The sequence below is a fragment of the Bufo gargarizans genome, chromosome 1, assembly GCF_014858855.1.
Source record: "Bufo gargarizans isolate SCDJY-AF-19 chromosome 1, ASM1485885v1, whole genome shotgun sequence".
Taxonomy (NCBI): domain Eukaryota; kingdom Metazoa; phylum Chordata; class Amphibia; order Anura; family Bufonidae; genus Bufo; species Bufo gargarizans.
In genome coordinates, this window is record NC_058080.1 from 310,381,245 (window position 1) to 310,453,333 (window position 72,089).

Consider the following 72,089-nt stretch of genomic DNA (forward strand, 5'->3'; position numbering starts at 1 on the left):
TTCAAGGTGCACATTGGGTCATTCAGAATAACTTCACACACACCCGCTACTGTGTATTTCCAAGTCTAATTCTGGCACTAAACCCATACCTGTCACCCAGCGCCTAAATACTAGGCCTCAAATTTATATCCCGCTAAATCTGTCCTTAGTGCTGTAGCTGGGCGAGTTATTTAGTGTCCGTTCAAGCACATTTCTTGTTCTGGGTTGAAATACAATTCCCAATTTAGCAATTTCATAATTTAGTGGTTTCTGCTATATCAGAGCTATTTGAAATCTATCCCTAAAAGGGTATATAATATTCAAGGTGCACATAGGGTCATTCAGAATAACTTCACACACCCGCTACTGTGCATTTCCAAATCTAATTCTGTCACTAAACCCATACCTGTCACCCAGCGCCTAAATACTAGGCCTCAAATTTATATCCCGCTAAATCTCTCGTTACCGCTGTCCTGTTGTGGCTGGGAAAGTTATTTAGTGTCCGTCAAAGCACATTTTTTGTTCTGGGTTGAAATACAATTCCCAATTTAGCAATTTCATAATTTAGTCGTTTCTGCTATATCAGAGCTATTTGAAATCTATCCCTAAAAGGGTAGATCATATTGAAGGTGCACATAGGGTCATTCAGAATAACTTCACACACACGCTTCTGTGCATTTCCAAGTCTAATTCTGTCACTAAATCCATACCGGTCACCCAGCGCCTAAATACTAGGCCTCAAATTTATATCCTGCTGAATTTGAATACAATACATTGGGCCAAATAATATATTTGTTGTTGTGGTGAACCATAACAATGAGAAAAACATCTAGTAAGGGACGCGGACGTGGACATGGTCGTGGTGGTGTTAGTGGACCCTCTGGTGCTGGGAGAGGACGTGGCCGTTCTGCCACATCCACACGTCCTAGTGTACCAACTACCTCAGGTCCCAGTAGCCGCCAGAATTTACAGCGATATATGGTGGGGCCCAATGCCGTTCTAAGGATGGTAAGGCCTGAGCAGGTACAGGCATTAGTCAATTGGGTGGCCGACAGTGGATCCAGCACGTTCACATTATCTCCCACCCAGTCTTCTGCAGAAAGCGCACAGATGGCGCCTGAAAACCAACCCCATCAGTCTGTCACATCACCCCCATGCATACCAGGGAAACTGTCTCAGCCTCAAGTTATGCAGCAGTCTCTTATGCTGTTTGAAGACTCCGCTGGCAGGGTTTCCCAAGGGCATCCACCTAGCCCTTCCCCAGCGGTGAAAGACATAGAATGCACTGACGCACAACCACTTATGTTTCCTGATGATGAGGACATGGGAATACCACCTCAGCATGTCTCTGATGATGACGAAACACAGGTGCCAACTGCTGCGTCTTTCTGCAGTGTGCAGACTGAACAGGAGGTCAGGGATCAAGACTGGGTGGAAGACGATGCAGGGGACGATGAGGTCCTAGACCCCACATGGAATGAAGGTCGTGCCACTGACTTTCACAGTTCGGAGGAAGAGGCAGTGGTGAGACCGAGCCAACAGCGTAGCAAAAGAGGGAGCAGTGGGCAAAAGCAGAACACCCGCCGCCAAGAGACTCCGCCTGCTACTGACCGCCGCCATCTGGGACCGAGCACCCCAAAGGCAGCTTCAAGGAGTTCCCTGGCATGGCACTTCTTCAAACAATGTGCTGACGACAAGACCCGAGTGGTTTGCACGCTGTGCCATCAGAGCCTGAAGCGAGGCATTAACGTTCTGAACCTGAGCACAACCTGCATGACCAGGCACCTGCATGCAAAGCATGAACTGCAGTGGAGTAAACACCTTAAAACCAAGGAAGTCACTCAGGCTCCCCCTGCTACCTCTTCTGCTGCTGCCGCCTCGGCCTATTCTGCTGCTGCCGCCTCGGCCTCTTCCTCCGCCTCTGGAGGAACGTTGGCACCTGCCGCCCAGCAAACAGGGGATGTACCACCAACACCACCACCACCACCTCCGTCACCAAGCGTCTCAACCATGTCACACGCCAGCGTTCAGCTCTCCATCTCACAAACATTTGATAGAAAGCGTAAATTCCCACCTAGCCACCCTCGATCCCTGGACCTGAATGCCAGCATTTCTAAACTACTGGCCTATGAAATGCTGTCATTTAGGCTGGTGGACACAGACAGCTTCAAACAGCTCATGTCGCTTGCTGTCCCACAGTATGTTGTTCCCAGCCGGCACTACTTCTCCAAGAGAGCCGTGCCTTCCCTGCACAACCAAGTATCCGATAAAATCAAGTGTGCACTGCGCAACGCCATCTGTGGCAAGGTCCACCTAACCACAGATACGTGGACCAGTAAGCACGGCCAGGGACGCTATATCTCCCTAACTGCACACTGGGTAAATGTAGTGGCAGCTGGGCCCCAGGCGGAGAGCTGTTTGGCGCACGTCCTTCCGCCGCCAAGGATCGCAGGGCAACATTCTTTGCCTCCTGTTGCCACCTCCTCCTTCTCGGCTTCATCCTCCTCTTCTTCCACCTGCTCATCCAGTCAGCCACACACCTTCACCACCAACTTCAGCACAGCCCGGGGTAAACGTCAGCAGGCCATTCTGAAACTCATATGTTTGGGGGACAGGCCCCACACCGCACAGGAGTTGTGGCGGGGTATAGAACAACAGACCGACGAGTGGTTGCTGCCGGTGAGCCTCAAGCCCGGCCTGGTGGTGTGTGATAATGGGCGAAATCTCGTTGCAGCTCTGGGACTAGCCAATTTGACGCACATCCCTTGCTTGGCGCATGTGCTGAATTTGGTGGTGCAGAAGTTCATTCACAACTACCCCGACATGTCAGAGCTGCTGCATAAAGTGCGGGCCGTCTGTTCGCGCTTCCGGCGTTCACATCCTGCTGCTGCTCGCCTGTCTGCGCTACAGCGTAACTTCGGCCTTCCCGCTCACCGCCTCATATGCGACGTGCCCACCAGGTGGAACTCCACCTTGCACATGCTGGACAGACTGTGCGAGCAGCAGCAGGCCATAGTGGAGTTTCAGCTGCAGCACGCACGGGTCAGTCGCACTACAGAACAGCACCACTTCACCACCAATGACTGGGCCTCCATGCGAGACCTGTGTGCCCTGTTGCGCTGTTTCGAGTACTCCACCAACATGGCCAGTGGCGATGACACCGTTATCAGCGTTACAATACCACTTCTATGTCTCCTTGAGAAAACACTTAGGGCGATGATGGAAGAGGAGGTGGCCCAGGAGGAGGAGGAGGAGGAGGAAGAGGGGTCATTTTTAGCACTTTCAGGCCAGTCTCTTCGAAGTGACTCAGAGGGAGGTTTTTGGCAACAGCAGAGGCCAGGTACAAATGTGGCCAGCCAGGGCCCACTACTGGAGGACGAGGAGGACGAGGATGAGGAGGAGGTGGAGGAGGATGAGGATGAAGCATGGTCACAGCGGGGTGGCACCCAACGCAGCTCGGGTCCATCACTGGTGCGTGGCTGGGGGGAAAGGCAGGACGATGACGATACGCCTCCCACAGAGGACAGCTTGTCCTTACCCCTGGGCAGCCTGGCACACATGAGCGACTACATGCTGCAGTGCCTGCGCAACGACAGCAGAGTTGCCCACATTTTAACCTGTGCGGACTACTGGGTTGCCACCCTGCTGGATCCACGCTACAAAGACAATGTGCCCACCTTACTTCCTGCACTGGAGCGTGATAGGAAGATGCGCGAGTACAAGCGCACGTTGGTAGACGCGCTACTGAGAGCATTCCCAAATGTCACAGGGGAACAAGTGGAAGCCCAAGGCCAAGGCAGAGGAGGAGCAAGAGGTCGCCAAGGCAGCTGTGTCACGGCCAGCTCCTCTGAGGGCAGGGTTAGCATGGCAGAGATGTGGAAAACTTTTGTCAACACGCCACAGCTAACTGCACCACCACCTGATACGCAACGTGTTAGCAGGAGGCAACATTTCACTAACATGGTGGAACAGTATGTGTGCACACCCCTCCACGTACTGACTGATGGTTCGGCCCCATTCAACTTCTGGGTCTCTAAATTGTCCACGTGGCCAGAGCTAGCCTTTTATGCCTTGGAGGTGCTGGCCTGCCCGGCAGCCAGCGTTTTGTCTGAACGTGTATTCAGCACGGCAGGGGGCGTCATTACAGACAAACGCAGCCGCCTGTCTACAGCCAATGTGGACAAGCTGACGTTCATAAAAATGAACCAGGCATGGATCCCACAGGACCTGTCCGTCCCTTGTCCAGATTAGACATTAACTACCTCCCCATAACCATATATTATTGGACTCCAGGGCACTTCCTCATTCAATCCTATTTTTATTTTCATTTTACCATTATATTGCGAGGCTACCCAAAGTTGAATGAACCTCTCCTCTGCCTGTGTGCTAGGCCTAAATATATGCCAATGGACTGTTGCAGTGGTGGGTGACGTGAAGCCTCATTCTCTGCTATGACATGCAGACTAATTCTCTGCTGACATGAAGACAGATTCTCTGTTACGGGACCTCTCTCCTCTGCCTGTGTGTGTGCTGGGCCTAAATATATGCCAATGGACTGTTGCAGTGGTGGCTGACGTGAAGCCTCATTCTCTGCTATGACATGCAGACTAATTCTCTGCTGACATGAAGCCAGATTGTCTGTTACGGGACCTCTCTCCTCTGCCTGTGTGTGTGCTGGGCCTAAATATATGCCAATGGACTGTTGCAGTGGTGGCTGACGTGAAGCCTCATTCTCTGCTATGACATGCAGACTAATTCTCTGCTGACATGAAGACAGATTCTCTGTTACGGGACCTCTCTCCTCTGCCTGTGTGTGTGCTGGGCCTAAATATATGCCAATGGACTGTTGCAGTGGTGGCTGACGTGAAGCCTCATTCTCTGCTATGACATGCAGACTAATTCTCTGCTGACATGAAGCCAGATTGTCTGTTACGGGACCTCTCTCCTCTGCCTGTGTGTGTGCTGGGCCTAAATATATGCCAATGGACTGTTGCAGTGGTGGCTGACGTGAAGCCTCATTCTCTGCTATGACATGCAGACTAATTCTCTGCTGACATGAAGACAGATTCTCTGTTACGGGACCTCCCTCCTCTGCCTGGGTGCTGGGCCTAAATATATGCCAATGGACTGTTGCAGTGGTGGCTGACGTGAAGCCTCATTCTCTGCTATGACATGCAGACTAATTCTCTGCTGACATGAAGACAGATTCTCTGTTACGGGACCTCCCTCCTCTGCCTGGGTGCTGGGCCTAAATATATGCCAATGGACTGTTGCAGTGGTGGGTGACGTGAAGCCTCATTCTCTGCTATGACATGCAGACTGATTCTCTGCTGACATGAAGCCAGATTGTCTGTTACGGGACCTCCCTCCTCTGCCTGGGTGCTGGGCCTAAATATATGCCAATGGACTGTTGCAGTGGTGGCTGACGTGAAGCCTCATTCTCTGCTATGACATGCAGACTGATTCTCTGCTGACATGAAGCCAGATTGTCTGTTACGGGACCTCTCTCCTCTGCCTGTGTGCTAGGCCTAAATATATGCCAATGGACTGTTGCAGTGGTGGCTGACGTGAAGCCTCATTCTCTGCTATGACATGCAGACTGATTCTCTGCTGACATGAAGCCAGATCGTCTGTTACGGGACCTCTCTGCTCTGCCTGTGTGCTAGGCCTAAATATATGCCAATGGACTGTTGCAGTGGTGGGTGACGTGAAGCCTCATTCTCTGCTATGACATGCAGACTGATTCTCTGCTGTCATGAAGCCAGATTGTCTGTTACGGGACCTCTCTGCTCTGCCTGTGTGCTAGGCCTAAATATATGCCAATGGACTGTTGCAGTGGTGGGTGACGTGAAGCCTCATTCTCTGCTATGACATGCAGACTGATTCTCTGCTGACATGAAGCCAGATTGTCTGTTACGGGACCTCTCTCCTCTGCCTGTGTGCTAGGCCTAAATATATGCCAATGGACTGTTGCAGTGGTGGCTGACGTGAAGCCTCATTCTCTGCTATGACATGCAGACTAATTCTCTGCTGACATGAAGCCAGATTGTCTGTTACGGGACCTCTCTCCTCTGCCTGGGTGCTGGGCCTAAATTTATGACAATGGACTGTTGCAGTGGTGGCTGACGTGAAGCCTGATTCTCTGCTATGACATGCAGACTGATTCTCTGCTGACATGAAGCCAGATCCTCTGTTACGGGACCTCTCTCCTCTGCCTGTGTGTGTGCTGGGCCTAAATATATGCCAATGGACTGTTGCAGTGGTGGCTGACGTGAAGCCTCATTCTCTGCTATGACATGCAGACTGATTCTCTGCTGACATGAAGCCAGATTCTCTGTTACGGGACCTCTCTCCTCTGCCTGTGTGTGTGCTGGGCCTAAATATATGCCAATGGACTGTTGCAGTGGTGGCTGACGTGAAGCCTCATTCTCTGCTATGACATGCAGACTAATTCTCTGCTGACATGAAGACAGATTCTCTGTTACGGGACCTCCCTCCTCTGCCTGGGTGCTGGGCCTAAATATATGCCAATGGACTGTTGCAGTGGTGGCTGACGTGAAGCCTCATTCTCTGCTATGACATGCAGACTAATTCTCTGCTGACATGAAGACAGATTCTCTGTTACGGGACCTCTCTCCTCTGCCTGGGTGCCGGGGCCTAAATATCTGAGAATGGACTGTTCCAGTGGTGGGTGACGGGAAGCCAGATTCTCTGCTATGGAACCTCTCTCCAATTGATTTTGGTTAATTTTTATTTATTTAATTTTTATTTTAATTCATTTCCCTATCCACATTTGTTTGCAGGGGATTTACCTACATGTTGCTGCCTTTTGCAGCCCTCTAGCTCTTTCCTGGGCTGTTTTACAGCCTTTTTAGTGCCGAAAAGTTCGGGTCCCCATTGACTTCAATGGGGTTCGGGTTCGGGACGAAGTTCGGATCGGGTTCGGATCCCGAACCCGAACATTTCCGGGATGTTCGGCCGAACTTCTCGAACCCGAACATCCAGGTGTTCGCTCAACTCTAGTTTTAATGTACATGATTAAATCCTGACATTTCTTGTTGCATTAATTGTACACAGTCACGGGGATCATGTTCCATCATGTCATTTAAGAGGCTGCCTGCCTTCTATGTCCCCTTCCCCCATGTCTGAATCTGTGATTGGTAACAAAGTAGCAGGATTCAGAGTAGTACACTTTTTGAAAGGAATGTTAGCAGGCATGAGGAGTGCACATTGGAGTCTGAGTTGCCTGGCCATAGAAATATGCTTAGGTTGAACCTGTGTTAATATGTCCTTTATGTCATGAGGTGTTTGTACAATCACCGGGTAGTCTAACACAATTTCAGAAGCTTTTTCTATCACTGCCTGCACTGCCACTACCGCCCTGACACAGGAGGGGGCGCCTCTGGAGACAGGATCTAATCTGGATGAAAAGTACGCCACTGGCCGCTGGCAGTCACCATGTTTCTGAGTCAGCACAGCCATGCTGTGACCCTGCATTTCTGAGCAGAAAAACTGAAATTCCTTGTCATATTTTAGAATATCCAGTGCTGGAGGTTATGCACAGCTTCAATGTATAAAAATTATTAACTGCCTCTTTTGTCAGGTGAGATGAGTCAGATGACAGACAATCATATAGAGGCTGCATTAACATGGAGGCATGCCTGATCCAGGGGCGACATTATGACACCAGCCCCAAAAACAGCCGTAGGCTTTGTGTTCATTTGGGCACTTGTATCCTTTCAACAGCTCTTTTCTTTCTGAGGTTAGGTGGGGAGTTCCATGGGAGAGGCAGTGTCCTAGAAATACAACCTTGTTTTTACAAAACTGCAGCTTCTGTTTTGAGGCTTTACACCCGTTCTGAGGTAGGAAAATTAAAAGAGATATAGTTGCTTCATAGCAAATTTCCTTGTCTTCAGCACACAGGAGCACATCATCCACATATTGTAACAGGATGAGCCAGGTGGTGCCTAGTTTGTAAGGACAGATTGCAGAGCCTGTGTATATGGTACATGGTTGGGGAGTTCTGAACTCCCTGAGGCAGGACAGTTCAAGTATACTGGTTGCCCTTAATAGTAAAAGCAAACAAATACTGACAGTCTTGGTGCAGTGGGACACTAAAGAAGTCATTTGCCAAATCTATCACTGTGAAAAACCTAGCAGGGGATGGAACATGTGACAGTAAGGTATGTGGGTTTGGCACTATTGGAGTTTGTAAAACTGTCACCTTGTTAACTTCTCTAAGATCATGAACCATCCTGTAACTGACAGGCTATCCCTTAACTGGTTTCTTCTTTATTGGGAACAGCAGGGTATTAGGGGGAGTGTCACGGTGCGGTTCACCGTGATGTGTGTTGCCGCGCAGGCTGGGTGCAGGCTCCCTAGTGTACTGACTGCAGGTTGCCTCCTGTGCAGGATGGTTTCTAGGGGCTATGTGCTGGCTGCTGTATCTAGTGTGAACCTGCCTGTGTATTTGACTGTATCTGTATTCTGTTCAGTGTACCCTGGATGCCAAGGGCAATGCCCAGTTCAGTATCGGTGTATGTTGGTTGTCAGGGGCAACGTCCGACTCTGTTCCTGTGCGTCTGTCTGTCTGAGCTCCGGTTCTGATGGGATTAACTTCCCCTGTCTGCTGTGCCTGGGTGTGTCTTCCCAGGTGCGTCATTAACCAGCTAGATAGACCTGTAGCTGTGGTTCTGGGGGTAAGTCTTTGTCAGTCTGTCCTGAGTCCTGTCTGCTGCTGCTAGATTGCACCTTGCTTCTGTTCCTGGGGGTTTTCAGTTAACCTTTTGCGTGGTGTCGCCTGGTATTGCATTGTTAGTCTCTGTTCATCTGTACCTGCTCTGTTCTGGTGTATTTGATTTGTTCCTGTTCATGTTTTCGCCTAGCAGAGCATAACTGCGCCCGTTATCTGTTTCTGCCCTGTATGTTTGTTTCATGTGGCCTCCGGAAGGGTGTTTCTGGCTTCCCCGGAGGGGTAATCGCTAACCTGTGTTCCTCTGATTCTGTTTTCTGTTCCACTGGAGGTTCCAGCAGCCTGTTCCTGGCAGGTAGGGGCCAAGTGTACTCGGGACCTTGCTGGAGGTGCGACCAGTGAGCACTGGCTCCGCCCTGCAGGTTTTGCTGTGGTCGGCTGGTGCACTTGGTTCTGTGGTATCGTTACTACTTCTGTTTACCTGCTTTTCTGTCATGTCTGTTCTGTTTGCCTGTGACCTGCCCATATGACATCTCCGAGGTCTGCCTTGGACCCCCGGCACATGACAGGGAGATACTGTTTTTATCAATATACCGGCCTGGAGGAAAGCATCAATTTGACTGGCCACTGCTATTTCTTGTGCATGACTAAGGGGGTATTACTTTACTTGAGGGGCTGACATCCTGGCCTGAGATACACCATAGCTGGAGACACAGGGAGTCTTTCAATGTCTGTGTTATATGCTGCACACAAATCCTTCAGTACCACCTCAAGAATAGCTTGATCTACAAAAGTTAATTCTGACGGTTCAGTCTCAGGCAGGGCCAGTGTCACTATTAATACTTTCTCTGGGGCCCCAAAATCTACATGAGTAGTGCCATTGGGGTCAAAGTGTATGTGGGCTCCCAGTGCTTGCAACACATCAGTCCTTAAAAGAGGTTCGCCAGGTTTTATTTAACTAACAATTGGGTAACAACTGTAAAATGTTTCTCCTGTAAATCCCACAACCGGTACATAACAAGGGGTTAGCTGATATGGCCGCAAGAAACTCTGGTCTACTACTGTTTTGGCTGTCCCCATGTCAAACAGGAATGTTACTGCCTTTCTGTTGCTAAGTATACAAAAAATCTACCTCGCACAACTTCTCCTCTCCATCCCTGAGTTTCAAGCTCACGAGCTACCTTTATCCATGTATCCACCACAATGAGTCCTTCTGAATCTTTCCCAGACTTCTAGGTTAAGATTCCAATACTTCATCCCTACCTTCTCCAACACACCAATGTTCGGGTTTACTAAAAATTTTCTCCAATGCTCTTTAACTGTACTAGAACAACTACAGAAAGTAACAAAATTCAGACATCTATTTACTCAGTTTCCTCAGAGCTTCCTCACTATTTACCTAGTGTACTCTGTTTCTGAAATTTATTATACAAATCAAATGTCTACAAACCGGATATCGGAGTCCAAGGACTTTGATTTCCCTTTCTATAATGTTCTGCAAAGAACAAACAAGACGTATATCGTGACTCAATGAAATAAACATTAAAAAGGAAGGTGCACTACTGTGGATGCAAACAAACAAGTCTGGTGTTAAAATTGAGAATTTAGGCAATATATTATTATATGAAAGACATATCTGAGCCCGAGCACCGTGCCAAGATATCTTAAGTAGCTCGGGACCTAATTCTAACCTACCTGTGCCGTATGGGCAATACCAGGAGCCAGTGGGCGAATTACAGAAGCGTAAGGTCCGACTCACAGCAAACTCACCAGTTACCTCCAGCATGCAGCCATGCTTGCAATGGGAGGAGGGAGGAGACTGTGAGTCCCACCCAAGACTGATAGATAAGGCCCAGGCCTCACAGGTGCACCTAAATGTTCCCTGTGGATGAAAATCAGGCACATTTAAATATGAAGTTTATATACCGCCAAACATATGTATATGCAAATTACGAAATTTGGCGTGGTGTCAAAAGGCAGGACGTGCTCAACCCCATATGCAGTTGTGCATCTATACCCAGGGGAGCAGATCCTGCACTTGTGGCCCGTTGCTAATGATGATCCCCAGCAAAAATGCATACAGTGGAGGATGCTCGCAGTGGATCACAAGTACCACAAAAGGACATCCTACACAAGATAGAAAAATGTGTGGATGTAAATAGCTATATGAAATAAACATTAATAAGGAAAGTGCAATACTGTGTATGCAAAAAAAAAGTCTGACTAAACCCTCAAACTGGTGTTAAAATTGAGAATTTAGCCAATATATCCTTATATGAAGGACATATATGAGCCAGAGCACCACGCCAAGGTATCTCAAGTAGCTTGGGACCTAACGCTAACCTACCTGTGCCGTATGGGCAATACCAGGAGCCAATGTGCAAATTACAGGAGCATAAGGTCCGACTCACAGCAAACTCCCAGTAACCTCCAGCATGCAGCCATGCTTGCAATGGGAGGAGGGAGGAGGCTGTGAGTCCCACCCAAGAGTGGGGATCGCCATTATCAATGGGCCACAAGTGCAGGATCTGCTCCCTTGAGTATAGATGCACAACTGCATATGGGGTTGAGAACGTCGTGCCTTTTGACACCACGCCATTTTTTGTATACCATGACTCCTAAAGCCAGACCAAAAACATCCCAATCAAAGTTACTCATGATTAGGGATGAGCGAACCCGAACTGTATAGTTCGGGTTCGTACCGAATTTTGGGGTGTCCGTGACACGGACCCGAACCTGGACATTTTCGTAAAAGTCCGGGTTCGGTGTTCGTCGCTTTCTTGGCGCTTTTTGAAAGGCTGCAAAGCAGCCAATCAGCAAGCGTCATACTACTTGCCCCAAGAGGCCGTCACAGCCATGCCTACTATTGGCATGGCTGTGATTGGCCAGAGCACCATGTGACCCAGCCTCTATTTAAGCTGGAGTCACATAGCGCCGCCCGTCACTCTGCTCTGATTAGCGTAGGGAGAGGTTGCAGCAGCGACAGTAGGGCGAGATTAGGCTGATTAACTCCTCCAAAAGACTCCATCCATTGATCGATCTGCAGCTGTGGATGATTGAACTGCTGCTATTGAATTGCTCACTGTTTTTAGGCTGCCCAGAGCGTTTTTCAGTCACTTTTTTCTGGGGTGATCGGCGGCCATTTTGTGTCTTGTGTTGCGCCAGCACAAGCTGCCACCAAGTGCATTTAACCCTCAATGGTGTGGTTGTTTTTTGGCTAAAGCCTACATCAGGGTCAAGCTGTCACACCAAGTGCATTTAACCAGCAATAGTCTGTTTATTTTTTGGCCATATACTACATCAGGGGCAAGCTGCGCCTGTCACCAAGTGCATTTAACCCTCAATGGTGTGGTTGTTTTTTGGCTAAAGCCTACATCAGGGTCAAGCTGTCACACCAAGTGCATTTAACCAGCAATAGTCTGTTTATTTTTTGGCCATATACTACATCAGGAGCAAGCTGTCACCAAGTGCATTTAACCCTCAACGGTGTGGTTGTTTTTTGGCTAAAGCCTACATCAGGGTCAAGCTGTCACACCAAGTGCATTTAACCAGCAATAGTCTGTTTATTTTTTGGCCATATACTACATCAGGGGCAAGCTGCACCTGTCACCAAGTGCATTTAACCCTCAGTAGTGTGGTTGGTCAAGCTGTCACACCAAGTGCATTTAACCAGCAATAGTCTGTTTATTTTTTGGCCATATACTACATCAGGGGCAAGCTGCGCCTGTCACCAAGTGCATTTAACCCTCAGTAGTGTGGTTGGTCAAGCTGTCACACCAAGTGCATTTAACCATCAATAGTGTGGTTATTTTTTGGCCATATCCCAGTCTAATTCTGTCAGTAAACGTATACCTGTCACCCAGCGCCTAAATACTAGGCCTCAAGTTTATATCCAGCTAAATCTGTCATTACTGGTGTGGCTGGTCAAGTTATTTAGTGTCCGTCAAAGCACAGTTTTTGTTCTGGGTTGAAATACAATTCCCAATTTAGCAATTTCCTAATTTAGTGGTTTCTGCTGTATCAGGCCTACTTTAAATTTATCCCTAAAAGGGTATATCAGATTCAAGGTGCACATAGGGTCATTCTGAATAACTTCACACACACGCTACTGTGCATTTCCAAGTCTAATTCTGTCAGTAAACCTATACCTGTCACCCAGCGCCTAAATACTAGGCCTCAAATTTATATTCAGCTAAATCTGTGGTTACTGCTGTGCCTGTATTAGTGTAATACGGTACCTAAATAGATAGCCAGATAGTGTTAGGTGTCTGTAAAAAAAAAGGCCTGAATTTGAATTCAATACATTGGGCCAAATAATATTTTTGTTGTTGTGGTGAACGATAACAATGAGGAAAACATCTAGTAAAGGACGCGGACGCGGACATGGTCGTGGTGGTGTTAGTGGACCCTCTGGTGCTGGGAGAGGACGTGGCCGTTCTGCCACAGCCACACGTCCTAGTGTACCAACTACCTCAGGTCCCAGTAGCCGCCATAATTTACAGCGATATTTGGTGGGGCCCAATGCCGTTCTAAGGATGGTAAGGCCTGAGCAGGTACAGGCATTAGTCAATTGGGTGGCCGACAGTGGATCCAGCACGTTCACATTATCTCCCACCCAGTCTTCTGCAGAAAGCGCACAGATGGCGCCTGAAAACCAAGCCCATCAGTCTGTCACATCACCCCCATGCATACCAGGGAAACTGTCTGAGCCTCAAGTTATGCAGCAGTCTCTTATGCTGTTTGAAGACTCCGCTGGCAGGGTTTCCCAAGGGCATCCACCCAGCCCTTCCCCAGCGGTGGAAGACATAGAATGCACTGACGCACAACCACTTATGTTTCCTGATGATGAGGACATGGGAATACCACCTCAGCATGTCTCTGATGATGACGAAACACAGGTGCCAACTGCTGCGTCTTTCTGCAGTGTGCAGACTGAACAGGAGGTCAGGGATCAAGATTGGGTGGAAGATGATGCAGGGGACGATGAGGTCCTAGACCCCACATGGAATGAAGGTCGTGCCACTGACTTTCACAGTTCGGAGGAAGAGGCAGTGGTGAGACCGAGCCAACAGCGTAGCAAAAGAGGGAGCAGTGGGCAAAAGCAGAACACCCGCCGCCAAGAGACTCCGCCTGCTACTGACCGCCGCCATCTGGGACCGAGCACCCCAAAGGCAGCTTCAAGGAGTTCCCTGGCATGGCACTTCTTCAAACAATGTGCTGATGACAAGACCCGAGTGGTTTGCACGCTATGCCATCAGAGCCTGAAGCGAGGCATTAACGTTCTGAACCTTAGCACAACCTGCATGACCAGGCACCTGCATGCAAAGCATGAACTGCAGTGGAGTAAACACCTTAAAACCAAGGAAGTCACTCAGGCTCCCCCTGCTACCTCTTCTGCTGCTGCCGCCTCGGCCTCTTCTGCTGCTGCCGCCTCGGCCTCTTCCTCCGCCTCTGGAGGAACGTTGGCACCTGCCGCCCAGCAAACAGGGGATGTACCACCAACACCACCACCACCTCCGTCACCAAGCATCTCAACCATGTCACACGGCAGCGTTCAGCTCTCCATCTCACAAACATTTGAGAGAAAGTGTAAATTCCCACCTAGCCACCCTCGATCCCTGGCCCTGAATGCCAGCATTTCTAAACTACTGGCCTATGAAATGCTGTCATTTGGGCTGGTGGACACAGACAGCTTCAAACAGCTCATGTCGCTTGCTGTCCCACAGTTTGTTGTTCCCAGCCGGCACTACTTCTCCAAGAGAGCCGTGCCTTCCCTGCACAACCAAGTATCCGATAAAATCAAGTGTGCACTGCGCAACGCCATCTGTGGCAAGGTCCACCTAACCACAGATACGTGGACCAGTAAGCACGGCCAGGGACGCTATATCTCCCTAACTGCACACTGGGTAAATGTAGTGGCAGCTGGGCCCCAGGCGGAGAGCTGTTTGGCGCACGTCCTTCCGCCGCCAAGGATCACAGGGCAACATTCTTTGCCTCCTGTTGCCACCTCCTCCTACTCGGCTTCCTCCTCCTCTTCTTCCACCTGCTCATCCAGTCAGCCACACACCTTCACCACCAACTTCAGCACAGCCCGGGGTAAACATCAGCAGGCCATTCTGAAACTCATATGTTTGGGGGACAGGCCCCACACCGCACAGGAGTTGTGGCGGGGTATAGAACAACAGACCGACGAGTGGTTGCTGCCGGTGAGCCTCAAGCCCGGCCTGGTGGTGTGCGATAATGGGCGAAATCTCGTTGCAGCTCTGGGACTAGCCGGTTTGACGCACATCCCTTGCTTGGCGCATGTGCTGAATTTGGTGGTGCAGAAGTTCATTCACAACTACCCCGACATGTCAGAGCTGCTGCATAAAGTGCGGGCCGTCTGTTTGCGCTTCTGGCGTTCACATCCTGCCGCTGCTCGCCTGTCTGCGCTACAGCGTAACTTCGGCCTTCCCGCTCACCGCCTCATATGCGACGTGCCCACCAGGTGGAACTCCACCTTGCACATGCTGGACAGACTGTGCGAGCAGCAGCAGGCCATAGTGGTATTTCAGCTGCAGCACGCACGGGTCAGTCGCACTACGGAACAGCACCACTTCACCACCAATGACTGGGCCTCCATGCGAGACCTGTGTGCCCTGTTGCGCTGTTTCGAGTACTCCACCAACATGGCCAGTGGCGATGACGCCGTTATCAGCGTTACAATACCACTTCTATGTCTCCTTGAGAAAACACTTAGGGAGATGATGGAAGAGGAGGTGGCCCAGGAGGAGGAGGAGGAGGAAGAGGGGTCATTTTTAGCACTTTCAGGCCAGTCTCTTCGAAGTGACTCAGAGGGAGGTTTTTTGCAACAGCAGAGGCCAGGTACAAATGTGGCCAGCCAGGGCCCACTACTGGAGGACGAGGAGGACGAGGAGGAGGTGGAGGAGGATGAGGATGAAGCATGGTCACAGCGGGGTGGCATCCAACGCAGCTCGGGCCCCATCACTGGTGCGTGGCTGGGGGGAAAGGCAGGACGATGACGATACGCCTCCCACAGAGGACAGCTTGTCCTTACCCCTGGGCAGCCTGGCACACATGAGCGACTACATGCTGCAGTGCCTGCGCAACGACAGCAGAGTTGCCCACATTTTAACATGTGCGGACTACTGGGTTGCCACCCTTCTGGATCCACGGTACAAAGACAATGTGCCCACCTTACTTCCTGCACTGGAGCGTGATAGGAAGATGCGCGAGTACAAGCGCACGTTGGTAGACGTGCTACTGAGAGCATTCCCAAATGTCACAGGGGAACAAGTGGAAGCCCAAGGCCAAGGCAGAGGAGGAGCAAGAGGTCGCCAAGGCAGCTGTGTCACGGCCAGCTCCTCTGAGGGCAGGGTTAGCATGGCAGAGATGTGTAAAGGTTTTGTCAACACGCCACAGCTAACTGCACCACCACCTGATACGCAACGTGTTAGCAGGAGTCAACATTTCACTAACATGGTGGAACAGTACGTGTGCACACCCCTCCACGTACTGACTGATGGTTCGGCCCCATTCAACTTCTGGGTCTCTAAATTGTCCACGTGGCCAGAGCTAGCCTTTTATGCCTTGGAGGTGCTGGCCTGCCCAGCGGCCAGCGTTTTGTCTGAACGTGTATTCATCACGGCAGGGGGCGTCATTACAGACAAACGCAGCCGCCTGTCTACAGCCAATGTGGACAAGCTGACGTTCATAAAAATGAACCAGGCATGGATCCCACAGGACCTGTCCATCCCTTGTGCAGATTAGACATTAACTACCTCCCCTTAACCATATATTATTGTACTCCAGGGCACTTCCTCATTCAATCCTATTTTTATTTTCATTTTACCGTTATATTGCGAGGCTACCCAAAGTTGAATGAACCTCTCCTCTGTCTGGGTGCCGGGGCCTAAATATATGCCAATGGACTGTTCCAATGTTGGGTGATGTGAAGCCTGATTCTCTGCTATGACATGCAGACTAATTCTCTGCTGACATGAAGCCAGATTCTCTGTTACGGGACCTCTCTCCTCTACCTGGGTGCTGGGCCTAAATATATGCCAATGGACTGTTGCAGTGGTGGCTGACATGAAGCCTGATTCTCTGCTATGATATGCAGACTGATTCTCTGCTGACATGAAGACAGATTCTCTGTTACGGGACCTCTCTCCTCTGCCTGGGTGCCTGGGCCTAAATATATGCCAATGGACTGTTCCAATGTTGGGTGACGTGAAGCCTGATTCTCTGCTATGACATGCAGACTGATTCTCTGCTGACATGAAGACAGATTCTCTGTTACGGGACCTCTCTCCTCTGCCTGGGTGCCTGGGCCTAAATATATGCCAATGGACTGTTCCAATGTTGGGTAACGTGAAGCCTGATTCTCTGCTATGACATGCAGACTGATTCTCTGCTGACATGAAGACAGATTCTCTGTTACGGGACCTCTCTCCTCTGCCTGGGTGCTGGGCCTAAATATCTGACAATGGACTGTTGCAGTGGTGGCTGACGTGAAGCCTGATTCTCTGCTATGACATGCAGACTAATTCTCTGCTGACATGAAGACAGATTCTCTGTTACGGGAGCTCTCTCCTCTGCCTGGGTGCTGGGCCTAAATATATGACAATGGACTGTTGCAGTGGTGGCTGACGTGAAGCCTGATTCTCTGCTATGACATGCAGACTGATTCTCTGCTGACATGAAGCCAGATCCTCTGTTACGGGACCTCTCTCCTCTGCCTGGGTGCTGGGCCTAAATATATGCCAATGGACTGTTCCAATGTTGGGTGACGTGAAGCCTGATTCTCTGCTATGACATGCAGACTGATTCTCTGCTGACATGAAGACAGATTCTCTGTTACGGGACCTCTCTCCTCTGCCTGGGTGCCTGGGCCTAAATATATGCCAATGGACTGTTCCAATGTTGGGTGACGTGAAGCCTGATTCTCTGCTATGACATGCAGACTGATTCTCTGCTGACATGAAGACAGATTCTCTGTTACGGGACCTCTCTCCTCTGCCTGGGTGCCTGGGCCTAAATATATGCCAATGGACTGTTCCAGTGGTGGCTGACGTGAAGCCTGATTCTCTGCTATGACATGCAGACTGATTCTCTGCTGACATGAAGACAAATTCTCTGTTACGGGACCTCTCTCCTCTGCCTGGGTGCTGGGCCTAAATATCTGACAATGAACTGTTGCAGTGGTGGCTGACGTGAAGCCTGATTCTCTGCTATGACATGCAGACTGATTCTCTGCTGACATGAAGCCAGATTCTCTGTTACGGACCTCTCTCCTCTGCCTGGGTGCCGGTGCCTAAATATCTGAGAATTGACTGTTCCAGTGGTGGGTGACGTGAAGTCAGATTCTCTGCTATGGGACCTCTCTCCAATTGATATTGGTTAATTTTCTTTTATTTTATTTTTATTTTAATTCATTTCCCTATCCACATTTGTTTGCATGGGATTTACCTACATGTTGCTACCTTTTGCAGCCCTCTAGCCCTTTCCTGGGCTGTTTTACAGCCTTTTTAGTGCCGAAAAGTTCGGGTCCCCATTGACTTCAATGGGGTTTGGGTTCGGGACGAAGTTCGGATCGGGTTCAGATCCCGAACCCGAACATTTCCGGGAAGTTCGGCCGAACTTCTCGAACCCGAACATCCAGGTGTCCGCTCAACTCTACTCATGATCAGAAACTAAACCCAACAATCATAGGTATTTTCAACTTTCAAGGTTCTTTATCAATATGGACTTTAAAAGGGCTTCATACGTACGTTCCTTCAACAATCCCTCGAACCAGACAGGGAGTCACATATAATGTAAGATAAAGACTCTTACCTTGCAGCGCTTTCTTTAATATCTGTCCGTCCCGGTCCGGACTATCCAAGTTGTCAGGAGATCAATGAAGTGTCCTTTAGTCAAGCTCCATGTTGTGCGCCAAGTTTTGATGGGGAAAACCCCCTACTTCTATGATTGTCAGAGTCCCAAATTGATGTGGATGTACAAGCGCTCAGAGAGCTGACACAGACACACTGCTTAATCAGGTTCTCTCTCCTTTTTTCCACACAAACATACATCTTTATAACACTACAGATAAACATAGACAAATCAGGCACCCAGCGAAGGGGGTGGAAATGGAAACTAGTGTTTTGATTAGCTATTCATATAAGGTAATACTTCTGCACTATACTAACAGAAATTGTCATGGATTAAAACTTTTATATCAAGGTTAGCATTCTCTAGCAGCGCATCCTGAAACACAAAAATAAATAAATCATTTTGTTGCACGTCAAACTCTGATAAGGGAGTTACTTTGGCCTTGTAGCTAGAACATTTGGTAAGCTCCCCACATCCTTTAGCTGCCTCAGTAATTTTCCACATATGCACAAGATGGAGGAAATACTTATACAAAATGGATTCTCATCCCTCACAATTATATTAAGTACAAGTACATGGAGTTACAACTTACAACCATGATTATGTTTCCTTTAATTAACACGTAGATAAGAGAGAAAATGTAAGTGCGCAGCTATAATTAGTCATAAAGTGTACATGACATGAGTCCTAATACTTTTGACTGAAATCCATGGGCTTATTAACAACGAATCCCCATGGGTGCTAAAGAATAACTAGTGCTGTAGGATATGAAAAATCTCACAGATAAATCTCTATAGTATGTTTGTCTGTGACATCTCAAATAGCATTAAATGGTTCCTATATCCAACAGGAATTAGCAATGAGATGTGACATTGACAGCTGAGTCATACACACAGCTACTATAAGCTGTGACTCACATTTCCTGTTTTCTTCTGATGGATAAAAACGAACAGCAGGGTGAATAGTCATATGGTTCTACTCTTGTCTTGTTTCATTTTATTTTATTTTATTTTATTCATAGTAAAAAGAAAAATGCTGACAGTAGACTCAGCTGTAGGAACTCCAAAGGAAACAGGTAACAGAAGAGGAAATGGCAGTTGCTGTCCATACAAGAAAGGGGTCTTGCCAGTAGAATCACTTGTTATAGGACAATTCTGTCCAAGCAACCTAATCATTGGGATGTGCAGAACTGAGGTGTTGCAGATAGTTGACCAGGACTTGATAAATACTCTCAATTTGCCCCTTGGAATGCAGAAAAATGTGTTTCAGGAACAGGTTAGCTAATTGAATTGCAGATGGGAGAACAGACAGTGTTAGGCTACTTTCACACTTGCGTTTTTGTTTTCCGGCATAGAGTTCCGTCAAAAGTGCTCTATGCCGGAAAACGACTGATCCGTCATATCCCCATGCATTCTGAATGGAGAGTAATCCGTTCAGGATGCATCAGGATGTCTTCAAGTTCAGTCATTTTGACTGATCAGGCAAAAGAGAAAACCGTAGCATGCTACGTTTTTTTCTCCGGCGAAAAATACTGAAGACTTGCCGGAATGACGGATCCAGCGTTTTTTTCCATAGGAATGCATTAGAGCCGGATCCGTCGCAAAGATTTCAGTTGTTTGCCTGATCGACGGATCCGGCTCTTCTTTCTGCGCCTGCGCAATCGAATAGGAGGAGCTGTGGGCGCCGTCAACTTCCTGTCTCTCTTCGATCCTGCCTGCGAGGGAGAAGGGAGGACGCCATTCTAGGTGAGTAGAAAGTTTTTTTTTTTTTTGTTCGTTTCGATTTTTCAATGAAAAACAAATATAAGCAGCTCCTACATTATACATTAATTATACATAGGAGCTGTAGTAAATAGATCATGCTAGGAGTAGTAGTCTTGTTGATTACTACTCCTAGCATCCACTATGTACTTGTACCACCAGTGGGGCCCTATGTACTTTTGCATAGGGACTGCATGTGGTGCAAGTACATAGTGGATAGGATGCTAGGGGTGGTAGTCCTGATGACTACTACCACTAGCATCCAATATGTACTTGCTGCACATGCAATGCCTATGTAGTTTTGCAGAGGCACTGCATGTGGTGCAAGTACATAGTGCATGCTAGGGGTAGTAGTCCTGATGACTACCACCACTAGCATCCACTATGTACTTGCAGCACATGCAATGCCTATGTAGTTTTGCATAGGCAATGCATGTGGTGCAAGTAAATAGTGGATGCTAGGGGTAGTAGTCCTGTTGACTACCACCCCTAGCATCCACTATGTACTTGTACCACCAGTGGGGCCCTATGTACTTTAGCATAGGGACTGCATGTGGTGAAAGTACATAGTGGATGGGATGCTAGGGGTGGTAGTCCTGATGACTACTACCCCTAGCATCCACTATGTACTTGCTGCACATGCAATGCCTATGTAGTTTTGCAGAGGCACTGCATGTGGTGCAAGTACATAGTTGATGCTAGGGGTAGTAGTCCTACAAAATGTTAACTCACTTTTTTTTTCTCATGTAGTCCAAAATCTATTTGCCCAAATTTTTGGCCAAAGGAAAAAAAAAAAAGAATTTGCAAGACCAGGGAAAGGGAAACCCAAAAAATTTCAAATAGAATGTCAAGTAAGTATTATTTGTCTGGTTTTTTTGTATTAATAATATTTAATAATAATAATCTAATTAATATTTTTTTCGACAGGCTCAACATCTTCTACTGAGGCCGAGACGTCGGCGGAGACATGATACGGTAAAAAATTTTTTTAAGCATTCTGCATTAACATTATGAACGCATTAAAAAAAAAATTATTTTTATTTCACAGTCATCATCTGTGGAGGAGCGGCCTCGCGGCCCAGAGACCGCTGGAGAGGAGGAAGTTGGTGGTGGAGGACATGAAGCAGGTACATTTTTTATTTTTTTTGAGCTCAATATTATGATTTGTATATTAATTTTTTTTTTTATTATTGTTATTTCTGTTACAGGTCGCTCGTCCCATTGACTCCAATAGAGGTCGTAAATCTAAAGCCAGAGGAAGTCGGGAAGCCCGCGGCGGTCGTGTTCGTGTGAGTATTTCCTAGAGGAGTATTTTTAATTGCAAATCTGTTAAAAGGAATTCTGTCACCAGGTTTGGGCCTATAGAGACACGGACATGCACGGCTAGATCGCCGCTAGCATGTTCGCAATATATGTGTCCTATAGGGCTGTGTGGTTTTAATTTATTTAAAAAAGGATTTCATAGATATGTAAATGAGTGTTGAATGTGTCCAAGGGGCTGCACTAACCTTCCTTGTGCGCAGTGCCGGTATAGTGTTCCTTTCCTGTCCTGACATCAGCTTCATGCAGAGAACAGCGCATGAGCGACACACCCAACACTCATTTACATATCTATAAAATCATTTCTTTTTTTAATTAAAACCACACAGCCCTATAGGACACATATATTGCGGACATGCTAGCGGCGATCTAGCCGTGCAGGTCCTATCTCTATAGCCCCAAACCTGGTGTTAGAATCCCTTTAAACATGAGATTATAATTTTAATTTTTTTTAAATGTATTTTTAGGGTTCAAGACGCTCCACCAGAACGGATGAGGAGGAATTTGGCAGTTGTATTATTGACAATGAACTCCTCATCCAGATGGTGGAGGACAGACCACCACTGTGGGACCACACGGACCACCGCCATGCTGACCATCATGCTACCCGGCTCCTCTGGCTTGAGATATGCGAAGTGTTAGTGCCTAATTGGGACGACCTCAATGAGAGTCAACGGGAGGAGTGCCGTAAGTATACTCTAGTATAATGCACATGTGTACTTTTCATAAAAAATTGGTTTTGTGTCTGGTTGAAGTTGGTCACTCACTGCTACCTATAGTGAACATCAATAATTTTTTTATTGTTGTTGTAGCAGGTTCAAACAAATACTAAACCATTTCTGATGTCTGAAATAAATTATAATAATATAAATTTTTTATTTTTTTTCTTGCGGACAGGGACTACAATCCTGGTGCGGTGGCGGTCAATGAGGGACCGCTATAAGAAGGACTACAACGAGGAGGTCAAGCACCCGAGTGGTTCGAGAGCAAGCCAAAAGCGGCCGTACCGGTATGCGGCCGCATTAGGTTTTCTTCGTAGAACCCTACAGCTGCGAAGGTAAGCGCTAATGTTTATAATAATTATGAATATTAATCTCCAATCTATGTGTGCGGCCTAGGCAGACTGTCATTTGACACTCTGTCTGGGATATTCACATATAGTTCCCTATTTGTCCATTAATTATTTTTTTTCCTTCTACAGCACATCTAGCAGTACTCGGACGCACCAAGCTCCTCGTGAAGTCCTTCCAGAGGCCGGAGCACAAGAGGCGGTCCCCGAAGAGCCGCCCACCGCGGGTCCCTCACGTCCTACTTCAACAGCTGGTCGGGACCTCAATGTTCCCCTACCTGTGCCCTCTGGCGACTCAACAATGGCCACAATGGCACCACTTTTTGAGGCATTGATGCATCGTCAGAGGACCGGTAGGAGCCGTCAGGCGGACTACGAGGATCTCACAAGGCTCGTTTACGAGTCCTTGATGGGATATACCAATAGAATTGCCGCTTTGGAGGAACAAGTGTGACGTCTGCAGGAGGAGGCGGTGCATACGTCGCAATTGGGTCCTGTGCATCACTATTGGTATTCGTTGCTCCCCGTGATGGAGCGATTTACGCCCGACCAGTTGTTTGAGGGCCCGAAGACAGGTGGACAGTGTCTTGCGGCAAGTTCAGCACCGCCCCACATCCTATCCCCAATCCATGCCCTATCCCCCATCAATGCCCTATCCCCCATCACAACCTCAACAACCCCCTACCCAAACTACCTAACCCCCTTTCCTACCTCCTCAGCCCCCATTCCAGCCTCCCCATTCCACCGAGCACTTTTCTCACCACTTTTCTCCTTCTCCTCCTCAATATTTTCCTGCTACCAGTTTCAACACTCCTTCTACTCTTGCTCGGTCAACTCCTTCTCCTGTGCTTGCCACAACACACACTTTTATGTCCACAGGGGCACAGGAACGAGGGGGACCAACCAGTGTTCAAACCTCCACCACCCAACCTTCTACTCCCACTACTCCCACCGGTCCTACTTACAGGCATTTGTAGCCTTTTTTTTTTACTTTTTTTTATTCCAAAAAGTTATTTATATTATTTAAAAATATTTATTTTTAAAATAAAAATGTTATTGTTTCAAAATTTTATTTGTTTTGTATTTATTTAAAAAATTTTACAATAAAAGTGAACATCTCACATCGCTTTTGAAGTGAACTATACTTGGTTTGCTCCACCAGCGATGGGAGATTACTTTAGTGTATGTAGGAAAGGTCTTTAAAATGTCCAATCGCCAGTGGAGCGACACAAGTATGTGTCGCTCCTCTGGCGTTGGGCAGATTACTACACAATAACAGGCCTGCTAAAATCTACCTGCGCCAGTGGAGCGACACAAGTATGTGTCGCTCCTCTAGTGTTGGTCAGATTACTACACAATAACAGGCCTGATAAAATCTACCTGCGCCAGTGTGAGCGACACAAGTATGTGTCGCTCCTCTAGTGTTGGTCAGATTACTTCACAATAACAGGCCTGATAAAATCTACCTGCGCCAGTGTGAGCGACACAAGTATGTGTCGCTTCTCTAGTGTTGGTCAGATTACTACACAATAACAGGCCTGATAAAATCTACCTGCGCCAGTGTGAGCGACAGAAGTATGTGTCGCTCCTCTAGTGTTGGGCAGATTACTACTACATAACAGGCCTGATAAAATCTACCTGCGCCAGCGGAGCGACACAAGAATGTGTCGCTCCTCTAGTGTTGGTCAGATTACTACACAATAACAGGCCTGATAAAATCTACCTGCGCCAGCGGAGCGACACAAAGATGTCTCGCTCCTCTAGCGATATAAAAGATTGAAAATTAGTATCTAACAACACAATAATATAACATCAGTGTAGCAAAGCAAGAATGTATTTCTCTTCTATCGTGGTAAAAATAATATATAATTAAAATTTCAAATACTTTGAAAAACAATATTTATTGAACCACAAATCCAGTTGAAAACTAATACAAAAATCTGTAAACCACCAAATAAACAGAAATTAACAGTAATTCAAAATTAAATGCAAAATGTTTATACAAATCGCTCCTGCCAGTCCACCCTTCCTGCTTCCGAGCAAAAATAATCCACAAAACAGTCTCTCATCTGTGATACCGCAACACTTGACCGTGGTCCAAAACTTTCAATGCTTGGCATCTCGCTGTCCTACGGTATCTGTTCCAAATTGAGTGGTTCCTTTTTAAGGAGGTAGTTGTGTAACACAACAGCACATTTTACAACCTCGTCCACCGATTCCACCTTCATATGAATTGGTTTGGTAAAAATCCGCCATTTTGCAACAAAAATTCCAAATGTACATTCAACCATTCTTCGAGCCCTGGTCAAGCGGTAGTTGTATGTCCGTTTTGTTAAATTTAATCCGCGGCTTGAATAAGGTTTCAGAAGATTTCCACACATTTGGAAGGCCTCATCACCAACCAATACAAACGGCATGGGTGGGGCATCAGTACCTGGCAGTGGTTGAGGCTGAGGGAAATCAAATTGTCTGTTATATAGACTACGGCCTATATAAGAATTTTTAAAAACCATGGAATCGTTGGTGCGTCCATAGGCCCCTACGTCTACGGCAACAAAACGATATTCTGTATCAGCGATAGCCATTAGAATTATTGAAAAATATTTCTTATAGTTGTAAAACTCTGATCCGGTTCCTTGGGGCTTGATTATTCTTATATGTTTCCCGTCTACTGCACCTATGTAGTTGGGAAACTGACAAATGTCCCAATATTTTTCAGCAATTTCTGTCCAATGCTGTCTAGTTGGATGTGGAATAAATTCATCATGAAGTTGATCTCCTTGTCACAACCAGACAGCTGAGAAGCTCTAACAGAGGCCTTTCAGAACCTCCTCCTTGAGTTCTCTTTGTTGTGCTGTTCAGTTCCTCATCTCGTTAGCCTCTCTCAGCTGTCATGGAGTTGGACTGATTGCTTCCCTTTAAATTCCTCCCCATGGTGCATTACTGGGCGGCTTATACTTCTTCCTGGAGTGTGTGTGCATGCTGATCTTGTTTTCCAGTCTGCTACAAAGTTAAGTGCTGAACATTTATCTGTTATTTTCTGTTTGCTAGATCCCAGGTGACCCTGACTCCCTCCGTGTCTGGTGTAGGGAGCCGGTGGTCGTGTCCCCTCACTATTGTTCAGGGGTTATATAGTCGAGGTACGTGGATATGCAACCTTCCACCTTTCAGATCTTTGCATAGGCTGAGCAGCCAGGGAAAGTGCCAGGTCTTGTGCAGGGGTCTACCTTTTGGTTCCTTAGCTTCTGGATCAGTCATATATGCATGTTGCTTTGTCTTGTTTCCTGTACACCGTCCGTGACATTATAAGCCGCCAAAACCGTCTCAAGCATGGATCCGGTTTCACTTTTGGCTGAACCCTTCCAGGGTCTGTCACTGGAGGTAGCTGATCTCCGTAAGACTTTTTCTCAGCTTCAAGTGACCGGTTCAGCTTGCGTTCATGGAGTTTGTTCTGAGCCTAAGATCTCGCTCCCGGATACGTTCTCCGGGGGTAGTGAGAATTTTGTGCGTTTTAGAGAGGCTTGCAAACTCCATTTTCGCCTTCTTCCCCATTCCTCTGGTGATGAGGAACGGAGGGTGGGGATCATTATATCGCTGCTCAGGGGTAACGCTCAGTCCTGGGCCTTTTCGCTGCCGGAGGGGGCACGGCCTCTCCGTTCAGTGGATGAATTCTTTTTAGCCCTCGGTCAGATATATGATGATCCGGATCGTATTGCTCTGGCTATAGACTACGTCTATTATGCCAGGGTAAACAATCCGCAGAAATATACTGCTCAGAATTTCGGAGATGGGCAGTTGATACTGGTTGGAATGATGCTGCACTCCGAAGTCAATTTTGCCATGGTCTTTCAGAGGGATTGAAAGATGCATTTGCCTTTCATGAGAGGCCTATTTCTTTGGACTCTGCTATGTCTCAGGCCGTTCGTATTGACAGGCGTCTTAGAGAGAGAGGAGAGATGTCCCCTTCCTGTCATACTCAGTCCCAGGACAGTGCAGCGGTCCCATTCTGTGCGCAGGGGTCTCAGTCGCTGTCAGCCCCTTCTGAGCAGGAGCCCATGCGGCTGGGGTTGATTGCTTCTGACAATAGAAGATTCAGCTCGCATGGGAGGGTTTGTTTTTGTTGTGGAGGTATAAATCATTTGGCAAATATTTGTCCCTCTAGGAGATTCAGCAGTTTTCTGGGAGTAATAAAGAAACAAACACGAAAAAATCTTTTAAAAATGTTCCGTCTGTTACTATTGGCAGGGTTGAGGCGGAAATTTAAGGTTTTCCGTTTGCTTGTAGTTCCCGTTTTGTCCTGCCGGCTAGGGTGGCGCTAGAGAGCAAGAACATTTTTTGTGAGATTTTTGTAGATAGTGGAGCAGCGGTCAATCTCATTGATAATCAATTTGCGATAACTCATGGTTTCCAGGTGCGCACTTTGGGAAAGGATATTCCTGTTTTTGCTATTGATTCCGCTCCACTTTCTCAGAAATCATTAAAGGGCATAGTTCACAATATCCGTTTAATTGTGAGTGATGCTCATGTTGAGGATGTGTCATGTTTCGTCCTTAGCGGTTTGCCTACTCCTCTAGTGTTGGGGCTACCCTGGCTCACTAAACATAACCCCACCATTGATTGGCAAGCGAGACAAATAAATGGTTGGAGTGACTTTTGCAGAGAGAATTGCCTCACGACATCTGTTTCTGAGGTTGCTACTAAGACTGTACCATCTTTTCTCTCTGAATTTTCGGATGTCTTCTCTGAGAGTGGAGTTCAGGATTTGCCCCCGCACAGGGAGTACGATTGCCCTATTAATCTCATCCCAGGCGCCAAACTGCCTAAATCTCGTTTATACAATCTTTCCCAACCTGAGAGGATCGCTATGCGTGCTTATATCTCTGAGAGTCTGAGAAAAGGACACATACGACCCTCGAAGTCACCTGTTGCCGCTGGTGTTTTCTTTGTTAAGAAAAAAGATGGTTCTTTAAGACCTTGTCTGGATTTCAGGGAGCTGAACAGTATCACTATTCGTGACCCTTATCCGCTTCCTCTGATCCCGGACCTGTTTAACCAGGTTGTTGGGGCTAAAGTCTTTTCCAAATTAGATCTAAGAGGGGCATACAACCTGGTCAGGGTCAGAGAAGGAGACGAATGGAAGACGGCCTTCAATACCCCTGAGGGCCATTTTGAGAATTTGGTAATGCCTTTTGGTTTGATGAATGCCCCAGCCGTTTTTCAGCATTTCGTGAACAGCATTTTTTATCATTTGATGGGAAAATTTGTATTAGTGTATTTGGATGACATTTTGATTTTTTCTCCTGATTTCAAAACTCATAAGGAACATTTACGTCAGGTCTTGCTCATCCTGCGGGAGAATAAATTATATGCGAAACTGGAAAAATGTGTGTTTGCGGTTCCAGAAATTCAATTTCTGGGGTTTCTTCTCTCCGCTTCTGGTTTTCGCATGGACCCCGAGAAGGTCCGCGCTGTGCTTGAGTAGGAGCTTCCTGAGAATCAGAAGGCGCTGATGCGGTTTTTGGGCTTTGCCAATTATTACAGGAAGTTTATTTTGAATTATTCCTCTATTGTTAAACCACTCACTGATATGACCAGAAAGGGGGTAGATTTTTCTTCTTGGTCAGTAGAGGCGCGTAAGGCTTTTTCTAATATCAAGGAGAGTTTTGCTTCCGCTCCCATCTTGGTGCAACCTGATATTTCTTTACCCTTCATAGTTGAGGTTGATGCTTCTGAGGTGGGTGTGGGGGCGGTCTTGTCTCAGGGTTCCTCTCCTGCCAAATGGCGACCGTGTGCCTTTTTCTCGAAAAAACTCTCCTCCGCAGAGAGAAATTACGATGTGGGAGATAGGGAATTGTTGGCCATCAAGTTGGCTTTTGAGGAATGGCGCCATTGGCTAGAGGGAGCCAGACACCCTATTACCGTATTTACTGACCATAAAAATCTGGCCTACTTGGAGTCAGCCAAGCGTCTGAACCCGAGACAGGCCAGATGGTCTTTGTTCTTTTCTAGGTTTAATTTTGTGGTCACGTTCTGCCATGGAGTTAAGAATGTGAAGGCAGATGCCCTGTCACGTTGTTTTCCGGGAGGCGGGAATTTTGAAGACCCGGGTCCCATTTTGGCTGAAGGTGTATTGGTCTCTGCTCTTTTTTCTGAATTGGAGGCAGAGGTGCAGGCAGCCCAGTCAGAGGCTCCTGATCTTTGTCCTCCTGGGAGGTTGTTTGTGCCTCTCGCTTTAAGACACAAGATTTTTAAGGAACACCACGATACGGTCCTTGCTGGGCACCCGGGGGCAAGAGCCACACTGGATCTCATCGCTCGGAGATTCTGGTGGCCTGTGCTTCGTAAGTCGGTTGAGGGTTTTGTGGCAGCCTGCGAGACTTGCGCTCGTGCCAAAGTCCCTCATTCACGGCCATCAGGTCCTCTCCTTCCCTTACCCATTCCTTCCCGTCCTTGGACACATCTGTCCATGGACTTTATAACGGACCTGCCTCGTTCCTCGGGGAAGACTGTGATTCTGGTGGTGGTGGAGAAAAATGGTGCATTTCATCCCTTTTCCTGGTTTGCCCAATGCTAAGACGCTGGCGCAGGCATTTATTGATCACATTGTCAAATTGCACGGTATACCTTCAGACATAGTCTCTGATAGGGGCACGCAGTTTGTTTCCAGATTCTGGAAGGCTTTCTGTTCTTGCTTGGGGGTTCGGTTGTCATTCTCTTCTGCTTTCCACCCGCAGTCGAATGGCCAGACAGAGCGCGTCAATCAGAATCTGGAGACATATCTGCGCTGTTTTGTGGCGGAGAATCAAGAGAATTGGTGTTCTTTTTTGTCCCTTGCTGAGTTTGCTTTAAATAACCGTCGTCAGGAGTCCTCTGATAAGTCACCATTTTTTGGTGCATATGGGTTTCATCCGCAGTTTGGGACTTTCTCGGGAGAGGGGTCTTCTGGTTTACCTGATGAGGACAGATTCTTCTCGTCTTTGTCATCTATTTGGCAAAAGATTCAGGATAATCTAAAGAGCATGAGTGAGAGATATAAGCGTGTGGCAGATAAGAGACGTGTGCCTCAGTCCGGACCTGAATGTTGGTGATCTGGTGTGGTTGTCTACCAAGAATATCAAATTGAAGGTTCCCTCCTGGAAGTTGGGTCCTAGGTTTATTGGGCCTTACAAAATCCTGTCTGTCATCAATCCTGTTGCCTACCGTCTTGATCTTCCTCAGACTTGGAAGATCCATAATGTTTTTCATAAGTCCTTATTGAAACCTTATGTTCAACCCATTGTACCCTCGCCTTTGCCTCCTCCTCCGATTATGGTTGATGGGAATCTTGAATTTCAGGTCTCTAGGATTGTGGATTCTCGTCTTGTCCGCGGTTCTCTTCAGTACCTTGTTCATTGGGAGGGTTATGGTCCTGAGGAGAGGATGTGGGTCCCAGTGACGGACATTAAGGCCTCTCGTCTCATCAGGGCTTTCCATAGGTCCCATCCTGAGAAGGTGGGCTCTGAGTGTCCGGAGTCCACTCGTAGAGGGAGGGGTACTGTCACAACCAGACAGCTGAGAAGCTCTAACAGAGGCCTTTCAGAACCTCCTCCTTGAGTTCTCTTTGTTGTGCTGTTCAGTTCCTCATCTCGTTAGCCTCTCTCAGCTGTCATGGAGTTGGACTGATTGCTTCCCTTTAAATTCCTCCCCATGGTGCATTACTGGGCGGCTTATACTTCTTCCTGGAGTGTGTGTGCATGCTGATCTTGTTTTCCAGTCTGCTACAAAGTTAAGTGCTGAACATTTATCTGTTATTTTCTGTTTGCTGGATCCCAGGTGACCCTGACTCCCTCCGTGTCTGGTGTAGGGAGCCGGTGGTCGTGTCCCCTCACTATTGTAGGGTGTTCAGGGGTTATATAGTCGAGGTACGTGGATATGCAACCTTCCACCTTTCGGATCTTTGCATAGGCTGAGCAGCCAGGGAAAGTGCCAGGTCTTGTGCAGGGGTCTCCCTTTTGGTTCCTTAGCTTTGGATCCACTCAGTCATATATGCATGTTGCTTTGTCTTGTTTCCTGTACACCGTCCGTGACACTCCTTCACAATAATGGAAACAGTCGATATGCCAAGGCGAAATTGGAAATGGAGTGAGCTAAAACTTTCTCCACTTGCAAGAAACCTATAAAAAAAAAATGAAAGGTATTTAAAAAAATATATAATATACAAGGTATATCAATCAGACACAATTCTATGGGACGTTTTATTAATATTTATCAAGATTTTTTATGTAGACAATAATAATGTAAAAAAAAAAAAGGATAAAGGTTTCTTCTCCATGGTGACCGATATTGATCACAGTTCATTTGACATAGTTTGACCATTATATGGATTGAAACTTTAAAAGATGCAGAATTAAAAATAATAATGCTGATCATCACTTGTGGCCTATGCACTTTGTACAATGATCACAGGAAAATAGTAAACATTTTAATTTTTTTATAGTTTAACACTACCAAAGAGCAGCTTTAAAAAACGTAGACAGAAATTAATTGGTACTATATATAATATTTATCTACTTTACCTTATGGTCAACAACAGGCGTTCTGCTGGGGAAACACAGCGGCGGAAAGTGGTGTCTTGTCTTTGAATGTGAGGTGACACCCGTTGTAAAAGATCATCAAAACTTTCTACCGTCATCCGTAAGTAATTAAAACATTTTTCAGGATAATTCCTCAATTCGGGAAACAGAGTTTCAAAAACTCCCCTTCTTATTCTTGCAGAGGTTATTGGATGCACCCAATAGCGACGCTTTCTACGCTGTCTGTCTCGAAGACGTCTTCTCCAGCGCGAAACCAGAATTAGAGCCTGAAATCCAAAACGAATATGGTCTGACATCATCTTTGCACTCTTCAGAAGGAACTTCTGAGTGGTAAGTGACCTTCGGTTTTCTTTTATAGACAGTTGTAGTATTTGCTTAACAGAGTGCATCTTTTTATCTCTGAAATTTGAATAACGGATCCGTCTTTCCGTTTACAAACGGAAGGAAACAGAACAGACGGATCCGCTATTGCGACGGATCCGGCAGACGGATCCGTCGAAAAGTGTATATCGTATGCAACGGAATGACGGAACCGGCATTAATTACTATAGACGGAACGACGGATCCGTTGCATGAAAAATATCCGGTAATGTTGACTTTGACGGATCCGGCAGGTAATTCCGGGGACGGAACTGCTTGCCGGATCACTCTGCCGCAAGTTTTAAAGTAGCCTAACTGAGCTGGGAGCACATACTGAATCCCCCAACTAACCTCCTGCAAAAGGACTGAACCAGGATTGTTAGTCATGCCTGTGCCACCCATACACAACTATACTGGATACAATACACAACATAACATTACATGGCATAACATTACATAACAGTTTATAACAAACTCTTTGCAGATACCCCCTGCTCTGGGTGTTGCACCTGCACAGTGCTGGGTCAGTACAGAGAATAAGCTCCACATGGGTAAAAACTATTAGGCAATGGACTTTTGATGAGCAATGGACTTTTGATGAGCAATGGACTTTTGATGAACAATGAATCCTGAAATCACATACTTCCATTCAAGCCCTGTCTTTATTGGTGTCCTACATAGTAACATAGTAACATAGTACATAAGGCCGAAAAAAGACATTTGTCCATCCAGTTCGACCTGTCATCCTGCAAGTTGATCCAGAGGAAGGCAAAAAACCCCTGTGAGGTAGAAGCCAATTTTCCTCACTTTAGGGGAATAAAAATTCCTTCCCGACTCCAATCAGGCAATCAGAATAAATCCCTGGATCAACGATCCCTCTCTAGTAGCTATAGCCTGTAATATTATTACACTCCAGAAATACATCCAGGCCCCTCTTGAATTCCTTTATTGTACTCACCATCACCACCTCCTCAGGCAGAGAGTTCCATAGTCTCACTGCTCTTACCGTAAAGAATCCTCTTCTATGTTTGTGTACAAACCTTCTTTCCTCCAGACGCAGAGGATGTCCCCTCGTCACAGTCACCGTCCTGGGAATAAATAGATGACGGGATAGATCTCTGTACTGACCCCTGATATATTTATACATATTAATTAGATCTCCTCTCAGTCGTCTTTTTTCTAAAGTGAATAACCCTAATTTTGATAATCTTTCAGGGTACTGTAGTTGCCCCATTCCAGTTATTACTTTAGTTGCCCTCCTCTGGACCCTCTCCAGCTCTGCTATGTCTGCTTTGTTCACTGGAGCCCAGAACTGTACACAGTACTCCATGTGTGGTCTGACTAATGATTTGTAAAGTGGTAGGACTATGTTCTCATCACGGGCATCTATGCCCCTTTTGATGCAACCCATTATCTTATTTGCCTTGGCAGCAGCTGCCTGACACTGTTTTTTGCAGCTTAGTTGTTTGCTGTTTATTAAAATTCCTAGATCTTTTTCCATGTCAGTGTTACCGAGTGTTTTACCATTTAATAAGTACGGGTGACTTGCATTATTCCTTCCCATGTGCATAACTTTACATTTGTCAGTGTTAAACCTCATCTGCCACTTATCTGCCCAAGCCTCCAATCTATCCAGATCACTCTGTAGTAGTATACTGTCCTCTTCCGTGTTAATTACTTTACACAGTTTAGTGTCATCTGCAAAAATTGATATTTTACTATGCAAGCCTTCTACAAGATCATTAATAAATATATTGAAGAGAATAGGGCCCAATACTGACCCCTGAGGTACTCCACTAGTGACAGTGACCCAATCTGAGTATTTACCATTAATAACCACCCTCTGTTTTCTATCATTGAGCCAGTTACTTACCCACTTACAGACGTTTTCTCCCAGTCCGAGCATTCTCATTTTATATACTAACCTTGTATGCAGTACAAGGTCAAATGCTTTGGAGAAGTCAAGATACACGACATCCATTGATTCGCCGCTGTCAAGTCTAGAACTTACCTCCTCCTAGAAACTGATTAAATTTGTTTGACATGATCGATCCCTCACGAAGCCATGCTGATATGGCGTTATTTGCTTATTTCCATTAAGATGCTCTAACATAGCATCTCTCAGAAAACCTTCAGACAGTTTACCCACAACAGATGTTAAACTTACCGGCCTATAGTTTCCAGGCTCTGTTTTTGGACCCTTTTTGAATATTGGCACCACATTTGCCATGCGCCAATCCTGTGGGACATTCCCTGTCAATATAGAATCTGCAAATATCAGAAATAAGGGTCTGACTATGACATTACTTAATTCCCTTAGGATACGAGGGTGTATGCCATCCGGTCCTACATATAGTCAGTAAAATTTTGCATGTGATGTTTGGAGCTTCCTCTAGGTCAGCTGATCTCACAATAGTACAACTACAATCTCCCAATAAAGCATTGCCACAGGTTTAAAGGGTTTATCCACAATTAATGTAAGAAAAAGAAATTCAGACATCATATAGTACATGACTATCTGTTTCTAACCAAGCTAGAACCGGCCTTGTACATTACCTAGATTTAGAGCTCTCCCTATTCAGGGATCCAATTGCTCTGCTAGATTAATTTTAAGCTGGCAGCTCAGAAGGCATGTCCTTGCTCTTAGCTTCTAACAGAAGATTTGGCTGTTGGTAGTTGAAGGATGGAACTGAGCACGCATGACCACCTCAGCGAGGAGGTCAGAGAAATCAGGAAAAGAACAGCAGGTGGTGCTATACCAACACATTTTATTAAATAACTTAGTGGATATACTAAAGCTGTCCTTATATGCAATAACAAAAGTATTTAGATAGAGGTGCTTGTTTAGAAAATGTAGAATATTTTTGTGAGACAACCCATTTAGCATTTATCTATGGCCCAGTGATTTATTAGAAGCAGTTATATGATTGCTAGGCAGTGGCATTCTAAATCCACATAAGCTTTTCTATTGTTTTAGGTCATATCAAGTTTATTATTGCTTTCCTTCTGTTTTTTTTTCTATGGTTTCTGCTATTTCTGCAGTTATTTAATCTTCTATTGCATTTTGCTTATCAGCATTTATGCTGCTTTGAAGATGAATATGCTATTATTGGTAACAATAAGATTGTCAGTCACAAACATTTCTTGGCTCGCTAACAGAGTTCATTCTTTTGCTACTCATAATATGAGAATGAGCTTTTTGATAATATAATAGCTAGTACTGACCCAGTTTTTGAGGAACACTAAATATGTGTTAGTCATGGACTTGGCATTGCTTCTCTATACTTAATGCCCTAATTCTTTGTACTTTGAAATTACTTTTACATTTTTGTTGCTTGCAATGAATAGTTTCAAGTGCATGCTTATTTTAAACTGTGTGCTCTTTTGTACCTTTCTTCATATTGCCAGCATTTTGTTCGATTCTCTCTTTAACATCTCTGAGGGCAAGAACATTATTAATTTATCTCATAGCTATGTCATAACTAGTGTTGAGCAAATTGAAGCATCCAAAGCGGAATTCGATCCGAAGTTTAGGAAAAATTTGATTTGCCACGAACCTGAATTTCCTCACACTTCGTGATAACAAATCAGATTTTTTTCTAAAATGGCTGCTGTACGTGTTACAAAGTGAAAGTAGGAAGCTTGTGAATGTGATATGACCCATAATTAGTGATGAGCAGCATAGGCAATATTCATTTTTGGGATATTTCGCAAATTTTTCGAATAATATTCACGAATATTAAATTGGCGAATTTTAGAATTCGTGATCCCCAGTCATTATTTTCGCAATTGCGCAAATTGGCACTAATGACGAGCATATTTTTGCTGCAATACATGCAAATTCACATTTTATCAGGTCTGACTACAGATTACTGATTGGTGCACTAAGTATTGTTGTGACATCACAGCACTATGTCTGTAGCTGGCATCTCAAACTGAAGCCCTCCAGCTGTTGCAAAACTACAACTCCCACAATGCCCTGCTGTAGGCTGATACCTGTAGGCTGTCCGGGCATGCTGGGAGTTGTAGTTTTGCAACAGCTGGAGGGCCGCAGTTTGAGATCCCTGCCTGAGTGTAGCATGTATGTATGGACAGCAGAGAAACAGTAATTCCTAAAACACTACCTAACACCCTGCACTGGAACCTATCAGCTACACTATATCACTATCTAACCTACACTGACTATCTCCCACTAACTATCTGCATTATATATATATATATGTATATATATATATATATATATATATATATATATGTATATATGAGCAAACTAACTATCTAATGTAATTGGATAAGGAATAGGATCCAGTTGAAAGCACAGAGCACAGCAATGTCACTGCTCTTTCTCAGAACTGCAAAAAAAAAAAAAAAAAAGCTGAAAATGGCTGCTGGGGAGTAAGAACTTTTCTATTGGTTGCTAGGGATGTTGCTAAGCTCTGACAAAGATATTGCAGCCTTCTCATTGGCCCACAAGCAAGAAGGGAGGTTACTGATGAAAACAAAAATCTAGAATATTCCCGATTACGATTATATAGTACTATATTCTACATCTTCGCAAATTCTCGAAGTGCCCATATTTGCAATAAAAATTTGCGATTAGAATATTCGCGATCAACACTACCCATAATGCCATGCAGCTAGCCAATCAGCATCTCCTGTAATGTTGCAGCCCTATAAAAAGCCTCATCCCTCACGGTCTCCACCATTTCACTGGGAGCTGAGCATAGGGAGAGACGTGACAGGCACTTATGCGCTAGGGACAGTGTTGCAAAATGCTTTTAATTGTAGTATATTGGATAGAGAAAGAGCAGGGACAGTGCAGAGAAACTGTAGTGAGAGCATAGGGAGACTGCAGGGACAGTGCCGGTTGAGTTTAATTGCCACGTGCATCTTGTTCACCTGCTGCCACAATCTCAGTTAATCTGTTAGTTTATGTATAAAATTACTAGACTTAGTATTAAAGGGCAGTCTAATATATCTCTGTCTGCATTTTGTTGAACTATGGACACATTTGCAGTTAATCTGTTATCTTCACTTTAAGTGGTAATAACTTTAAAACGCTTTTACTTATCCAGCCCATTCTGAGACAGTTTTTCGTCACATATTGTACTTCATGACACTGGTAAAATGGAGTAAAAAAGAATAATTTTTATTTATAAAAAATACCAAATTTGCCCAAAATTTTGAAAAATTAGCAAATTTCCAAGTTTCAATTTCTCTACTTCTATAATACATAGTAATACCAATAAAAATAGTTATTACTTTACATTCCCCATATGTCTACCTCATGTTTGGATCATTTCGGGAATTACATTTTATTTTTGGGGGACGTTACAAGGCTTAGAAGTTTAAAAGTAAATCTTGAAATTTCTCAGAAATGTTCAAAAACCAACTTTATAAGGACCAGTTCAGGTCTGAAGTCACTTTGTGAGGCTTACATAATAGAAACCACCCAAAAATGACCCAATTCTAGAAACTACACCCCTCAAGGTATTCAAAACTGATTTTACAAACGTTGTTAACCCTTTAGATGTTCCACAAGAATTAATGGAAAATAGAGATACAATTTCAAAATTTTACTTTTTGGGCAGGTTTTCAATTTTAATATTTTTTTTCCAGTTACAAAGTAAGGGTTAACAGCCAAACAAAACTCAATATTTATGACCCTGATTTTGTAGTTTACAGAAACACCCCATATGTGGTCGTAAACTGCTTTACGGGCACACGGCAGGGCGCAGAAGGAAAGGAATGCCATACGGTTTTTGAAAGGCAGATTTTGCTGGACTGGTTTTCTTGACACCATGTCCCATTTGAAGCCCCCCTGATGCACCCCTAGAGTAGAAACTCCATAAAAGTGACCCCATCTAAGGAACGACACCCCTCAAGGTATTCAAAACTGATTTTTACAAACGTCGTTAACCCTTTAGGTGTTCCACAAGAATTAATGAAAAAAAATACAATTTAAAAATTTCTCTTTTTTGGCAGATTTTCAATTTTTTTTTTTTTTCAGTTACAAAGCAAGGGTTAACAGCCAAACAAAACTCAAAATTTATGGCTCTGATTCTGTAGTTTACAGAAAAACCCCATATGTGGTCATAAACTGCTGTACCGGCACACGGCAGGGCGCAGAAGGAAAGGAATGCCATACGGTTTTTGAAAGGCAGATTTTGCTGGACTGGTTTTCTTGACACCATGTCCCATTTGAAGCCCCCCTGATGCACCCCTAGAGTAGTGACCCCATTTTAGAAACTACGGGACAGGGGGAAGTTTTGTTGTTACTAGTTTAGGGTACATATGATTTTTGATTGCTCTATATTACACTTTTTGTGAGGCAAAGTAACAAGAAATACCTGTTTAGGCACAGTTTTTTTTGTGTTATTTACAAAATTCATTTGACAGGTTAGATCATGTGGTATTTTTATAGAGCAGGTTGTCACGGATGCAGCGATAAATAAAATAATTGTATACATATTAGGTATGTAAGTTTTACACAATGATTTCATTTTTGAAACAAAAAAAAACGTTTTAGTGTCTCCATAGTCTGAGAGCCATATTTTTTTTTGGGCGATTATCTTAGGTAGGGTCTCATTTTTTGCGGGATGAGATGACAGTTTGATTGACACTATTTTGGGGGCATATGACTTTTTGATCTCTTGCTATTACACTTTTTGTGATGTAAGATGACAAAAAATTGCTTTTTTTACACTTGTATTCTGATACTTTTTTTTACGGTGTTCACCTGAGGGGTTAGATCATGTGATATTTTTATAGATCTGGTCGATATGGATGCAGCGATACCTAATATGTATACATTTTTTTTATTTATGTAAGTTTTGCACAATGATTTCAGTTTTGAAACGAAAAAAATCATGTTTTAGTGTCTCCATTGTCTGAGAGCCATAGTTTTTTCAGTTTTTGGGCGATTATCTTGGGTAGGGTATGATTTTTGCAGGATGAGATGACGGTTTGATTGGCACTATTTTGGGGTGAGTATGACTTTTTGATCGCTTGCTATTACACTTTTTGTGATGTAAGGTGACAAAAAATGGCTTTTTTTACACCTTTTATTTTTTCTTACAGTGTTCACAAGAGGGGTTAGGTCATGTGATATTTTTATAGAACCGGTCGATACGGACGCGGTGATACCTAATTTGTATACTTTTTTAAAACAAAACAAATGATGTTTTAGTGTCTCCATATTCTGAGCCATAGTTTTTTATTTTTTGGCCGATTGTCTTAGGGTCTAATTTTTTGCTGGATGTGGTAACGGTTAGATTGGTACTATTTTGGTGGGCATACGCCTTTTTGATCGCTTACTGTTGTACTTTTTGTGATGACAAAAAAGTTGTTTATTTAGCACAGTTTGTATTTTTTATTTTTCACAGTGTTCATCTTAAGGGTTAGGTCATGTGATATGTTTATAGAGCCGGTCGATACAGATGCGGCGAAACCTAATATGTCAAAAAAATATATATTTGGGAAAAATGACATTTTTGTTTATTTTTACTTGAAAATCTTAATTTTTTTTTGGGGGGGGACTTTATTTTTTCAACTTTTTTTTACTTGATTTTTTTGTCCCACTTTGGGACTTCAACTTTTGGGGGTCTAATCCATTTTACAATGCATTCCAATACTTCTGTATTGGAATAGCATTGGCTGTATGAGTAATACTGTGTTTATTACTCATACAGCTTCCGGCCTGTGAGATCCAGGGGGCTGGATCTCACAGCCCCCTGTGAGATTTTGGACTAAGCTAATGTATGAACTGGTTTAATTCTGCCAGGATATGTGTAACTGTTCCTTTAGGGTAGGCGGTATCAGCTATTCAACAGTGCCCAGGGCCAGACAAATACATCAGTGCCCAGGTGCTGCTCAAGTCAACCATCACCAGGTGTGATAGCCTGCTAAAGTCAAATCGTCTTGTGGCATGCACTGCCCAACAAAAATACTTTATCCAGAGGTCTGCCATGCTATTCAGGTCAGCGGGTGGACCTTAAACATATACATATGCCAAAGTAAACAAACCAACAGGGTTGATAACCTTTCAGAGCAATCTGCAGACCAGTGAAGGTGGTCCTTATGTCAAAGCTCCTCCGTGAAGAACAGAAAAAGCTATAGAAAGGACAGCCCTAAAAACCCCAGCTACCACAGAAAATATGCTCTAAAATCTAGATTGATAATTGTGAATAGAGATGGCCTTGCGGTTCGCCCAGCGGTCATTTTGCGGCGAAGTTTGAGCGTCCGTCGGCGCCATATTCTTTTACATTGTGAAGAACTTTGACCCATGTCACATCCGGTGGTACAGGACAGGACAGCCAATTGAGACATTTTAGCACATGGGCATATCCCCTACCTTATAAACAAACCTGATCTGGCCACCATTTTACATTCAGTCTTTTGCCAGTGTAGGGAGAGGTTGCTGTGTGGAGCAGGGACAGACTGTTAGGGACACCAAAAGCTAGCTAATAGGGCCACAAAAGTCCTTTTAAGGACTGGTATAGGTATGCTATCGATAGGTGTGACTTACTGAGGGGTGTAATATATTCATAATATACTTTCTAACATAGAAAGTATACTATAGTGTATTTGTATTGTGCAGCAGTTGTGTGGTGCAGTTCTGCTGCAATACTGCAGCTACACAGAATGCCAAATGCTATTGGAACAAATAATTTCTATAGGTGTGATATGCCAGTTGCCCCCCCCCAAAAAAAAAACTGATTGAAGCAGGGGTGTTATAGACGTACCAATTATATACTTTCTATATAGTGCAGTTGGGTAGTGCAGCATTTGTTTGCGGTTCCGCTGCGTTAGCTCAGCTACAGATAGTGACAATTGACATTGGAACAAATAATTTCCACTGGTGTGATATACCAGTTGCCGCCCAGAAAAGTGATTGAGGCAGGGATGTTATACAGTACAGACGAAAAGTTTGGACACACCTTCTCATTCAAAGAGTTTTCTTCATTTTCATGACTATGAAAATTGTAGATTCACACTGAAGGCATCAAAACTATGAATTAACACATGTGGAATTATATACATAACAAAAAAGTGTGAAACAACTGAAAATATGTGATATTCTAGGTTCTTCGAAGTAGCCACCTTTTGCTTTGATTACTGCTTTGCAAACTCTTGGCATTCTCTTGATGAACTTCAAGAGGTAGTCACCTGAAATGGTCTTCCAACAGTCTTGAAGGAGTTCTCAGAGATGCTTAACAATTGTTGGCCCTTTTGCCTTCACTCTGCGAACCAGCTCACCCCAAACCATCTCGATTGGGTTCAGGTCCGGTGACTGTGGAGACCAGGTCATCTGGTGCAGCACCCCATCACTCTCCTTCATGGTCAAATAGCCCTTACACAGCCTGGAGGTGCATTTGGGGTCATTGTCCTGTTGAAAAATAAATGATGGTCCAACTAAATGCAAACTGGATGGAATAGCATGCTGCTGCAAGATGCTGTGGTAGCCATGCTGGTTCAGTATCCCTTCAATTTTGAATAAATCCCAAACAGTGTCACCAGCAAAGCACCCCCACACCATCACACCTCCTCCTCCATGCTTCACGGTGGGAACCAGGCATGTAGAGTCCATCCGTTCACCTTTTCTGTGTCGCACAAAGACACGGTGGTTGGAACCAAAGATCTCAAATTTGGACTCAACAGACCAAAGCACAGATTTCCACTGGTCTAATGTCCATTCCTTGTGTTCTTTAGCCCAAACAAGTCTCTTCTGCTTGTTGCCTGTCCTTAGCAGTGGTTTCCTAGCAGAAATTCTACCATGAAGACCTGATTCACACAGTCTCCTCTTAACAGTTGTTCTAGAGATGTGTCTGCTGCTAGAACTCTGTGTGGCATTGACCTGGTCTCTAATCTGAGCTGCTGTTAACCTGCGATTTCTGAGGCTTGTGACTCGGATGAACTGATCCTCAGCAGCAGAGGTGACTCTTGGTCTTCCTTTCCTGGGGCGGTTCGCATGTGAGCCAGTTTCTTTGTAGCGCTTGATGGTTTTTGTGACTGCACTTGGGGGCACTTTCAAAGTTTTCCCAATTTTTTGGACTGACTGACCTTCATTTCTTAAAGTAATGATGGCCACTCGTTTTTCTTTACTTAGCTGCTTTTTTCTTGCCATAATATAAATTCTAACAGTCTATTCAGTAGGACTATCAGCTGTGTATCCACCTGGCTTCTACACAACGCAACTGATGGTCCCAACCCCATTTATAAGGCAAGAAAGCCCACTTATTAAGCCTGACAGGGCACACCTGTGAAGTGAAAACCATTTCAGGTGACTACCTCTTGAAGCCCATCAAGAGAATGCCAAGAGTGTGCAAAGCAGTAATCAAAGCAAAAGGTGGCTACTTTGAAGAACCTAGAATATTACATATTTTCAGTTGTTTCACACTTTTTTGTTATGTATATAATTCCATATGTGTTAATTCATAGTTTTGATGCCTTCAGTGTGAATGTACAATTTTATAGTCATGAAAATAAAGAAAACTCTTTGAATGAGGAGGTGTGTCCAAACTTTTGGTCTGTACTGTATACCAATAATATATTTTCTGTATAGTGCAGTTGGGTAGTGCAGCATTTGTTTGCGGTTCTGCTGCATTACCGCAGCTACACAGAGTGACAAACACCATTGGAACAAATAATTTCTACTGGTGTGATATACCAGTTGACCCCTGAAAAAACTGATTGAAGCAGGGGTGTGATATACCATAATATACTTTCTATATAGTGCATTTGGGTAGTGCAGTAGTTGTTTGCGGTTCTGCTGCGTTACCTCAGCTACAGATAGTGACAAACGACATTGGAACAACGAACTCCCGTTGCCTAAAATAAAAAATGTCTAGGTTCCAACAGGACTCATTTCAGAGAATTTCCCTTTAAGACGCATAAAAATGTCCCCTGATTAAGATACATATTTTTTGTTGGAAATTTTTGTCATTGATCCCGCTCTAGTATGTCACTGTCCATGTTGTGGGACTATTTGTACACTTCTACTAAGTATTTGGTGGCGGCAAATATGAGCGGAAGGTTTTTCAGGTTTCGCCTGCCGATAAAGTGAATGGGGCCCGCCACAAACTTGCGGTTCGCGAACATTAGATCCCGTTTGCTAACCGTCCCGGCCGATGTTCGTCCATAACTAATTGTGAATGCAACTGAATCCCCTTACACATAAATTTAGACAAAAGACTGTGACAAAAGATCAAAGTTACAAACAGCAAGGACAGATTTCTTCTCAGGTTCTGTCCCTTAACTAACCAAAGACCGCACCAGAGACGTTATAATTTTAGGACAAGAAGATCAGAAAACAAAAACCTCTACAACAGTACAGTATATAAATCTGTGCTTGTTTGTCCAAGACATAGAGTTTTTGACATTGTATTAAGCAGCCCAATTGTGTAAAAATGGTTTAGAAATAACAATTAAATGACAAAACAATTAGAAGCAGTATTCTGTAATGAGTAGACTCATATACACAGGTTGATATGTTATACCAATTACTTTTGAGGTACAATATGTCCTGTTCCCTCTAGTCCCAATTAATTTGATAGAAAAAATTTGGAGGATGGTTTAATAATTACTGTGCATAGAAGATTGTTTTTAAGCTGTCTTTAGAAAAAGGAAAAAGTCTGGTACTATGTTAGCCAGTAGTAAACTAGTAGAAGCTAAATAAGAGCCTTGCAGGTCTCTTAATGACAAAACTAAATAACTTCTACTGGCTAACATAGTACCAGACTTTTTCCTTTTTAATCCTTTTTACATATGTTTTTGTGCCAAGGTTGGCAGGATGGATCCTTACCAGTTGGATATGCTGATATTGGTTGGAATGAATTACGGTAAGTAGTAGTACAAGAGGTGTGATATTTATGGAAGTAATGGGAGACTATTCACAACAGTTAGCAGAACTGGTACCTAGCATAGATCTGAACTATATCACATTCCTAACTGAGTAGTTTTAAGTCTGCACAGCCCGAATTTTTCCAAAATATTCTATGTCTCTCATTCTATAAGAGTAAGTTCTAAACAATATATCTTTTAAACATGCTATCTTGTCTTTATATTATCCACAATCTTGATCCTGAGCACCATGAGAACTTATACAGATCTGAGCTGAGAGAAGAGATTGTTTCTTTACTTTTTATGATTTTATATAACAGTTGCTGTGTTTGTCGATAAAGCCGAATCAAAAATGCACTTGATCATTTGTTTGAGCTATCTCTGGTATACTAGGGCTCAAAAGCAGAAGAACATACAGTAGGTCTGTAAAAGTGCAGAAAAAACTTAACTCACCCTTAGGAATATTGGGGATCATTTATTAATACCGGCATTTTAGACGTCGGTCTTAATAACACCTATATGTGGCAGTTGGATCCGCCGAAGTCATGAAGAGGCGCACGGCTCTACTTAACTTCATCACATCCAGTGCCAGCTTCCTTGCTGTCTTACATTTAGACCATTTTCTATGCCTAAAACATGCATAGAAAATGATGAATGAGACGGGCCTCCCAGCCCGTCCCCTTCCCCGCCCCATCCACTTTTTTTTTACTGACGTGAGCGGGGAAGAGAATTAACTAACCATTGCGCCGCAGCCTGCTCCTGAAATATGCCTAATATATTCGTATTTCAGGATAATAAATGACCCCCATTGTATCTATAACAACAATATCCTGCATAGCGGCCATTTGGAATAGCTCTGTCTGCTTTGTATCCTCATTAATGTTCTCAAAGTAGATATTTGCCTCAGTTGGTACCTTCACGGTTACTTCTATAATTACTACAACATTAGTATTGCATTTGGCACATTGAAATCAATGCCCTATTATGAAACCCGTTCTTTTTCTTATAAGAGCTGTCTAGCCCCTGAATGCATCAGCAAGTCACTGATCTTATTATCATCATTATTGGCAGCAAATTATCGTTGGAATGCTGCCAAATGTGTGCCTCTCAAACGCCAGACTTTACATGCATGTTCCTCTATTTTTAGACAAAATAAATGTGTTCAAACTTTAACTCACAAAATTCTTGCCAATAAGATGGAATCTTATTGTTTCTGAATATATGGGAGTGGAACTAAGGTGAACTATGTAAATCAATGCATTTACAACCATAAACCTATCATTTAAATTGCTTTAGGTTCCACCATCATTTGGCAAGCAAATGTACAGATGCAATAAAAGTTACTTTAGCTGCTCTACTGTTTTTTCTAGAGTCAAAGTCTACTTTATAATATGGAAAAATGTGCAAGACGGTCAGAGAATTTAAATTTCATTACTCTGAGAACCATGGTGTAGCTATAAACACTGACACTGGACATTAATAAACACTAAACATGAAATATATGACTAATACACACTAGTCAAAATATATCAAATATAAAGGTCCCTAAATATTGGTATCAAGTATGTCACATTAAATGATTTCCAGAAGTAAACTCCTTCCCAAGATAGGTAAAATAGATCGTGTTTACTGCACCAGATCTTGCACCAAATGTCCCTCTGAGATGTTTACATCTAGACTCTCAAGCTTTCTCCATATGCTGAAACTTTCAGGCTGAAGCCTTTCTGCTGGGACCTATTTTCCCTAGAATATCAGAAATAGCTTAAAAAAAAGATTAAAGGGGTTCTCCAAGAATTAAGAAAATAAAAATATTAAAATATATTCCCAATTAACTTTCATTTGTTATAATGGCTCGTTTTGTCTAGGGAGCAATCATCAGGGGGGATAAAATGTCCGACATCCTATTAGTACAGACAAAACCTGTCTAATCACACAGAAGGACAAGTTACTTCACAAGACTGAGCTAAAGAGCTGCCTCATCCTCCTCTCTGACATGAAGTACAGAGAGGAGGTGAGAATGTGGCTAATGAGCAGCACTCATTACCTCCAGTCCATTACCACAGACCCACATTACCACAGTCTGTCCTGTTTGCCATCTCTGTACTTCATGTCTCCTATTGAACTCTATTCCCACAGAGATTCAGCTGAAGATCTTATCATCTGTACACAGGATCATAATCCCTGACAAGCAGAGCAGAGGGGAGGATGAGGCAGCTCTTTAGCTCAGTGTTGTGAAGTAACTTGTCCTAGTGTGTGATTAGGACAGGTTTTGTGTGTACTAATAGGACGGCAGCCATTTAATTTCTCCTAATGATTGTTCCCTAGAAAAAACAAGCCATTATAACTAATGAAAAGTATTTGGGAATTCATTTATATTAAAGTAATACTTAGTTATTTTTATTTTCTTAATTTCCGTTTAAGAGGAAGATTTATCAAACCGGATTTAAAGCAGTGGTATTCAGTACAGAAGTTCCATCATATGGAGAAAGAATTAGCCTTCATGTAAACATCTCAGGGGCATTTGGTGCTCAATCTGGTGCAGCAAACATAATCCATTCCATCTAACCCTCATGCTGTGGGTAGGAGTTTATTTCTGGAAACCATTCAGTCTGACATACTTGAGGCAGATTTTGTTACAGGATATTTCTGCGCCTGAAAATCAGTTCCATTCATCTGTTCAAGCTTGTAGAAATCCATGTCCTTGCCACCAAAACAACCCCATTTAGATGAATGGAACTTATTTTTAGTCACAGAAATTTTCTGCAACAAATCTTACCAAATATTTTACCAGCTCCAGCCTAGTCAGTGTGCTGCACACTGCCACACAGTGGGGAGGCCACAGGACAGCTTGATTATAGCATAATAAATGCTCTGCTTTACTGAATAGATGATAGGAGTCAGTACAAATAGAGGCAGCAGGCACATTTCTAAAGTACTTCATAGGGTAGGCTTTTTCGCCAGTCAATCTCAGAACCAGCCCATACCCGACAACTGTAACTAAGGCATTTTCTGGACAATTATATTGAAATACTTTCAATGCTATGACTCTAAGCTTATCAAGAAGTAGTTCACAATTCCTGTGCAAGTTTCTGGAAACATAAGGATGGGACGCTGTCAGAATCTAGTGTCCATTTCCTCCAGACTTTCTTGCTTCTGCTTGTAAACGTGCACATGGCAAAAGATGCCTCAGATGCGATTAACAGTCAAAGCATTTTGTTATTGAACCTGTTCTACCTTAATAGGCTCTTTAGGTGTCCAGTCTTTAAACTAGCTAAAGGGGTTTTCTGAGGTATTTTAACTGATGATCTTCAGTATCTGACCGGTGGGGGTCCAACACCCAGGACCACCCAATCTGCTGTTTAAGAAGACACCAACACTTTCAGTAGTGATGTGGCCATCTTGCAGCTTTTGCTAGGCCATGTGATGTCACGTTCATCAGTCACATAGCCTAGTCGCAGCTCAGCCCCATTCACTTCACCAAGCACAGCTGCTATCAATTGTATGGTGCTGTGCTTGGTGAAGGCCATTGCACTACTGCAAACACAGGCGACATCAGACCACCACTGATCAGATACTGATGACCTATCCAGGGAATAGATCATAAAAAAAAAAAAGTCTCTGAAAATCCTTGTATATATTCCAGTGTCACGACCATGGTCATGGTCGTGACTCCTGAACGGCATGCGGTTGCCTGCGGTTTGGTTTGGTTGTTCAACCACAGGTGAGGGCCGCTAGTGTGTTGCCTCACTTGTGGTTGCCGCGGGCAACAAGTTGTTTGGTATTGTCGCAGTATAGCAGCCTGAGCTGGTGCTAGGCAGCTTGCTGCAATGTGTTCATGCGGTTGCACCTAGCAGCCTCTCTGTTAGGTGTGTGTGTATGTTATGCACTTTGTATGTCTGGTGTGCACTAGTTGTTATGTTAGGTGTGCACTGTGACACTTCCTTCACTGTGGCTTCCCGTGGCAACGTTTGGTTTATTGTACATGTGGTGGCAGTGTCTCGGCCTTCTGGCTGACTCCCAGGACATGGTTGCCACGCATGTCGTTGCCTGTGGTAACAGCTGCAGTGTGATGCTCATTTGGACACTTCCCCTTTAAGTGGTTTCACTCCCTGGTTAGTGTTGGAAGGGTTAATTCCCTCTCCTGTGCGTGTCTGTGTGGGTGTGGCCACTTTGGGCTATAAAGCCTCTTTGGAGATCAGAAGCTGAGGGGTTCTTCAGCCATTCTTTGCTGGAGACACCCTCCTGGTAATTCCTTCTGCCAGCGGGGGCCACCCTTGTGGTCATAAATAATTGTTATGTATTATTATACACAATGTTATGAGGATGTGTTTGAGTGTCATGTCTATTTATTGCAGCGTCCTGTGTGGTGTGTGTGCTCTGTCTATTGTGTTGTTGTGGACAGCAGCACTTATACTTGGGTCCCAGGCTCTGTGTCTGTGGCAGGTAGGTGTTAGTACTAGTTGCACTTACCTGCCATTGCCATATGACTGTTCCTGTTCCCTTTCTTTATAGTTTGGCCATCTTTAGACTCCTATTCCTCCGTGTCCAGGAGGAACAGGTAGTCTACCCAGCTCCTATCTTAGGGACCTGCGGAGGGTTAGCAGGGACCCGAGGTTCCAGAGCATGAGTCCTCCTACCTTCAAGGTCGGCTCATGTCGCTAGGAGTTAGGGTCAGATTAGGGAAGCAATAGGAGGTGACCTGCTCCTTAGTTCTGTGGTTCTGGCCAAGTCGTGACTACCATCTTCTGTCATCGCACGGCTGAGGGTTTTCCCCATCCTCAGCCGTGACATCCTGTCACTGCAAGTAAAAGATTTTTACGATGGATAGAATATTTGATGACCTCATATTTTCAAATATTGACATTTGACCTGTAGGGTGACAATTCTTCAACCGCAGTGCTGAAGTTGCATGCTACAAATTGCTGGATAGTTTGCTGTGCCATTTCTAGGGCCATATGTCATCCACCTCATTACTTATATTTCTTGTAGAGAGTTCTTTTTATTTAACTCCTTTATACTTCTGTTGAAATGTTTATCTAACTTAGATGGGAGCCTCAAAATCAAAGCTATCTGGTGATTGGAATCTGAGTGTTTCAGTGAAGCTAAAGGTTCATTTATGAAGGGTATTAGGTACCAAGATGATTTGTCATCTATACTAATAAAAGTCCTCTGTGCCTGCGCTGTCCGTGCGTGTGTGCCGATGTTAAATGCACATGCGCAGCGTCCAATCAGGACACAGCGCTCCACACAGACACAGCACTACACACAAGTTTCCCTGCAGCCTGACTTCCCATAGATACCTCCGAGGCCACAGTTCACCCACCGCTTGGCTCAGGAGATGCAGAGCGCACAGCACCCCCCCTTTCATGATGGCAGAGCGGCAGCGGCGGAGTGTTAGCTGTAACGTCCAGCTAACACTCTGCTTGAAACGGCTGACATCAGTGCTGGCACCGATGTCAGCCGTTTAATCCCTTGCCGGCAGTGGTCCTTAGGGACTTCTGTATGGAGGGCTAACCATCGGGCCGCTGCTCTGCTGTGGCAGTTGCCGATGCTTGAAGTGTAAAATGAGGGAGGGGTCCCAAAAAAGTTTTTAAAAAAGTGAGAAAAGTAAAGAAAAAAATATCCTATATCCACACATAATTGTAAAAAATAAAAAACAGATCTATAAAAGGATCATGTTACTTTTACTGCATAGTGAACACCATAAAAAAAAAGAAAAACTATGATGGAATTGCAATTTTGCCCACCACGCTTTCCCAAAAATGCTATAAAAGGTGATAAAGTCATATGTATCCAAAATTAGCACCAATTAAACCGTGACCTCATCCCACAAAAAATTAGCCCCTGCATAAGCCAATCTTCCAAAAAATTTTACAAAAATATGGCTTTCAGAAAATGGAGACACAAAAACGATTTTTGTCACTGGAACTGCCTGCCAGATACGGAAATCCGTATGCAAAGGGATAGCATTTGTTTCCAGATCTGGATTCGGATCTGGCTGACAAATGCATTGAAACACCGGATCTATTGAGATCTATTGAGCACCTGTGACGGAACTCAATGCTGGAAAACTTTAACGCAAGTGTGAAAGTACCCTAAAATAAAAAAATGCACATATCAGGCATTGCTGTGTCCGTAACAACCTGCCCTATAAAAATAGTATGTGATCCAACCCGTCTGGTGTACACCGTAAAAAATTAAATAAAGCCAGCAGTCTCAGCTACAGCCACCAGTCAGTGCCAGCAGTCTCAGCCACCAGCCGCAGTCAGCAGTCTCAGCCACAGCCACCAGTCTCGTCCAGCAGCCACAGCAACCAGTCAGTGCCAGTAGTGTCTCAGCCACAGCCACTAGTCAGTGCCAGCAGTCTCAGCCACAGCCGCTAGTCTCGTCCACCAGACACAGCCACCAGTCAGTGCCAGCAGTCTCAATGACAGCCACCAGTCAGTGTCAGCAGTCTCAGCCACAGCAGCCAGTCTCGGCCACCAGCCACAGCCACCAGTCTCAGCCAGCAGCCACAGCCACTAGTCTCAGCCACCAGCCACAGCCACCAGTCAGTGCCAGCAGTCTCAGCTACAGCCGCCAGTCTCGGCCACCAGCCACAGCCACCAGTCTCAGCCGCCAGTCTCGGCTACCAGCCACAGCCACCAGTCAGTGTTTTTGCACTACTGTTCTAGCGCCCGTTATTGTAACGGGCTTAATGTCTAGTGAATATATAATAGCCATGGGTAAGGGATCAGGAAAATGTGCACTGTTATAGGGAACCAGCACCATTTTTTAGGCATGCACCAGGAAAGCACTTCTCCTGATGGTTCTGAAAAACCATCTGATGAAGGTTAAGGTTTCAGACTGGTGATGTGTTATCCCATATCTCCTTATTTTGAAATGGTGGCTGTAAATGGGCATATTTAAGTGAAAACTGTGTCCTGCCATGCTATGGCCATTTTGATTCAGTTACACAGATGAAATACAGGAAGCTCTCTATGTAAGAACATGGTTATTCTAAAATGATCTATGATAAATAATAATAAGCCAGCTAATAAAAGTTACATGTACTTACTACCGTCATTTTATCAGCTGCAGTGTTTGTGGAAAACCTGTCATATACAGTATGTGAGTGAATCACTGATTCTGAGCAAGTACTCCAGAAGGTGGAAATCAAGCACAGCTTGCATGATGTCAGTCAGAAGAGAAAAGAAACCAATGATGCAAACAACTAGAAAATAAAACATAATCTGCATTTCTCTTACAGCACTAATGAGATTAATATTTATTTTGGATAATAATGTCAGATATATAAATGCCCTAAAACCACTAAAACTGAGTACAGACTGTGGAGGATATCATGGGTGCCCCTTGTTGTCTGGTTTAGACACTCCATATTCATATGCCCTACTAGAGTATAGAAATGTAATAGGTGGGAATCCTCTACTCAGGAACCTCCTTTTTATCCAGAGCAGAGAGCTGCTAATTTGTTCATTTGTGCCAACTGATTTCAGTGGGGACTGAGTAATACTTCTTTTTGCTGGGACCCCTCAAGATGAACTCTTTGTTGTGGAGCTTTAGCATAATATGTGCCTACGAAAGATATTACATAAGGTTTTCACTGCTTGCTTTGGAGATCTTATAGTTACATCAATCATGGATATGAATATGCATATGATTTCAGTTGATGTATGCTAAAACAGATGGAGGATATAAAAAACATTTGACATATTCCAATTTAGTAGAGAGAGATAACCGGGATACCACACATCCATTTGTAGGTACGACCAAACAATTGATGCTTGTTTTTTTTTTCTATTTTGTGTATTTATATACAGTATGTCAGTAATTTTATATAATTTCTCTTTTCACCACTTCATTTTCTATCACTTCATTTTTATCTTCATGATTTTGTTTAAAGTTGTCACCAGCCCTGATAGAAGAAACATTGGACCAAGTGGACCAACTACAGCAGCCTGGTTTTAGCGGTCATCTTTTCATTGCTAAAAGAACTATGTTTTATGTATATTAAAAGTTTGAATTAATATTCTAGTAAATGCAGTCTCAAATAGTGCACAAGAGTACTCATAGGCTTAATTCAGAAATGAGATACAGTATTTGGTTAGACATTGCATGAACCCAGCAGAAATAAAATCTACTTCACAAAAAGGTTTGAGTTCAGGACTCGAACTTGACCCCAAACCCGAACCCCATTGAAGTTAATAGGGACCCGAACTTTGGAGCTAGAGGGCTGCAAAAGGCAGCAAAATGTTGTTAAGAGCATAGCAAGCGCTCTGCAAACAAATGTGGATAGGGAAATTACTTCAAATAACATAAAATACGTAAAAAAAAATAATAACAATCTTGATCTAGGAGGAGGAGGTCCATATGGAGTAGGAGGTTGAGGAAGAGGTGGATGCGGTGTAGGTGGAAGTGGCGGTGGAGGAGGAGGTAGCCAACACTGTTTTTTATTTTATTATTATTTTTTTGTTCAAATTTGGGTAGACCCCAAAACATTGGGAAATATAAAAAATAAAACAAAGAGAAAGTGCGCTGAAGTACATCAATGGCTGGGTAAGGCCGGTATACATGTCTATTCTGCACAAGCTACGGACAAGTCCTGTGGGATCCCTGCCTGGTTCATTTTAATGAACGTGAGCTTGTCCACATTGGCTGTGGACAGGCGGCTGCGCTTCTCTTTGGTAACCCTCTCCTGCCGTGCTAAACACACGTTCAGACAATACACTAGGCTGCAGGGCAGGCCAGCACCTCCAAGGCGTAAAGGGCAAGCTCAGGCCATGTGCCCAATTTGGAGACCCAGAAGTTGAAGGGGGCAGACCAATCAGTCAGTACGTGTAGGAGGGGGCGCGGGGCAATTACCCACTCCCAACTCGTGGAGGTAGTGACGATAAATAACAATACAGGACTCTTAAGATGCTGCTCTGGTATTGGAATGATTAATAAAACATTACAGGGAACGTCACTGGGGTGTTTTGGATCTGGAAATGTTAGACAGGAGAGGCCCTACTGCCGCTTTGTTGACTCTAGATAACTTCTGCCTGATCGCACGTCCCCGTGAGGTCCATGATCCAATTGGGTATCTTCTCTATCAACTTTCGATTTTATGCGCCTACCATGGTGATCACGGGTAACGGGGAATCAGGGTTCCATGCCTGAGAGGGAGCCTGAGAAAGGGATACCACATCCAAGGAGATCAATGGCTGAAATATGATTGAGCGGAAATGGAGGGGGGGGAGGGATCGAATGAAAGGAGGAGGCGCGCTTCCATTAAAGACGAATTTTAGAAATTTAAGTCCCTGTCACCTATGCAGAGCAGGGGTTTATTCACGGCAAAACTGGGTTCATGTCACCCACCAATTGAACAGACTATTTTGCAAAAAATAGTTTCCTGTCACCTATGCAGAGCAGGGGTTTGTATACGGCAAAAATTGTAAAATGCCACCTGAGAATGTAACAGACGATTTTTAGAAATTTAGGTCCCTGTCATCTATGCAGAGCAGGGGTTTATTCACGGCAAAAATGGTAAAATGTCACCCAAGAATGTAACAGACGCTTTTGCACCCTGCTCCCTCTTTTGCTGTGCTGGTGCGTCTGTGCGACCACCGCCTCTTCCTCCAAACTGCACATGTCACTCGCATGACCTTGATTCCATGTGGGGTCTAGTACCTCATCATCCTCCACATCATCTTCCACCCACTCTTTACCCTTGCCCTCCTTGTCAGTCTGAAGACTGCAGAAAGCTGCAGCAGTTGGCATCTGTGTTTCATCATCATCAGAGACGTGCTGCGGTGGTCTTTCCATGTCCTCATCCTGAAACATAAGTGGTTGGGCATCGGTGCACTCAATCTCTTCCACTTCTGGGGCAGGGCTATGTAGATGGTCCTGGGAAACCCTGCTAGCAGAGTCATCGAAAAGCAGAAGAGACTGCTGCATTACTTGGGGCTCATACTGCGTGGCTGATTTGCAAGGGGGTGAGGTGAAAGACTGATGGCCATGGGCTGCAGGTACCAACTCTGATCTTTCAGCAAGGGACTAGGTGGGAGACAATGTGAAGGAACTGTAGGCACTGTCAGCAACCCAATCTACTATCGCCTGTACTTGTTCTGGACTCAACATTCATGGAGCCGCATTCGGCCCTACCAAATAACACTGAAGGTTCTATCGCCTACTCGCACCTGAGGAAGGTGTTTCACTTGTGCGTGTAGCTTGCATAGATCGACCACGTCCTCTACCTGAAACAGGAGCTCCACCAGCAGCACCACAACCAGGGCCACGTCCTCTACCAGCAACAGGAGTTCCATCAACACCAGCAGCACCACGACCAGGGCCATGTCCCATATTTGATGCTCTCCTCATTCTTTGTGTTCACCCACCAAACTAACAGATGGTTAACGTCAGGCGACAATGTAACCGCCAATAGTCAACAATTAGGTTCACTGACAGTAAGGCAGTGCCGGTGTCATAAAAAGGAAAAATGTATTGAGGTCACACAACAGTGTGACAGGCGAATTTTATACAATTACTTCAGGGTCACAAAAAATGTTAATTTGTCAACAACACCACCAACAAAGTAACAGCAGTATTGACTGGTTTTATTGGACTGTCACAAATGCAGCAAAGGCCGCAAATCTAGTGTCTTGCACAAAATTGTTTTTTTTTTTTTTAACCAGAATATAACAGCAGTATGTAAAGCTTGTATTGGACTGTCACAAATGCAGCAAAGGCCCCATATGTAGTATCTAGGACACAATGGATGTTTTTTTTAAACCAGATCATAACAGCAGTATTTAATGCTTGTATTGGACTGTCACAAATGCAGCAAAACCTGCAAATGCAGTGTCTTGCAGAAAATGGGTGTTTTTTCAAAGCCAGAATATAACAGCAGTATTTAAGGCTTGTATTGGTCACAAATGCAGCAAAGGCCACAAAGGTACTTTATGGGGAAAAAAATTGATTTTTCACCCACAATTAAACAGATGGATTTAACTGATTTTCTTTCACTATCACAAATGCAGTGCAGGGCGCAAATGTACGGTACTTTTTAGCAAAAGAATTAAAGAATTTGTCCCCACAGAATCTAAGAGATGGATTTACTTGGATTGTACTTTACAGAAAAAAATGTGAATATGTCACCCCCTGAGTCCCTGAACTCACAGACGGATTCCCTATATAATTTTCCCTTCCACTGGCACATATGCAGTACAGGTGCACTAATAAAACAAATGGGTATATGCTGCCCATTGAACTAAAAGAACAGGATTCAATTATTGTCCCTGGCACATATGCAGTGCTGGTGCACTGAACTTGCACAAAATGGCCGCCACCGCCCACCTAACTGATGGATTAAAACTTATTTTTCTGTGTCACTGGGCTCAGGGCAGAGTACAAAAATGTTGCATTGCACCCACACAAAAAAAAATAATTCTGTAGATCGCAGAGTTAACAACAAATTCTGATAACAGATTCTTTCCTATTCTCTCCCTCACAGCAGCAGCATCCTATCCCTACACTAGTAAGAACAGAGTGACGTGCAGCGCTACGTGACTCCAGCTTATATAGAGGCTGGGTCACATGCTGCACTGGCCAATCTACACGATAACATGTGTTGTGCAAAAATTTTTATATTGATAGCCTAGGGTGTCGCACTGCGACATGTCACATGCTGCGACGCGACAGTCGCAGAAAAATCCATTTCGAATAGATTTTTTGCGACTGTTGCGTCGCAGTCGCAGCGTGTCGCATGTGCAGTGCGACACCATAGACTATCATTATAAAAATTGGCGTGCGACAAAATGTTGCGTGACACATGTCGTTGTCTAGACCTAGCCTAACACTGCTGGCACCGCCACTTCATGGACGGTATTGCTGCTTAGTTTTGGATATTACCAAATCTCTGGTCTCAGCAGTATATAGCAGAAGGCTAATGCCCAGTAATTGATTGCAGTAGTCACGTGGGGTATCCAGCTATGCCACCGCTGCAGCCTGAAAACACAGTCCAGAGGTAGAGCTGGAAACAGTGGGGATTGAGTAGTGAGCATATGATCTTTTATGATTTTAACACATTTAGAAACTTTCTGAAGATTTTGAAATATTTAACAACCTTTTTAGATTAAATTCAGTCTTGCACATACAATAGTATAGTAATAGTATATTAGTAAAGATTAAATATTTGAATTTTCTGTTTTTGATGCAATTATTGCACAAGTGACAACAGAATGTGTAGTCATATTGATTGATTTAGCTTTCTGCATATTTGTGTCTTTTTTATTGCCTGAACAAGTTGACAAAATGTCAGTCGTCAGAGAAGCTGCTTCCATTTCAAATAAATTTAATTCGGCAATCCTTTTTAATGCAGCACTCTTTCAATGCAGACTATCCAATTAAAGCCTCTTTCACACGAACATATTGGTTCAGTGCATTGGGGACCGCAATGTCCGTGTGGTGGCCGGGACGGATCCAGACCTATTCAAGTTGAATGGGTCCGTGATCCGTCCGTTCCACAAAAAGTTCTATTTTTTTACACTTTGTAGTGCTTCCGTGGGGTTCTGTTCTGTGCTTCCGTTCTGTACCGCATCTCCGGATTTGTGGACCCATTCAAGTAAATGAGTCCGCATCCATGATGTGGAATGCACATGGCCGGTGCCACGTCTATTGCGGAAACACCGTATGTGGCCCGCAATACGACCACGGGAGCACTACGGCAGTCTGAAAGAGGCCTAATGAAAATGAAAAACCTGTGAGTGCATTCCATTTTGTTTTTGCACTCCCACAAAAAGTAAGGGCAATTCCAATCCACAAATACAGACAGGAATAGGACCCACTGAGGTTTGCAGATGCCACTGATCTGTGAAAAAAAGGATGTGTGCATGGTTCCACAGAAATAAATGGGTCAGTGTGCAATCCATGAAAAAAAGGATAACATATTGCAGACAAACACTGTGGGTCGTATGCATGAGCACTTAGCTGTATTTATAGGGGCAACCTGCTGGCAGCTCTACATTTTTCCTACAGTGGCCAATGCAGGAGAAGTGTGGTGTTACATGGCATCCACTAGAGCACATGTGTCAAACACAAGGCCGAAAGGCCAAATCCGGCCCACGGCCTTGTATTTTGTGGCCCGCTGGTGTTATATATGTACATCCACCAATCCCATCTTGGCCACTCAGTAATCATGTTGACGCAGAGCTTCTTGGCTCCACCTCCACATTATGTAGTGGTAGCAGAGCCGGGGTGCAATGCGTCAACGTGATTGCTGAGCGGCCAGAAGGGGATTGGTGAGCATAGATCATTGCTGGACAGCGGACGCCATTTTCTTTTTATGCCCATTTGGAGCAGGAGTGGAGAAAAAGGTAAATACAACTGGTGACAGGAGACTCGCTGGGGGAAATATGGCAGCAGGCTCTCTGGAGGCAAAATGGCAGCAGGCTTACTGGAAGTAATATGGCAGCAAGCACACTGGGGGCAATATGGCAGCAGGCTTTCTGGGGGCAAAATGGCAGCAAGCCCACTGGGGGCAATATGGCAGCAGGCTATCTGGAGGCAATATGGCAGTAGGCACACGGGGGCAATATAGCAGCAGGCACACGGGGGCAATATAGCAGCAGGCTCTCTGAGGGTGGTGTGGCAGCAGGATCTTTGTGTGTGTGTGTGTGGGGGGGTCATCAGCCTTATGGTTGCCTTCAATTAGCTATAAATGTAAGTACGCCTAACTGGAATAATTACATTTATACAGTCACAGAATTACTAATTGTCCTTTGCAGACATCTAGGGATGAGCGAATTTCATGTTATGAAATTCGTTTGCGCTTCATTTGGTGGTAAAAGCAGAATTGCGTAATGGATTCCGTTACTATGGACTATAACACAATTCTATGACTGACTGTATAACGGAATGCCTTTCTGTTATTCATTCTGTCATAATAGAAGTCTATAGCCTGCATAACAGATCCGTCCGGTTTCTGTTTTGCAGGCGAGGACTCCCCTGTGTAACGGAAACTGGACAGATCCGTTATGCAGGCCATAGACTTCTATTATGATGGAGCGAATAACAGAAAGGCATTCCGTTATACATTCCGTCATAGAATTGTGTTGTGGTCCATAGTAATAGAAACCATAACGCAATTCTGCTTTTACCACCAAACGAAGCACAAACTAATTTCAAAATATGAAATTCGCTCATCTCTACAGACAACCATAAGGCTGATGTGGCCCTGGGCAAACCCTTGCAATATCCTGTGATTATAGTGGTTCTCTGTTATGGAAAATTGGAGTCAATGCCAAGGGGGGTAACCACTATCTTTGATCGCCATATTCCCTACTAATGCGATATTCCATATACTGAAAGGAAATGGAAAGTACTGTTGCATATGATGCAGATAACGCAGAATACTCTTTTAAAGGACAATCATTTAATTGCATTATATAACTAAAGAAATATAAATTCAAAATGGAAAAAAAAACATCTACCAATGAAAAGGGTTAAGGATGACAAACGTCACTATGCCATTTCATCTTTAGACTCTTACCTTAAGGGATTCAATTATTTCCATTCATAAGCACAGACAGTTGAAGCTCATCCAGCCAATCACTGACAGTGAGAAATGTCTACTCGTGCACAGCTTTAACAGATGCTACATCCCAGTAAATGAATTGGAAGGATTGCATGTGTTGCACAAGTGACTCAGGGATGACTCATTCAGGCCGCTCCCTTGAATGGCAGATGCATTTGCCGGGCTGATAAACAAATGAGAAAATGCACAAAACCCCAAGGATTAAGGCTATTGGAGGAAGAGGGCAAATAGCAGCTTTCTTGATATATTCACAATATAACGCATTATGAAAATATGCCATACTATACTTTGCTGCATGCTACGTAGACATAAATGAGACATAAGGTGCTTTTCAAATCAGTGCCTTCATTGCTATCTGGAATATAAATGTTCTGGAGATGTGAATCCTCTAGTAACAATTATTGGTTTTTATTCCAAACAAATATTATAGAAGAGCATAGCAAAATTTGTTAGTTCTAAAATGGGATAAATTGTTACTAGGAGGGTATCCAAATGTTTAATATTATTTGCTAAATGTGATACAAGGGTTTGTACATTGTTTCAAGGAATGAAATTGAAATGATGATTTGTGTCTATGGCTACTTTCACACTAGCATTTTTTGCTGCTCCGTCATGGATCTGCAAAAACGCTTCCGTTACAATAATACAAGCGCATGCATCCGTCATGAACGAATCCGGTTGTATTATGTCTTATATAGCCATGATGGATCCGTCTTGAACACCATTGAAAGTCAATGGGGGGACTGATCCATTTTCTATTGTGCCAGATTGTGTCAGAGAAAATGGATCCATCCCTATTGACTTGCATTGTGTGCCAGGACGGATTCGTTTGGCTCCGCTTCAGGCGGACAACAAAACGCTGCAATCGCGGAATGGTGACTGAGCGGAGGCAAACTGATGCATTCTGAGCAGATCCTTTTCCATTCAGAATGTATGGAAAAGGCAAACTGATCCATTTTTTACCGCTTTTGAAAGCCCTGAACGGATCTCACAAACAGAAAGCTAAAACGCTAGTGTGAAAGTAGCCTATCACAGAGCCTCAAACAATGTTATGAATGTTAATGTACATATAGAATTGGGGGTGGGCTTTAACGCAATGCAACATACATTTACAATACGGAGATGTCATGGGCTTGGGAGCTGAGACTACACCATTAATAACAGGTGTCAGCGGTTGCAACAGTCAGGGCTGGATGCAAATCAGATACAGATTTTGAAAACCTTGTGCGCAGTTGTCAATTGTGATTGCAGCATCTAAACTGTTCGGTAGAGTGAGGGGGCTTTCTCTGTCACGCTGTTGGGGCCCCTGCATCACAACTGTGCACATATTTGGTATCCATAACATTTATATAAAAATAAATAAATACAAAATCACATTAGTTATTTTGTAAGATGGATTTCATATTAAAAATAATTTTAAAAAAATGGCAGAACTGCAGTTTTTTGTTCATACTGCCTTCCAAAACAAACTAATAATAAGTGTTTAAAAAGTCATGTGTACCTAGTGGTACCAATAAAACCTATAACTTGCCCAGCAAATTAGAAGTGCTCACTGCTCACACCACTCAACAGAAAAAATAAATATGTTTTGGTAGAGATGATCAAACCAGGTCTGGTTCGACAATTTAAAAAAAAAAAAAAGTTGCCTTCAGACCCGAATCGGTTCAGGCTGAAACTGAAGTTGCTCTAATTGCTCTGAAAGTTGGTATATAACCCCCTCTAGTCTGGTAGGACTCATAACTTTTTAGGAAAACTTGTTTACTCTTTTGTTTATTTTTTATGATTTTTTTTCCCCTCCCCATACTCTGAAACACAATGACAGCAATAGTAGATGATGTCTGAGTGACACTGACATACATAGTTATGGGTAAACACACATTTGACGGCGTTAACATACAGTGGGGGGAGAGTTATCAAAATCCAGTAAAGCTGGCTTAGTTGCCCATAGCAACCAATCAAATTCCACCTCCAAAGGAGCTCTTAAAAATGAAAGGTGGCATCTAATTGGTTGCTATGGGGAAGTAAGCTAGTTTTTCTTTACACCAGTTTTGATAAATCTCCTCCAATGTGTTTAAAAACACATTGTGCCGGTACATGTTTCATGCTTTTTCATATTCCGAAGCTTGCAAAAATTGTCCCTGATCAGGGGCAGATGATATTTAAAAACACACAGTATTATGAGATTTTAAAAAAAAAGTGGCTTGAGGGTTTTGGCAAGTGTCATTATTGGCATGATGCAGGCAACAGCAGCAGCCATACAGAACGTGATGGTAGGTAGGAAGACAGACAGCAAGAGTGGCAAAATAGGAAAACGGCAGCAGGGAGAGGTCTATTGATCGCATTCAGCCTTCCTGGTCTGGAGAACATTTCTGTATTAATACAGTACTCATGTACATTTATGCTGAACCTTAAATTAATTTAACTGCCCCCCTCAAGAAAATAAAAAAAATTAAACTGTGTGGAAAGTGAGTACAAGGAAAGTGACGATTGAGGTATTAGTGGCATGATGCAGGCCTCAGCTTTGCCTGGATATTTTAAAACTGCTGGTATTGATGGAGTGATCACAAACTGTACATTTATACTACGCCTTAAACAAATTTAACATTCCCCCCAAGAAAAATTTCAACCATGTGGAAAGTTAGTACATGGAAACTGACTGTTTTAGTGGCAGTGGCATCATACATTGAATGCTCCAACTTTGCCTGTACTGTGAGAAAACGGCAGTATTGATGCAGTTATCCACCAAAATTATGCAGCGCCAGTGCGCCTTCAAAAAAATGTAATGGAGGCGGCAATTTTTTTTTTTAACAGTGTGTAAAGTGAGTACATGGAACTGACCCTCAAGCATTAGTGACAGCGGCATGACGCATTGCAGGCTCCAGATTTGCCAGGACTTTGAGAAAATGTCGCTGTTGATACAGTGATAACATATGCCTATGCTGCTCCTTAAAGAAATGCATCACCCCTCCACAAAAATTAAAATATTTTAACCGTGTGGAAATTGAATACACATAAACTGACAATTCAGAGGCATTAGTAGAATGATGCAGACCGCAGCAGCAGCCATACAGAATGTGGTATTAGGCAGACACACAGCAACAGTGGCAAGATGGGGCACTGCCAGTAAGACAAGGTAGGCGAGGTCTGTACAGTGGAATCCTCCTGAATCCAGGCTTGGTTCATATTGATAAAAGTGATGTTGTGGACAACTTGGCCCATTTGCTTGTCACCAAGCCCCCCGTGGTACTGAAAACCCTCTCCGAGAGGATACTGGAGGCAGGGCAAGAAAGAAGATAGAGAGCATGCTGTGCCAATTTGGGCCACTGTTCCAGTCTACCTTCCCAGCAGTCCATAGAGTCAGGGAACTGGGTATGTGACAGAGACTGGCCATAGATTAGGTAGGCCTGGACCTAAGCATTGAGGTGGGAGCCTCGGCTTCCTGACTGGCCTCAGCCGGGCGCGGCACATGGAAAAACTGCTCCATCATGTTGAGGAGACTGAAATAGCTGCTGATACTCCTGCTGAGACTTCTGCTGATCATGCTGCGGGAGGGGGTGACTCTGCGGTTGGCCTCCCTTTCAGACACTCTGGCTGGCGTCTGTCTTTCAGCAGCATGGGGAAAAACTGCCAGATGGGAGATATTGCGCAGTGGTAGAGGCATCCTCTTACTTCTCAACTATAATGTGGTGCCTTTCCATAGCCAGCAAGGACAACTGCGGCCTACTACTAGAGATGGCCTTGCAATTCGCCGAACGTGCAAACATATGCACTGAGCTTTGACCCATGACACATTCATCAGGTGGGACAGGACAGCCAATTGAGAAGATTCAGCAGATGGACACATCCCACACCCTATAACAGACCTCAATCTGGCAGCCATTTTACATTCTTTGTTTTGCCAGTATAGGGAGAGGTTGCTTTGTGGAGCAAGGACAGTCTGTTAGGGACACCAAACGCTAACTAATAGGGCCACAAAAGTCCTTTTAAGGACTGGTATAGGTGTGCTGTATATGTGATATACTGAGGGGTGTGATATACCTATAATATACTTTCTAACAGAAAGTATATTATAGTGCATTTGTATTGTGCAGCAGTTGTGTGTGGTTCTGCTGCGATACCGCAGCTATGTAGAGGGACAAATGCTATTGGAATAACTAATTGCAACTGGTGTGATATACCTGTTTCCCCCCCACAAAAAACTGACTGAGGGGTGTGATATACCTATAATATACATTCTAACAAAGAAAGTATATAATGTGTTTGTAATACACCGGCTTCCACAAAATGCTGATTAAGTGGATTGATAAACCTGCTTCCAACAAATATTGATTGAAGCCTGCAATATACCTGCTTCCACAAAATACTGATGAAGGGGTTTGATATACTTGCTTCCACAAAATTTTTATTGAGACCTGCGAAACACCTGCTTCCACAAAATACTGATTAAGGGGATTGATAAACCTGCTTCCAACAAATATTGATTGATGCCTGCAATATACCTGCTTCCACAAAATACTGATGAAGGGCTTTGATATACCTGCTTCCACAAAATATTGATTAAGGGGTTCTGTATACCTGCTTCCACAAAACACGGATTCAGGGGTGTGATATACCTGCTTCCACAAAATACTAAATAAGGGGTTTGATATACCTCCTTCCACAAAATAAAGATTGAGGGTTGTGATATACCTGCTTCCACCAACATATTGATTAAGGGGTACTATATGCCTGCTTCCGCAAAATACTGATTGAGGGGTGCGATATACCAGCTTCCACAAAATACTGAATAAGGGGTTTGATATACTTGTTTCCACAAAATACAGATTGAGGTTTGCAATATACCTTCTTCCACCAAATATTGATCAAGGGGTTCTATATATCTGCTTACACCAAATATTGGTTGAGGCCTGCAATAGACCTGCTTCCACAAAATACTGATTGAGGGGATTGATATACCTGCTTCCACCAAATATTGATTGAGGCCTGCAATACACCTGTTTCCACAAAATACTGATTAAGGGGATTGACAAACCTGCTTCCAACAAATATTGATTGAAGCCTGCGATATACCTGCTTCCACAAAATACTGATTAAGGGGATTGATAAACCTGCTTCCAACAAATATTGGTTGAGGCCTACGATATACCTGCTTCCACAAAATACTGATTAAGGGGATTGATATACCTGCTTCCACCAAATATTGATTGAGGCCTGCAATACACCTGCTTCCACAAAATACTGATTAAGGGGATTGATAAACCTGCTTCCAACAAATATTGATTGATGCCTGCGATATACCTGCTTCCACAAAATATTGATTAAGGGGTTCTGTATACCTGCTTTCACAAAACACGGATTGAGGGGTGCGATATACCCGCTTCCACAAAATACTAAATAAGGGGTTTGATATACCTCCTTCCACAAAATTAAGATTGAGGGTTGTGATATACCTGCTTCCACCAACATATTGATTAAGGGGTACTATATACCTGCCTCCGCAAAATACTGATTTGGGGGTGCGATATACCTGCTTCCACAAAATATTGATTATGGGGTTCTATACACCTGTTTCCACAAAATAATGTTTAAGGAGATTGATATACCTTTTTACTGTTGTTACATAGGCGCTCTTACACTTTTTATTTTAAATACTAACGTTGCGGTACTGCAGCGGTATCGCCGCCGCTGCTGTTTCACAATTGACCAGTGTATTTATATGTTTTAGTACTGCGCGATGACCTCCTATTCCCTTTCTGAGTTGCAGGTATCAGAAGAAGACAACAACAAAGTACACTTTGGCTATACACACTACAAATTGGTATTTTACCTTTTTCTGAATTCTTGTCTATTCGCCTGTGTGTCGATGGTGTCTCCTTTTCTTTCTGTTCCTGCGCCCAATGTGAAGCTGACAAAGGTGGGGGGATCGTCATAATGGACAAGGACAAATATCTAAAGGAGGCATACACAATACTAGGGGATCAAAAAACCTACAAAATATAAAAAAAATGACCCCCCAGAAGTATTTAAGAAAGAACTAAATGCAGTAGTAAAGAGGGGAAAAGAAGAAACCATTCTAAATTTTTTTTAAAAAGAAGCAGAATTTGTGGAAATAAAACAACCAAAAATCGCTGCATTCTATCACAACCCAAAAATCCACAAAAATCTAAAAGAACCACCAGGAAGGCCAATAGTATCGGGAGTTGAATGCCTAACAAGTAATCTATCCAGATATATAGATTGCTTCCTACAACCTTGTGTAAAAACACTACCAATGCATCTTAAAGATACCCAACACATTTTAAATATTTTAAACGGAATCGTATGGAAACCGCATTATATTTGGGGTACATTAGATGTTAAATCATTATACACTGTCATTGAAAACACAAAAGGATGTGACGCGGTGAAATCATGCCTACAGAACCAGGGAGAACTAGAACAAAACCAAATTGATTTTATTGGAGACTGCATCATGTTCATTTTAAAGAAAAACTATTTTTTATTTGAAGATACATTTTATATACAGCAGTGGGGTACTGCGATGGGGACGAGATTTGCACCAGGGTTCGCTAATATATATGTAGGTCAGTGGGAACAGCAGGTCATCCACCCGAATGGTGAGCTCCGGGCGAATCTCGTCCTGTGGAAAAGATTTATAGACGACGTGGTGTTCATTTGGGGAGGGGAGGAAGAACTCAAAATGTTTTTAAATGAAATTAATAAAAATGAATTTTATTTAGAATTTACACCAACATTCAGCAATAGGGAAATACATTTCTTGGACCTTACCATCTACATTGAAGAAGAAAAAATACAGACAAGAACATATAACAAACCTACAGATACAAACAGCTTCATCTCATGGGATAGCTGTCACCTGCCACAATGGTTAGAAAACATCCCAAAAAGCCTATTCATGAGGATCAGACGTAACTGTACAAAAAAGGAGGATTACCAAGTAGAAGCAAAGAAACTGCAACAGAAATTTGAACAAAGAGGTTACAATAAAGAAAAATTAAAAGATCAAAAACAACTGGTAGGGAATGTAAATAGACAGGACCTAATGAACAATAATAAAAAACTAAAAAAACAGGATAAAATAAATAGAGAAGGCGAATCTTTTGAAATACCACTAATCATAACACAGTACAATGGGAGGCAGGAATACTAAGGGCCATCATCAAGAAGCATTGGGAAACATTGAAAGAAGACAAAATACTGGGAGACCTTATTCCAAAGAACCCCAAATTCATATAGCAAGAAATGTGGGCAGCATAATAGCCCCCACTAATAAATGCGTAAGCATAAAAACAAAAAAAAAAGTAAAAGCAATGAGAGCCAGACAAAAATTGGGAACATAAAGACAAAATTACAGGCGGGCTTTTTCCCATGCGGCACATGTGGGGCATGTAAAAAACGAAAAATAAGTAGAAAACAACATATCAACACACAAATAAACAATCAATGGGAAATCCAGGTATCCACTCAGAAGATCAAAGACTACATCACATGTAGAAATCAGGGGGTCATATATGCAATAATATGTCCGTGCAAGAAACTATACGTGGGTCGTACCAAAAGAACTTTAAGTAAGAGAATAGGAGAGCATATTTATAATATCAGGAGGAAATTTGACGGTCACCCCCTTTTAAGACACTACAAAGAGAAACATGGGGGCAGTGGTGACGGCACCACATTTAGTGGAATAGAGATAGTGAAGAAAGACAAAAGAGGGGGGGGGGGGACACTTCATAAAAAAAAATGTCCAGAGCAGAGACCCGCTGGATTTTCAATTTAAACACATTGGCGCCAGCGGGTTTAAATTCTGAAATAGAACTGTTTGCCTTTGGGTGAACTCACTATAAAGCGCAGAGGGTATGAGGGGGTTAAATGAGGGAGGAGACATGGACCTATTTAAACAACACCAGGAGCTCATACCAGTATCCCTGAGGAAGAATAACGTCTTATTCGAAACGCGTGCGAGCGCGAGGGAGCCAAGTTTGAAACTGAGCACTGCCGCCGGCTGGGGCAGGCCCAGCATAAAACTACTAGAATAGGGTCCAGCCTCCTAAATATCCTCTTCACCTTGGGCGCAGGAACAGAAAGAAAAGGAGACACCATCGACAGCGAATAGACAAGAATTCAGGAAAAGGTAAAATACCAATCCGTAGTGTGTATAGTCAAAGTGTACTTTGTTGTTGTCTTCTTCTGATACCTGCAACTCAGAAAGGGAATAAGAGGTCATCGCGCAGTACTAAAACATATAAATAGATTGATATACCTGCTTCCAACAAATATTGATTGAGGCCTGCAATACACCTGCTTCCACAAAATACTGATTAAGGGGTTTGATATACCTGCTTCCACAAAATATTGATTAAGGGCTTCTATATGCCTGCTTCCACAAAACACAGATTGAGGGGTGCGATATACCTGCTTCCACAAAATACTGAATAAGGGGTTTGATATACCTGCTTCCACAAAATACAGATTGAGGGTTGTGATTTACCTGCTTTCATCAAATATTGATTAAGGGGTTCTACATACCTGCTTCCTCAAAATACTGATTAAGGGGTGCGATATACCTGCTTCCACAAAATATTGATTAAGGGGTTCTATATACCTGTTTCCACAAAATATTGATTGAGGGTTGCGATATACCTGCTTTCACAAAATACTGATTAAGGGGTGCGATATACCTGCTTCCACCAAATATTGATTGACGCCTGTGATACACCTGCTTCCACAAAATACTGATTAAGGGTGTGATATACCTGCTTCCACAAAATACTGATTGAGGGGTGCGATATACCTGCTTCCACAAAATATTGAATAAGAGTTTTAAAATACCTGTCTCCACAAAATACAGATTGAGGGTTGCGATATACCTTCTTCCACCAAATTATGGTCAAGGGGTTCTATATACCTGCTTCACCAAAATACTGATTAAGAGGATTGATATACCCGTTTCCACAAAATATTGATTGAGGAGTGCGATATACCTGCTTCCACAAAATACTGATTAAGGGGGTTGATATATCTGCTTCCACCAAATATTGATTAAGGGGTTCTATATACCTGTTTCCACAAAATATTGATTGAGTCCTGCGATATACCTGCTTCCACATAATGCTGATTAAGGGGAGTGATATATCTGCTTCCACAAAATACAGATTGAGGGGTGCGATATACTTGCTTCTACCAATTATTGATTAAGGGGTTCTATATACATGCTTCAGCAAAATACGGATTAACAGGATTGATATACCTGCTTCTACCAAATATTGATTGAGGCCTACGGTACACCTGCTTCCACAAAATACTGATTAAGGGGATTGATACACCTGCTTCTACTAAATATTGATTGAGGCCTGCGATACACCTGCTTCCACAAAATACTGATTAAAGGGTTTGATATACCTGCTTCCACCAAATATTGATTGATGCCTGCGATAGACCTGCTTCCACAAAATACTGATTAAGGGGTTTAATATACCTGCTTCCACCAAATATTGATTGAGGCCTGCGATATACCTGCTTCCACAAATACTGCTCTTCTCTAGGGACTTTGGAACAGGTCATTTTGAAAATGACTGGCAGACGAAGAGGCAGGCTGTTCCGCAGGGGTGGTAGGGGTCAGGCAGGCCCTCCAGGCCAGAGCCTAAGTGGGAAGTTGGAGAAGCTGCTTGCGATTACGTTAAAGGATGCACCAGAGTTGGTTGAGTGGCTCACTCAGCATTCCACTTCTGCACCCTCCTCATCCTCTGTATCTGCACCCTCCTCATCTCTTGTGTGCACCCCCAAAGACACCACCACCACCACTACTACCACCATAGCCCCTCCACTCGAGTCAGAGAAATTATTTTCCCATCCATTCCCAGACCTTACCGATGTGCAGACATTCTTGGCATTGGCTGAGGAAGAGAAGGTAGCAACGGCCACCACCAGCAGTCTGACGACAGTACCCAGATCAGCCCAAGGAGGGTGGTCCCCGCTGTTGCTGCCTACTCCGAGATCTCTAATATCAGTGGTGGTGAAGGTGACGATGATGACGTATCGATGGATGTTATGTGGGTGCCCACAATAGAGGAAGAGAAGGGGAGTTCAGAGAGAGAGACAGAGCAGCAGATAGGGAGGAGAAGGAGGAGAAGCAGGCAGAATTCACAGTGCACAGGAGGCAAAAAGCAGACTACAAATGTATCTGGAGCGAGCCATCCACCATGCACAGTTACATCTGGCGCTCCCAAGAAGCTGGAACATTTCTCTGCAGTGTATTTTTTTTTTAACGTGTCAGCTGCCTACAATAGTGTTGCCATCTGCAGCCTGTGCTGTTAATGCATAAGTCGCGGTAAGCCCAACACTCACCTAGAGACGACCGCCTTAAGAAGACACCTGGCCTCCCATCACAGCCCAGTGGGAGCAACGCCATCAGAACCCACAAAATCACACTCCCGGCGCTCCATGTCCTGCCTCTTCCCCTTCTCCTCTCTCCTCCCATTTGTTCTTCACTCCACCTTCCATCATGCCGTCGTCGCGTTCATCTGGCAGAAGGCAGGCTTCCGTGGCCCAAATGTTCGAGCGTAAAAAATTGATGACGCCGGATAACCGTCTTGCCTAACGGCTGACCGCAAGCTTGTCGGAACTGCTAGCCCGCCAACTACTGCCATATAAACTGGTGGACTCGGAGGCCTTTAGAAAATTAATGGCCATTGGCACACCGCAATGGAAAGTCCCTGAAAGGAAATTTTTATCGCAGCACGGCATCCCAGAGCTACAGTGGGGCAAAAAAGTTTTTAGTCATCCACCAATTGTGCAAGTTCTCCCACTTAAAAAGATGAGAGAGGCCTGTAATTTTCATCATAGGTACACTTCAACTATGAGAGACAGAATGGGGGGAAAAAATACAGGAAATCACATTGTAGGATTCTGTACCCTCCTCATCCTCTGTATCTACACCCTCCTCACTCTCTACTGTGTGCACCCCCAAAGACACCACCATAGCCCCTCCACTCGACTCAGAGGAATTATTTTCCCATCCATTCCCAGACCTTACCGATGTGCAGCCATTCTTGGCATCGGATGAGGAAGAGGAGGTAGCAACGGCCGCCACCCAGCGGTCTGACGACAGTACCCAGATCAGCCCAAGGAGGGTGGACCCCACTGTTGCTGCCTACTTCAAAATCTCTAATGTCAGTTGTGGTGAAGGTGACGATGATGACATGTTGATGGACGTCATGTGGGTGTCCACAAGAGAGGAAGAGGAGGGGAGTTCAGAGGGAGAGACAGAGCAGCAGATAGGGAGGAGAAGCAGGCAGAACTTGCAGTGCACCGGAGGCAAAATGCAGACTGCAAATGTATCTTTAGTGAGCCATCCACCATGCACAGTCACTTCTTGCACTCCCAGGACGTCGGCACATGGCTCCGCAGTGTGGGCTTTTTTTTAAAGAGTCAACTGCTAACAATAGTTGGTGTTGCCATCTGCAGGCTATGCTGTCAACGCATAAGTCGCGTGAGCCCAACACTCACTTAGGGACGACCGCCTTAAGAAGGCATCTGGTCTCCCATCACCAAGCCCAGTGGGAGAAACGCCGCCAGAACCCACAAAGCCACACTCCCGACACACCATGTCCTGCCTCTTTTCCTTCTTCTCTCTCCTCCCATTTGTCCTCCACTCCACCTTCCATCGTGCTGTTGTTTCATTCATCTGGCAGAAGGTAGGCTTCCGTGGCCCAAATGTTCGAGCGTAAAAAGTTGATGACGCCGGATAACCCTCTTGCCCAACGGCTGACCGCTGGCTTGTCGGAACTGCTAGCCCGCCAACTACTGCCATATAAACGGGTGGACTCGGAGGCCTTTAGAACATTTTTGGCCCATTGGCACACCGCAATGGAAAGTCCCCGGAAGGAAATATTTCTCCCAGAAGGGCATCCCAGAGCTATATGGCCATGTTGAGCGGCATGTGAACATATCTCTGGCACACAGTGTCGGTGCCAAGATACATCTGACCACAGACACGTGGTCTAGCAAACACGGGCAGGGAAGGTACATAACTTTTACAGCCCACTGGGTGAACCTTCTGACGGCCGTCAAGCATGTAACCCGTGGCACCCGTGTGGATTTGGTATTACCGCCACGGATTGCATGCAGACCTGCCTCTTCTTCTCCTCCTTCTACTCCATCCTCCGTCTCCTCCTCAGCTGACTCTTCCTTTTCCACTGCTACCGCCTCTTCCGCTACACCCCCCAAGCTTCCCAGAACCTATTTGACGTGCCAGGTGAGACGTTGCCATGCTGTGCTGCGGCTGTTGTGCCTGGAAGCCAAGAGCCACACCGGTCCTGCACTGCTTTCAGCTCTGCGGTCACAGGCCAATCAGTGGCTAACCCCGCTCAATTTTACAGTTGGTAAAGTGGTGTGTGAAAACGGTGCCAATCTGCTGAGCACGCTGAAACAGGGCATAATGACACACGTGCCGTGCATGGCAGATGTCCTGAACTTAGTCGTGCAGCAATTCATTGCCAAATACCCCAGGACGTGTTGCGGCAGGCTATTAAAATCTCTGGCCATTTTAGAAGATCTTACCAGGCCATGGATCGCGGTAACACCACCTGCCCGTCAGATGTCTGATTTGTGACAGCCCAACGCGCTCGAACTCCACCTTGTATATGCTTGATAGGCTGCTCCAGCAGCAACATGCCGTTAATGACTACCTGTACTAACTCTGCAGCAGGACAGGTTCTGGGGAGCTTGGTTTCTTTTCACCGCGCCAGTGGCTGCTCATGTGCGACGCATGCAGACTTCTGCGGCCATCTGATGAGATCACCAAACTGGTCAGTCTCAACCAGGGCACCATCAGTGACATCGTACCTTATGCCTTCTTTCTGGAGCGTGCATTGCGTCGTGTCATTGATCAAGCCGTTGAGGAGCAGGAGCTGGAAGATGAGGAAGTCGCAATGCTGAATTAATTCCAAGAGGGGGCTACTCCATCTGAGACAAGCCAGCAGGAGTCAAAGGAGGATGGTGGCTGGGGAGAGGAAGAGGAGAAGGAGGAGGAGCAAGAAGAGCAGGCTTTGAAGGGGACTTAAACTTTTCGGGGATCCCTGGTGTTGTCCGTGGCTGGGAGGAGGATACCGAGGACGACATTCTCCTGCATTCTCCTGACATTAGCAGGAGCCAGTTCGCTCCACTGCTTCCAATTTAGTGCAAATGGGGGCCTTCATGCTCCAGTGTTTGAAGAGGGACCCCCGTATAAAAAGCATAAAGGCAAGGACCAGTACTGAGTGGCAAGGTACTTAGACAAACACAAAATGGCGGACATGTTACCAGCATCACAGAGGGCTGGCAGAATGCAGCATTTCCAGGCCTTGCTGCAAAAGATGCTGCATTCTGCTGTTGCGGGCGCTGGCAGAGGAATTTCCACCCACAGCGAAACAGATGCGGGTTTGAAGATGTGTTGGTTACTTTGGATATGAGATCATTCTTGCAGCCAACCCTCTGGATCCAGCCTCAGGGAACGCCTAGACTGACAGGTGTCCTACTACATGGCCGATGTGGACGCTCTGAGAAGCGAGGAACCCCTGGACTGCTGGGTGTGCAGGCTTGACCTGTGGCCAGAGCTGGCACAATTTGCCATAGAACTCTTGGCTTGCCCCTCGTTCAGCGCAGCAGGGGGGGATCATGACCGATAAGCGCACTCGCCTAGCTCACATTTCTAAAAATGAATGAGGCATGGATGTCGGAGGAATTCAACACCTGTGATGACCACGTGTAATTGAATTTCCTCATGCCAGCCCACATATATCCGCCACGACACAGAACAAAGAATGGTCCTTATCTTATGTATCTACAGCGGCATAAAAAGATATTTCTGTCAGGTGAGTGCCTAATTTTTGGGGCCTCTACTTTAGTGGCCTACAGTAAAAATGTTATCCAGTGACCGCCTAATGTACTTCCAGACACATCATCACAAGTTCTTTTCTGTCAGGTGAATGCCTAATTTTTGGGGCCTATACTAGCCTACAGTAACATTTTTAGCCGATGACCGCCTATT